We start from the raw sequence: 72,089 nt of genomic DNA on the forward strand, positions 1-72,089 counted from the left end.
AAAAAGTCAGACGAAAACAGACGTCGGATGAAGAAGTTATGAATTTATAACGGAGTTTTCTTGTCCCGGCCTACTAAAAATAAATAATAAAAATAAATTAAAATTCGCCGACGGAGTCTAAACAAAAGTTGTAGAGCATAGTCTCACCTACGCGTGGATATAAATAACGTCGAAAACTGAGTTCGTATGAGGAAGATATGAATTTTTGAAGTTTATTAAATAATTAAAATATTAAATTTAATTATAAATTTCGATATTATCCAGAGGGGGGGGGGGAGTCAGCGACCTTATCCAGATTACTCCCAGCGTAACTAAAGATTACGCCCAGCGTAATCCTTCTTCCAGCACCCTATAAATAGATGTTGAGGGCTACCGAGTTTTGGTGCTCCATTCTTCTCATTCTCTCGCATTTTTACCTCGTTTTACGTGCAAGAAATACCTCGAAGCCCCGGTATCATTCCCGAGACCCGAAGCAAGTCCCGAAGTTCCGAAGATCCCGAGAAGTGAAATTCCCGAGCTGAAGCTCTGCCCGCGAGAAGCCCGGTTTTTGTGAAGATCTTCCGGTTTCACCGAAGAATACTACTTCTACAAGCCGTAGCGCTGTCCGATCATCTTCTGATCAAGTGAGTGTGTAGTTACCTTCTTCTAACGCATAATTACGAAGTATTTTATACAAAATACGTGCTATATGTATATTTTATTGGTTATATGTATGAATGTATATTCACTTTCTTCTATCTCATAGATATGATTTATTCTCTATGATATACGTGTTATTTGTATGTGTCTCATCTATTGTTTGGAATATGTATTGAATGAGAATGTTATACAGGTTTTAAACTATGTATAAAAATATATATTTTTATCTACTAATATGTTGGGTAGAACATGGGTAGATAGTTGATGTGTGATAAACAGATGAGAGACCTCGATGTTGTTGTTGTTGATCTAGTTATTTAGCGGAGTATGGATAACAACCACAGAATCTTTCTAGACAGTCCTGTGGAACACTAGCAGACTCATAACTTGTAGGTGTTGTAAACGATGTGTTCACCGGTGTACTCTATCCCCCTCATGGTTGCCTTTAGGACATCTATTGTTGAGGAAACCCCTTAGCAGTAATGTCTGTCCCGATGAAAATCCTAGATTAGGTCCCTTGAGATATATGTTGTTTTAGGGACGTAAAGTGAGGATAACGGGAATGGGTAATCGGGTTATTGTTGGTTGGTAAAAGTAAATATAATTATTTGTTGCGGGTTGAAAACCCTATATGCTCACCAGGCTCCTAAGCCCGACCCACTCAGTTTATTTGTATTACAGGTAGTGGCACGAGGGCATAAGATGGATGAATCATCAAAGTTATTTTGTTTATTAGACCAGTTGTTATATGTAACTGTTGTATGGTCTATCTTTTGTTGTTTATGCTTTTGTTTCTGTATCGGAACATGATATCCCGAGTTTTGATTATATAATGAAAATACATTTCTTTATGAAATGCTTTGGTAATATTATTTTATCATATTTTGTTTTGGGAACAAATTCTGCAACTCTTTTAAATCAAAAGGACTTACTCTGAAATTATTTTAAAAGCATAAATGAAACCGGTATTTTCTGGCCGTGATTTTGGGGATGTCACACACGTCACAAGTCAACTCCTTTCTTTTTCTACCCAACCAAAAACATCATTAGCCCACTGAAATCACATGGTGATTTTGGTCCAGTAGCACTGAAATCATAGAGTTTTTGGTCCTAACCGAGAACTCTAAAAGCGAGATCATGGAGTTTTCGGTTCTAAACCGAAAACTCTAGAAGCAAAGTATAACTCAAAATTTATGTCCTAATCAGTTGACTTTAGTTGACTTGTTTGACTTTTTCTGACTTGTTGACTTTGATTGACCTAGAACTATCTGTTGTCACATAGGCCCTGCGAGGCGGTCTAGTTAGGCTGAAGGCTCATATTTGATGTAATGCCCGCAGATCCGGGCTAGCCAATTTAGAGACAATAAACATCAAAAATGAGTTTTTTTATGGAAGATTATTTAGAAGGATTAATCTTAATGAAGTTGTAGTATATGTTACAAGGGTTCAATACATATAAAGAACGCCGAAATCCGAGTTATAACGAAGAAGTTATGACTTGTCGAAGTTTTTCGACAAAACCAGCACGGCACTGAGAGACGTAAATAGTGAATTTACGATAGATGAATTTTTAGCCTTAGTAATCTAAAAAAAAGTCGTAGAATATGTTAAACTGAGAGCGTCCATAAAAAGAACGCCCAAATCTGACTTCGTATGAGGAAGTTATGATTTTTCTAAGATTTAGCATAACAGTGCACAACCCGGAAATTCGAATTTTAGATCGGTCGATTTTCAACCAAAATAATCTAAACGAGAAATGAAGATATCGTTAATAGTGTTGGATTAGTGTCTAAGTCCATAACTATTTTGGTATGTACTTGACCCGATGGTGCATGGTCCTTTTGGGTTGCCTTCACCAAAGCAACTTGATTGGAGAAATAAATAGAGAGAGAGGTTATTATGATTTATTAATATGTTATAAGAATAATATATTAAAGGAGAAATCATATTTGTTTAATTAATATTGGTCAATAATTAATTAAGAATTAATTTTGTGATCAAGTGTAATTAATTAAACTAGAGGGGCTGAATTGTAATTATGTGATAGTTACAAAATAAGGTAAGGATTATCTTATATATAGGGTGAACGAATTTGAGGTGATAATGCCTTAGAATTCGACTAGGATAAGGGTTTCTAAGAGTTATCTTATGGTTGCTTGGTGGACAAGCAACTAGATAAGGATAAGGACTAAAACCCTAATCTTTACACCTATATAAACCCCCCAAGGGTCATGAATTCGTGTATGCCTTCCCTAGAAGTCCTAAGGACGAATTCCTACCTCTCTCCTCTCTCTTTATACCTTCTCCACTTGCTTATGGTGTTTGTAAGCCATTAGAGGAGTGACACTTGTGACTCTCAGCCTTCCAAAGTCAATTCAAGGAGGAATTGGGATTGTTATTACTACATAACAATCAAGGTAACATTATAAACCTATTCTTATGTTAATACTGATTTCCATATGCTAAAATTAGGGTTTATAGTCTTGGATTCAAAGCATGTACAATAGAGAAACCTAGATCCAAGCATTAGGGTTTGTATGAGCACATAGGATGTCTTATGACCAAAACCCATTAGTGGTATCAAAGCCTAGATTGGTTTCTATTGTATTGATGCTTAACATGTTTGAAAAATTCGATTTTTTTGGATTCTGGAGGCTGGACTCGCCGAGTCCATGGCTGAACTCGCCGAGTCCATGCAGACTCGACGAGTCCAAGCCTGACTCGACGAGTCAACTCGTCAGATGGAGGGTATTTCGCGATTTCTTGCTGTTTTTGCTTATGGATTGTTACCTTTTCATGTTAGATCAATATTAATCCGATTATATGATATATTTGACTATATTTTTGATCTAATTGAAGATATTTATCAATTAATAAGATAATTGTTTCCTTATAAGATAATTGATTAATTATTTTGACTAAATTGATAAATTGTTTTGCAAGAAATCATTAAATAAATCAAATATGGATAATTATGTGATTAAATGTTAATTTGAATTATTTGTTATTTGATCCTTGTTGTTATGAAAAGTTTCACATTTTTCCCTTTAGGTTTTATAGTTTAAATTTGAACCCAAAAGTTTTGTTGTTTTGAAATTTAAATAGTTAAAACCCTAATGTTTTGAAAAAGGTTTCAAAAACTTGCCCTCAAGTTTTGGAATTTAAAATTTTGGATTAATAGTTTAATTTGATGTATATTTAAATTCTAAACCCTAATGTTTTGAAATGTTTCAAAACTTGCCCTCAAGTTTTGGAATTTAAAAGTTGATTAAAAGTTTAAATAGGAATGTTAAATTCTAAAACCCTAGCATTGTTTTGAAAAAGTTCAAATCACACGCTTATGGTTTTGTTAATTAATTAAGGTGTATAATTAAAAGAAGTTTAATAAATCCATAAAAGTTTAGGTTTACAATTTAATTGAATTAAAAGTATAATTGTTAAATTAGACCACCTAGTATTTTGAAAGTATAAAATACACCCTATACTATATATAACATTAAAGGTATAACATTATATATGTATGAGTAAAAGTCAGTCTTACCGTTAGTAGGCCTCATTCACGAATCTGGTCTATAAGGGGTGTTTAAGGAAATTGTCTATAAAATTACGATTGAATGGGTATCCACTCTTACCCACCGCACTCTTGACTAGTGGAGGGTCGTTAGCCGAACGGGTAGGATAGGACGAAACCTTCCATTATAAGTATAATGAATTATTAAAGTAACTAAATGTTTTCATAAAATTCCCAATCTTAGTTACTTAGGCAAAAGTGAATTGATGCAATTCCATGAAATTACACTTTGTGCCCTTGCTGAGACGTTAGTGGAGCGCGTGTGGTTAACCGGCACACTAAATGGTTCTAAGCAAAGGTAGCAAAGGGTGACTCAATGTTTGTCATATTTCGGTGGAGCGTGTGTGGTTTACCGGCACATCGAATAGGTGACTGTAACATGTGAGGGCACCATGTAAGTTTGCATGGTTATTCACACCCGCTTTGTGATCCTCGGCATCCCAGTCACAAACAAGAGGGGCATATCGAGATTTAAACATGCCATTGAAAGTTCAATGAATCTCAAAGGATCTAGGAGTTTTCATAGATATAAAACTTAAATTTCTTTTTCGTTTTTCGTGGTGGAAATTAGTGAATCGTCATTCACTTACCTTCAAATATTCTTCAATTAGGGTTACGGCATCCCTCTCTCGAGTTGTAGAATATTGTGTTGGGTCCTAGCCTTAGTATTTCATTTGGGTGATTTACTAAGGATTCAATCGATCAACTAACTTGAATTTGTTTTTCTCCCGTTTTGTAGATGTCAAAGTTCGACAACTATGGTCTTCCCAAATCCCGTGGAACAAGCATTCCACATGAAGATGGTATTCCACGATTCGATCGAGGAACAAGAAATCATGCTTCACTTCCTCCACCTCCTCCAATCGTTCTCCCTAACCCACAAGATCGAAGAATTGAAAGGTTCAATATCACTAAAGCCCTATTGGAAATGAAACATGAAGATGGTAAACCCGTGTGTGCCCACATTCTAGGAATGAAATCACACATTGATAGGTTGATAATGTTGGGTGTGTCATTCCCGAATGAGTTGGCTGTGAATTGGGTTTTGCAGTCACTTCCAGAATCATATAATGAGTTCAAAAGAAAGTATTATATGATGGATCATGACAACAATCTCATTGACCTAACTTACATGCTCATTGCTGCTGAATCAGAAATGATTTGGCGAAGTAATGGAGCGTATTTGTTAGGAGAGTCAACCGACCATACTTCCGAGGACGTTCTAGGAGAACCGACCTGCGTTTGCTGCCAAAAGAAAGGGCGTTGGATACAAGTCTTCCCAAAGAGCCTGAAGAGTCCAGAAGATGGGAGAGTCAAAGAGTATGGCTGCGCTTCAGGTAAAATCCACTATCTAACTCCATTAAGTTCCTATTCATTAATTCTTAATACATAATGTGATAAGATTGCATTTGAATGTTTTGCAGGATCGGTGAAAAGAAAGGAAACTTGGTGAAAGAGCAAGATGAATCTAATAACAAGGAATGGATCTTGATCGCATGGACTTGAAGATTAGATTTTGAGCTTAGATAGTTATGATAGAGTTGTTAGAAATTTTCCTTTTCAAATACATAGTTTTCAATGGATTTTGCATTATAAGGACAAATGTTTTCCGCTGCTTTTATAAATAAAATAAATTTTCGTTTGACTTATTTATTTGTTTATTTCCTTGCAATGAAATCGTTATGAAAATTGGTGTTTGCATATTTCTACAACAAATGGATATGGTTCTTACTTATGGTATTTATGGAAAAGTCGAGAATTTACCAAATAGGGAGAGTTTCTCATCGCCCAAGTTTAAATTGGACAGAAACTTGGAATCTTGCAACGTGGATGCACGATGAATGAGAAATTTCGTATTTGGAAATTAGACTAATTCATTGACAAAGAGTCAAGTGAAGGACTAGGAGATCGAGCACACATAGTTGCGTGTTGATCAAAGTCCACCATAAGAGTAACAAAGATATTCGTCATGATTTACTAAAAGTCTAGTAAATATGATTATACTTACAAGATTAAGTGTAATTCTGAATTGATTGAAAATGTTTAAATTAATAGCAGAACGAATAAGAAGAATCAAGTAGGCAGAAAGATAAAAGTTTCTCCGTTCTAAGAAGAAGGGAGAGTAGCTTTTATGCTTTATGATAGGTCTTAATGATTAAGAACCATATCTCAATTGATCCTCTAAGTGAGTCTTAGTACAATTGTATGTTTAAGAAGAGGAATCAAGGATTGAAGAAATGGTCAAATCAAGAAGTCTATCATACTTCGTTCCAAAACAAGTCTTAAAGTTAAGATTGTGACAATGAGTGAAAAGTATTAAAGGTTTATAACATTCATTAAATGTGGTAAGTTGTGATGTCTTGGATAAGACAAAGACCAACTAGGACCAATTTATAAAGAGTTTTGATAAAAGCTACACTAACTCTTGAATATTTGTTTGTCAAGAAATGTTTTGACAAGAGAATCTCATATGTCAAGGAGTCAGTGGGAGTCTTTATAATCTTGAAAAGGTTCAAGAACAAATCAAATAAACCTTATCGATCATCACTAGCACACGAGTTGAGGTTTACAACCTATCGTGATGACATTACTTGGTTTCTATGCCAATCCAATCGAGTTAATTATGCATGTGAGTTCTATGAGTTCTCATTTTGAACGCATAAAAGGCAAAGCACCTTAATCAATGAAAGGTACATTGATAGGAAAGGGTGAGCTGCTTAACTGTTTGGAAGACATGGTGGGCAGCTGTGCTAACATAAGGCAAGAAATCAAGATTAAGAAAGTTCGGTCCATATGAGTTTGAATTTGTCGTAAACTCTGGCTTTAACAAATTCACATGGATAAGAACACATACACCATTTAAATCTAAGTGTCATAAGATTTCCTCCTTCATGAAAATGATTGTGAGGAAATGCTTTCACTAAGAAAGATTTTAAGAAGATAGTGATTGTAAAATTGCATTCTCGAATTCGATTATGGTTACGGTATCCCTTTCCATAATTTGAATTGTGAGGTTTGGCAACTAGTCTTAATAGTTTAGACACACATATGAGCTATCGAAGGCAAAGGTGTATAAGTTCAAGAAGCCTTGATAAAAGATTATCAAAGCACTAAGTATTAGAAACATGAACTTAAGAAATTCAATAAGCATTGTTTTTCTGAAAGTTAAGATACATGTCGAAGCTAGTAGGAGCATAAGTGTTATGTTTTATAATAATCATCATGATAGTGGGAGCATAAATGTTATGATTGTATGATTATTAAGGCACTTATTGCAAGTTGGCAATATTAATTATAGAAAACAAGAGTTATACCTTGCAAAGTAGTAAGGGTTGAAAGGTTGTTTTGCTATAATTAAGGGAGAGAGTATTATGCTTCATTTCAAATCTAAAGGATTAGGTTGAGAAATGTTAATAAACTTAGTCAAGGGTACATAGTGTGTTCTTAAAATTTCAATTATGATTACGACATTCCTCTTCGCAATTCGAATTTTGAGAACATAGCAAATAAAACATTATGCGTCATGTCCCATACGCTTCGGGTATAGGATCGATTGCAAATGCTTTAATGTTTGACCATTCTAAAATTTTCCAAATGTCTAGCGCATTTAGAGGGAAAAAGGACTAGAATCGGTTTTGACTAAAATAATTAAACAACTATCAAAGGACAATTCTAAGTTCGACGAGGATTGGTCGCTTGTGAGTAGTTGGAAGTATAATATTGGAAGATATGGAAATGTTCTCATATTGGATGGACCATATCGACATTATTAGGAATAGATAAGATTCTATTAAAAATAAGTTGTCATATGGAAAATATGGAAATGTATCTATATTGGGAATTGAATAATGAAAAATCTATGTCTAGATTAGAAACTTTTATGCAAAAGGATGTTCAAAGGAATGTACTTTGAGTGAGAGACATCATATCTAAGGAATTGTCTTGTAACAATCTCCGATAGAGGACTTTGTAATTTCATTGGCAATAGTCTTTGTGACTTTGGTGCAGTGACATTACGAAAGGATCATTGCATAAAATGTTAGAATCTAGCATATTCTATAAGTAGCAAGAATTTGATATTCTTTCACTTATGAAAATGGATTTGGAGTTGTGAAATGAGAAGGATTGGAAATGTGTTTAATGTGATCTATTTCAGAAAATAAGAACCATAGGTAAACATTGTGTGCATGCTAGGAGCATGAGACAAGTGTTGTAATTCAAGTAAGAAGTTGATTAACCGAAACGACGAATAATGAGTAATCGATATGGTGATAAATAAAAGGCGTTTTATTTATACTCAAAGGTTTGAGGCCATATAGGATTAGTATTATTCTTGTGTTTCACATTTGCATGTTTTGACTTCCAGAATAACTTAATTGGTTAAGAACAGTCAAATTATTCGAACGGGCCACAGTCGTTCATATGTTGGAAGTAGGTATGAGTGAAGACTGTTGTGAATTGGTGTGTGGATTGTCTAAAGAGCATTAGACATAGGCAAATGTTTGCTGCAACGTTCATGAGTGCTTATGAATATGATTTGAGCATTGGATCAAACCCACGCTCACTTGGATCACTCCATGGAATTGTATCATGAGTGATTGGTGAGACGATAACATCTTATATTTTTGAAACCGAGATGTGTGAGTTGTATCTTGCGAATCGGTTGCACATTGATAATATGTAAACGCACTAGTAACTTGGTGTTATAAAACAGATTGTTGTGTGTGATTTGGTGCGTGAGTGCAAGCGAGCATTGTATCAAAGTTTATCCGTTTCTTTTATTCAAAGTAGGATACAAGCGATATCTTTGGGCCCCTCGATGGTTTAGTGATGATAAACGTAAATGCTCGGCCGGGCTAGGGCTAATTTGATTTGTTCAATTGGTCAGTCGTCATAAATCAGAAATCGAGTTATAGTACAGAGAGAATGATTTGAAATCATATCTCATATGATATCTAGAATGGAGGAATATATGATCCCTTATCTAAGGACACGCGTATCTGATATGATCAGAGTTGACAACGGCTTTGGAAAGCTACGATTGCAGATCGGGATCTGAAGTCATACGCAGAATAGTTGTTAGACTTATCCAAGTGGGAGACTGTTGGATTAGTGTCTAAGTCCATAACTATTTTGGTATGTACTTGACCCGATGGTGCATGGTCCTTTTGGGTTGCCTTCACCAAAGCAACTTGATTGGAGAAATAAATAGAGAGAGAGGTTATTATGATTTATTAATATGTTATAAGAATAATATATTAAAGGAGAAATCATATTTGTTTAATTAATATTGGTCAATAATTAATTAAGAATTAATTTTGTGATCAAGTGTAATTAATTAAACTAGAGGGGCTGAATTGTAATTATGTGATAGTTACAAAATAAGGTAAGGATTATCTTATATATAGGGTGAACGAATTTGAGGTGATAATGCCTTAGAATTCGACTAGGATAAGGGTTTCTAAGAGTTATCTTATGGTTGCTTGGTGGACAAGCAACTAGATAAGGATAAGGACTAAAACCCTAATCTTTACACCTATATAAACCCCCCAAGGGTCATGAATTCGTGTATGCCTTCCCTAGAAGTCCTAAGGACGAATTCCTACCTCTCTCCTCTCTCTTTATACCTTCTCCACTTGCTTATGGTGTTTGTAAGCCATTAGAGGAGTGACACTTGTGACTCTCAGCCTTCCAAAGTCAATTCAAGGAGGAATTGGGATTGTTATTACTACATAACAATCAAGGTAACATTATAAACCTATTCTTATGTTAATACTGATTTCCATATGCTAAAATTAGGGTTTATAGTCTTGGATTCAAAGCATGTACAATAGAGAAACCTAGATCCAAGCATTAGGGTTTGTATGAGCACATAGGATGTCTTATGACCAAAACCCATCAAATAGGACTTAAACGATTAAAGACAGTAAAAAACGGAGCTCGTATGCGAAAGATATGGACGAAGCTTGGTCCCTACTCTTCGAGCGCGATAAATTCGATACAGTTTTGTAAATCTGAGATAGAATGAGAATTGCCTGACGGCATATAAATGAAAGTTGTAGTACTCGTAAATACCAACGCGTGGATATAAAGAATGTCAAAAATGGAGTTCGTATGAACGAGTTACAAATTATAATAGCATATTTACGTATTAAAATAAAGTATAAAATCATATATACGTACACAGAAAGGTATCGAAGATTTGGTTATTATAAGACTAGTGTTGAGTACTTTCAACATTAGTTTTGTACAAATATCGTTAAATCTATTTAAAATAGTATTATGAAGGAGTGTTTAGTCGTTTATATAACTATAAGGTCATTAAGTAATTATGGAGGGTAGTTTTTATAAATTCAATTACTATAAATAAGAGGCTTAGGCTCTCATATTTATTGCACCATTCTCTTGATTCAAGAGTCTTTCTCTTCTTATCCCCCGACCATTTTTGTCCCTCGTGATTCGACTTCTCTTTTTGTAGTTTTAGTATAGTAAGGTGAGCGTTGAAGCACTGCACGAATCTTTCTTAGAAAGATTCAGCGACGAAGTTCTGCCCCTGCAGAGCCCGGCTCCTAGCTAAAACCCCCTTGTAAGTAAGTTATGATTACCCTATTTTAATATAGCTTATATTTAAAATTAGTATTGTTATTATGACCTTATAATAAATATTTGAGCTATTATTATATAAGTGTCGTTATAATATCTTTTTAACTACTCGCGGTACAGAGAATCTGGTTTAAAGGACTGCATAGGGTTGTTGGATTTCAGAAGTGTTATATGCCAAAATGGTCCTGCCCTCCGGTGTTTTATGTCTGACCCCTTTCTGCATATAGTAGTTGAAAAGTATTGTTTAAATGCTTATATAATAATAATAAGACTAATAATTAGTCACGGTAAATATTAGACTAAAATCTAGTGGTAATAATACTAGGTTTCGTCGAAGGAAATTATTTTAAAGTAAACGAAGCGTTGTCCGAGTACCGAGTCACCACCTTATCAAGTGAGTGCATAGTTACTTTCATCTTACACATAGATATGAAGTATTTTATATAAATTACGTGCTATGTGTGCATATTATCTAAATACTTGCTGTCTATGTTGGATGAATGATTTTATACATGTTTTAAATGATTCAAACTGTATATTTATTTTATATCTACAATTATGTTGGGATAAAACATGGGTAAATGAAATAGTTGGTGTATGATGAAATAAAATTATGAGAGATAGGTGATGAGAGGAAGGTGATGATAATTAGGTGAGGATAGATAGGTGATGATGAATCGGTGATGTAGGATGAAAGATACTAAAACATTGTTCGACAATTTGGAGATGTAGTCATCTACCAGAGTATAGATGGTGACCACAAACTATTATAGACAACCCCGTGGAAACACCAGCAGACTCATAACCTGTAGGTGATGAATTACGAGTTCAGGCGATGTTGTAACTACGTATTCATGCGATGATACTCTGACCCCTTACTATGAATTACGAGTTCAGGCGATGTTGTAACTATGTATTAATGCGATGATACCCTAACCCTTGTTGGGCACGTATTGAGGGAGTAATCCCTGAATCAATACTTTCTATGCGATGTAGGCGATGATCCTTAGGGAAAGTCCTTAGGAACAAAACATATAAGGAAATGCGATATAAGGAGATGAGAGGTAAATATGATGTAGGAGACAACCCTTAGGATAAATCCTTAGGGAAGGTACTTAGGAATAAAGAAGATAATGGGGATGGGTAATTGGGTTAATTGTTTGATGATTAAACATAATAATTATATTACTGTGGGTTGATAACCCTATATACTCACCAGGTTTCCCAACCTGACCCGCTCAGTTTACTTCTATCACATGTGACGATGTGAAGTTACATTACACTGAGAGATTAAGAAGATATAGATCACTGGTGTAAATGAATGTAAGTTCTGTTTATGCTTATGTTTCTGTATTGGCGATGACATCCCAAATGTTTTAAAAGGAATAAAAATACATTTCTTTGGAAATGCCCTGATAATGAAATTATCATGTTTTTATAGGAACAAATTTCGCAACGTTTTTTATTGAAAGAGATAATCTGATTTTTATAAAGCATAAACAAAATCGGTTTTTTCTGGCCGTGAAAATGGGGATGTCACATTTGCATGCTATTTTTGTTATGTTGTGTGATGATACTTTGGGGGAACTTACTAAGCTTTGGCTTATAGTTTCGGTTTATTGTTTTAGGTACTTCAGAGGATTGTGGGAAAGCGAAGTTTTAATCATGCATATATTCATGTTTTCATGACATTGGATTTTGGGATACTCTGATTTTGATTAATACTTTTGAAACAATGGGTTTTTTTTTGTAGAAACTTTATGGTTAATGGGTTGTTTTTGAAAAGTTAAAATTTATTGTTGTTTTTGGGATGTTACAATATTTTAACATCGTGAGATTGAAATCCATATGTACTCGCCAGATTTCCCAACCTGACCCACTCGTTTTCTTTGTATCACTAGTATCGATACGAAGGTACTTAATGTTTGGATATGATGAGAGATTAATGGAAATATATGCCATTAGCTATTGTAAGACCTGTAATATTTTTGTTATGCTTATGTTTCTGTATTGACGATGACCTCCCAAAATTATTAATGAAACGCATTTCTTTGGAAATGCTTGGTAATAATATTATCACATTATTGGGAACAAATTCTGCATTATAATTCTTTAAAAATGATACTCTGAAATGAAATAAACATAATGAAATCGGCCTTTTCTAGCCGTGAAAATGAGGATGTCACATACTCCAACCATAGATTTCTTAATAATTTTATGTTTCCTTTAATGACATTCCAACCTCTCGACATCATTTATATCTTTTAATGAATTGTATTAACCATAAAATCCCTTAAACCCATTATTTAAATCGCTACCTTTTAATTATTGATTAATCCTTTTAAATATTAAATAACTTCATTTTAGTTAATTTATTTCATTTTACTATTATAAAACTAAAATCATTGGTGAAATAATTATTCGAATAATGGAAGTGACGGAAGCAAATTCGGATCGTTACAAGTAGAGAATGTTGTGAGGTGTAAAAAGAGAGTGAGTGAGGTTTCCGTTTATAGCGTCCGATCTTAGTGTGCGCTGCGCGCACGTGCACGCTAGCTCAACCCAACTTTGGACACATCTCACCTTCTCGTTTGTCCATGTTTTCTCGAATCTCGACGGATCTGGTTGTCAGAGTGCACGTCGCGCGTGACACACGTTATGCCCACACGAAAACAATCATTAGACTTGATTACCCCTAGCTTAGAGTCATCAGACTGGATTGCCTCGGCCTAATCAGTTATCAGACTAGAATACCCGGGTCTGTTGGCTTACGCACATATCAGTAAAGCCTCAACCCAAACCACACTATTTCGACATATGCAAAAGATAAATCATATAACAACAACAAATAATCATGCAGATCTAACATATCACTACAACATATCAACATCTTATATATTAGGGTATATAACCTAGTGGGTCGACATCGATGCCTTTTGCCCATAAGTACAAATATTAGGGGTGTAAACGAGACGAGACAGCTCACGAGAAACTCGGGTCCAACTCGGAAAATATTCGAAATCGACTCGGCTTTAGTCGAGTCGAGCTCGAGCTCGAGCTACTCGAGTACATTATCGAGCCGAGCTCGAGTATTAAATTACCCGACTCAAAAAGCTCGTGAGCTTAATTGAGTATTTATAAAATTACATTTTTACCCTTTATACATCTAGTAAATTATTAAACAATTTTAATATTTTTAACTATTAGTCTTATACTCTATTAGGCGGTAAAGGAAATAAGACACTAAAGATTTCAAAACGTTTTTACACTTTCTAGCCCTAATTCCTAACAAATTACACGCCTCCCTCCATACTCCATTGACGAATCTTATACCTCAAATCCTCAATTCATTGTCGTTCCAGACTTCCGGTATGACAATACCTGCTATCTTCGAGACTTCGACCACCACTAGTCCTCTACCGTTGAGGCGTCGACAACCGCTAGTCCACTACCGACCAGTCGACCACCTACATTCTACAGTCGACGTCGGTATCAGTACCTGCCGCCGCCAATGAAAAAATCTCCGGCTAGTCGACGTTCACAAGCCTGAGAAAGGTATCACTATCATCAATATTCAAAATTTCCAAATAAATTTTAGTGAATGTTATCTTTGATTTTCTGTAGTGTAATTTATATTGTAAAAAGTTATAAGAAATAATTTCGATTTGTATTTTGCACTTCAGTAGTTGATTGGTATGAGTTCACATGGTTGGGACTTGGGAGTTTCGTTACTCAATATTCATGTTGTGCTTAACGAAGTGTTTTTTTCTTAACTTATCTTCATTTTTCACTCATGTCTCTCACTCACGTCTGTCACTCTATGATGTATGGACTAAGAAATCAGTCAATCACAACAAAATTCTTTTCTATTATAGATTATTGTTAGCATTTAGGTATGAGATTAGATTATGCTAAAAAAATTTGTAATATAGATTTCTTACATAATTATTTTCCCTGCCTACTATTATGATATTGTCTGTTTCCTTTTGGTTTTCATTAAAAGTTGTTGATCTATTTTGTTGAATTATATTTCTTCCATTGATAGTTTCATAATGTCATATAGATTTTTTGCAGATGGAATCATGTAGACCTGAAGTTTCATCAGCTCCAACATTAGAGCAAAATTCTGCTGCAAACCAACAACATGAGAACACTGGTTCTGTAAATGACAGAAATAGCCCTCCTAATAATACTGAAGAAGAAAATGCAGATGAAGAAAGTTCCCATTTTGAAAGGAAGAAAAGGCAAAAGACTTCTCCAGTATGGGGTGATTTTAAAGAAGTTATGATGTCTGATGGGACTAAAAAAGCACAATGTATACATTGTAAAAGTAAACTCTCCATATTAGCAAGCGCTAGTACTAGTCATTTGGGACGACACTTGAAGAAATGTATCCCAAAAAAACTTTATGACCAACAACAACAAAAGATCACTTTGCAAGTAGTTGATTCGGGAAGTAATTCACAACATGTCACCCCCGCCTTTACTGATGGAAAGTTTGATATGATGAAAATGAGAGAGTCAATTGCACATTGGATACTTATGCACGAACATCCTTTCACAATTGTTGAGGAAGAGGGGTTTAACATGATGCAAAAGCGCGGAATGCTTGAGTGGGAAACCGTCTCACGTGTTTCCATTAAGGCAGATTGTAAAAAAGTTTTTGAGATAGAAAAGAAGAAGCTGAAGGATTTATTGAAATCTATTTCAAGGATTAGTGTGACCACAGATATATGAAAGTCTACCAATCAGAAGATCGAATATATGGTTCTTACAGGCCATTTTGTCGATTCTAATTGGCATTTACAGAAGCGTGTTCTTAGCTTTATTCACTTACCTCCTCCTCATCGTGGGCTTGAGATTGCCAACAATCTTTATAAGTGTTTGAAGGATTGGTGCATTGAGAATAAGGTGTTTACTATTTCGGTTGACAATGCCTCAAATAATGACTCGGCTGTTAGGATCTTAAGTGAAACTTTTTCAAGGGTTAAGAAGTTGCCTTGTGGAGGAAAGATGTTTCATGTACGTTGTTGTGCACACATCTTGAATCTTATGGTTCAAGATGGACTTTCTAGAATTGGCCATATCATTGAGGATATAGACGACTCTGTCACATTTATCAATCAAAATGAGTCAAGACTCAACTTGTTTTCTGAGATTGTGCAACAATTACAATTGCCACATAGAAAACTTATTCTTGAATGCAAGACAAGGTGGAACTCAACATATGAAATGTTGTCCGCTGCAATCAAATTTAAAGAGGTATTTCCAATGTACAAAGAAAGAGAGCCACGCTACATTAGTTGTCCCACAAATGAAGATTGGATAAAGGTGGAAAAGGTATGTGAGATTTTAGAAGTTTTTTACTCTGCAACTAATATTATCTCTGGTAGTGAGTATCCAACTTCAAACCTATTTCTTAATGAAGTTTATAGAATCAAAGTTTTGTTGGACAAGAAGCTTCAAGATCCTAACGAATATTATTTTGTTCATGACATGGTTCGGTGCATGAAACAAAAATTTGATAAGTATTGGGGAGAGTGCAACTTGATGATGTTGATTGGTGCTATTTTAGACCCTAGGTGCAAAATGAGGGTTATTGAGTTTTGTTTTCCTAGGATATATCCCGAACAGGAAGCTTGTGAAAATATAGACAAAGTTAAAAAAGCTTTATATGAATTGTATGGAGAATATGTGGATGAATATTGTTCTAGTGGCGGTGAAGGAAATTGTGAAACTGTTGTTGGTTTAAGTGGAAACAATGTGAACATTCAACCCTCATCTTCCGGATGGTCCGAGTTTGCTCAGTTTGTAAGAACAGTTGAAAATATACAACCACAAAAATCAGATTTAGATAATTATCTTGAAGAGGGTTGTTACATTTGTGATGCTGGCCCAACACCGTTTGATGCTTTACAATGGTGGCGATCAAATTCGTTAAAATATCGTATATTATCACGCATGGCTCGAGATATACTTGCTATTCCCATCACCATTGTTGCATCGGAAGCTACTTTTAGTGCGGGTAGTAGAGTTATTGACACATATAGAGCATCATTGGCTCCCGAAACGGTTGAAGTCTTACTTTGTGGAGGAGATTGGTGTCGAAGCCTCCATGGTTTGAAAAGAAAGAACAAGGTATGATTCATTTGTTTCTCATTACTTTTTATTTATATTTTATAATTTAATATATTTATTGTTCTCGTGTTTATGCGTTTCATAAAGAGAAACAACAAATGGAGATCAATCTTCCTATTCCATGACAGATACATGAGAAGTAAGCATATTTAAAATGTTTAAAACTGTAAATTTTAGCTAATTTTTGTTGTTTTCAGGTTAAGTTGTTTTTTTGCTGTTGTTGCTGTTTTTTTGTTGCTGTTGTTGCTGTTTTTTGCCATTGTTGCTGCTTTTTTGGTGCTGCTGTTGCTGTTTTTTTTGCCACTGTTGCTGTTTTTTGGTGCTGATTTTTGATGTTGCTGTTTAGGTTAGTTTGCTGTTTTTTTTGGTTATTTGTGTTGTATTTTTTGGTTATTGTTGTTATTTTGACAGGTACAAGAGATTGTGTTGGTGCTGAATTGGTAAAATGCAAATACATAGATGCTTGATGATATATTGACATTAGATGTTTCTTTTTGGTATTTTGGATATTTTTAAAATGCAAAGACATAGATGTTTCTTTTTGGTATTTTGGATATATGTAAAATGCAAAGACATAGATGGTTTATTGTGCATTTTTGCTATTTTGGACAATGTAAAAGCATATGGAATGTTTTTAATTTTTGATGATTTTCACCTTTTTTTATTTTTTAATTTTAGTCAAGTCGAACCGAGCTCGCGAGCCGAGCTCGATAGTATCGAGTATTTCACGAGTCGAGTTTGAGCTTCAGATTTAAGCTCGAGGCGAGTTCGAGTCAAGTATTTTAAGCGAGTCGAGATTCGAGCTTGGCAATACTCGGTTCGACTCGACTCGTTTACACCCCTAAGTACAATGAGGAAAACTCACCCCACAATCTGAAAAATAGTTGAACAGATCACCGCTCCAAATACTGCCTCTATAGATCACCTATACAAATAACAGGGACCCAATCTCTACTATTTTTGAATTTCCCAAAATTCCCTTAAGTCAAACTTGGTCAAGTCTATGGTTAAAGGTCAAAGTAAAAAAATCAAAGAGTCAACACACGCGGAGTACGCCCTGCATACTCTATTACCACACATGGCGTTGCGAATCCCTTTCTAGATTACGAGGCCCTAGTTATTACACACTGCGTATCACTAGGTACGCCTTGCATACTCAACCAACACCCACTTTCCTCATTAAGTGCTTATTCCTTTAAGTCCTTACATCCAAATCTCAAATCTAACCCTAAATAACCTCTTAAATCATAAACTTTCCAACTTTATAACTTTGCATGACTAGAAAGTGTCCAAATCTAAAAACCTTAACATATCATAAGATTCTAAGCCTCAATACTCATGAATGGATGAAAGGAAAGGATCAATATCACATTTTTTATGACTCCATGCACTTCAAAAACATTTGAAAAGGCTACTCATTAGGTATGGAGTAGCTCATACTCAACTATGCCAAGAATATGGGATCAAAATGCACACAACTTAACTAACAAGATCTAGTGAAACACTCATCAAGTTCAGAATTATATACCTTTTGGAGGTTGCTTGAGAGGTGAAATTCCCAAATCTACAATGCTTGAAGCTTTCCAAGTGCACTCCAATGATCTTCTTCCTTCAAGGTTGGACATAAAACACTCAAATAACTCAAAAACTCTCAAATGAAAATTAGGGTCTGCAAGGGGTCGTTTGGGGGGATGGAGGCTGAAGGTGTTAGGGTTTATGGGAGTTAAGGTTGCTTAAATATGGTTCAAATCCTCAATATTAGGGTTTGCATATCTGCCGAGTACGCCTTGCGTCTCCATTGAGTACGCCATGCATACTCTTAAACATCCGCGTCCTTTTTAAAGCTTACGCCCAACGTACGCCCCGAGTATGCAGGGCGTAAGGACCATTTTTTTTGCAATAATTGGTAATTTGAAACAAGAAAGGAAATTACCTGATTGGTTGGGTGTTACAAAAGAAGTCGAATTATGTGAAAATAGTCTTGTGGGTATCGATTGGATTGTTAACATTTTGATAGGTAAAAGATTTTTTTGGTATTGAGGAGTCGATCTCCATCTACGTGATCAGGGTTTGACTTAGATAACTAGGGCAAACGGGATAGATAGCTTTTTGGGGAGTTCAATCTCATGTATTGGTTTTAATATTGAAGGACAATTTGGTGAATTTGTTTTATATATATTAATATGATTATAAAATATAAAAATCCATCAAAAAACTTAAAAAATATATTTAAAAAATAATAGGTAAATACGATATTTTAAAAGAAAAAAAAAATATATAATATTTAGATTTTAGGTTTGACAAATACATATTTTAAATTTTAATTAGAAATATATACGAAAGTATAAAAAAAAAAATTCTATAATAACGATGTTTGCTGACTGTTTATTGCATTCAACGTGTAAACTTCACACGGTCTTTTTGCCATTCACCAATGAGAAACATAAATAAAAGTTAGGTTTTCCATTTCTGTCATATAGATGGTCGCATAATTTTCTCAAACTCATTGAGGCTTGTCAAAGTCAAAACACATCCGAGATTCATCTACATTTTCTCCTGCTTCTTCGTTGATTTCTTCCGTTATCCTCCTGCTCTTTAAGGTTCGATTCTTTTGCAACCCTTTTATCAACGTATCATATCTCTATCTTGATTATCCATACTGTACGTCATTCTAGATTTAATTTTCCTGGGACTTATTGCAACAACTCTTAACCCGTTTCAAATTTGGGTTTTATTTTCCAGTTTTTTTGGATCATTGGTTGGAAGCCAATTCATTTACATACGGTTTCCGATATGCCTTTTTATAATTTCACCTGAATCTGTATTGATGGATCTTTCCTGTTTAAAGTATGATGGTTGACCTTATTCCAAATTGCTACTTACATTCCCTATGAAAGCGATCATCGATTTCAGAAAATTATTTCACCATTCTTGACTTAAAAATAAAATAAAAACTAACCCTGTGCATTTAGGTCAGCGCCCTCGAATTTTATTTTGTAACTTATGAACAAATAATGCTCTGATATGAAAACTACATTATGGGGAGTTTGGTTTGCCAGATTCCTTGGGATTTGGCTGGAATTGGTTGCAAATGCTTAAGGAATTGAATTCCATTAGTTAAGGAATTCAACTTTCCCTCCATAAAGTCATGAAATTTATTCCATTCCTCCCTCATTTGTGTAAATGACTGAAATAACTTTCCTAACACCAAAAATTGATAACTAGTTGTCTCCTCTTTAAAGCATGTGGAGCATATAACACAAACAATAATCTACAAAAAAGTCAATGAAGGGTGGTTATGTCATTTCTCATTATTTACATTCTAAACCTGTTGACATATTCATAAACAAATATAAAAAATACAAGGGATATTTTTTGTTTTAATGTGGTAATAATAGACATGAACAAACCTACATGGAAGCATGCATTTGCATTCCATGAAGAACATTATTGTAGTGTAAGAAAACAAAATAAAATAAAAAGTTGTTATGGTAGTGGTTAAAAACTTGGGAAAAATAACAATATAAAAGTAGTTAATTTTTATTACTTTCCGATCATTTTGTGAAGTTACAAGTTGGATGCTAAAATGTTGAATTTGGCATTGTTGCATGCTTTGATGGGTCAACCAGAAGGTAAAAAGCTTGTGATTCTCTAAATGGGCCTAATTGGGCCTGGGCTAGCCAATGTTCCCATATCTTTGGATAAAAAGTACTTCCGGTTTCCATTATGAGAAAGAATATAAGTTTCTCCTCACTAACCCAAAAAAGGAGTCAAAGTCCAAGCGCTAAAATGGTATATTATGTAGTTATTAGGGATCAATGCAAGAAATAGCAATGTACTTTCATTCATTTGTTTATTACAACATTCTACTTTCATTTCTTTCTATTTCTGTGATGTACTTTGAAAAATGTATCCAGTTATAGCAATGTTATGTTGTTATCTAAATACAAAGCAATTTTCAATGCTATAACTGGATAGATATTTTCAAGTGTGTATATATATATATATATATATATATATATATATATATATATATATATATAATGTAGCTAAGTTATGGAATTAAATTGTTTGCAAAGATGGGAGACGAGAGCCGAAGCTACACGGTGGATGATGCACTTGCAAGCGTAGGATTTGGGAAGTTCCAAATGCTTGTGCTTGCGTATGCAGGGATGGGTTGGATTTCAGAAGCCATGGAAATGATGCTTCTTTCGTTTGTGGGACCCGCACTTCAGTCTGCATGGAATCTTTCCTCTCATGAACAAAGCATGATTACTAGTGTTGTCTTTGCTGGCATGTTGGTTGGAGCATATTCATGGGGTGTTGTTGCAGATAAACATGGAAGGAGGTATAGTTTTCCATTTTTTTTAAATGTTTCAAAAAAAAAATGATTTGTAGTTGTAGTTTTATTGTTTTATTGTTTTTTTTTTTTTAAATATTATAGGAAAGGATTTCTTATTACTGCAATGGTTACTTCTGTGGCTGGTATGCTTAGTGCTTTAGCTCCTAACTACGCATGTCTCATCATTCTTCGCTGTCTTGTTGGAATTGGTCTTGGAGGTGGGCCCGTCCTCTCTTCTTGGTTTCTAGAGTTCATCCCTGCTCCAAGCAGAGGCACTTGGATGGTTGTCTTTTCAGCTTTTTGGACTATTGGAACTGTTTTCGAGGCTTCTGTTGCATGGGTATATATATGCTTCCTTTCCTTTCATTATAACTATACCTTTTGACAATGAGGATGACAAAGGGCATTTTTGTCTTTTGCACAGACAAGAGATCCAGAGCCAGTCTTTTTTGGGTGGGACAAAATTTAAATTTTTGTTCACTTGACATCAATCCTAGTCATAGTCCAATGAATGTCAAATGCAGTACAAAATTGTCCTGTTCTGCTTTGTCTTGTCATACAAAATGGGCCATTTTTGGGCCCGTTTTGTTTTTTTATGCAGAACAGGACAGAAACAGTTGTACTGTGTTTGACTTGCAGTTGCATTGGGACTAGGACTGATGTCAAGGGGACAAAAATTAATTTTTTTTTCCCACCCAAAAAAGGTGGGACGGGGACTCGCTCTTGATCTCTCGTTTGTGTAAAAGGCAAAAATGCCCCTCCCATCTCTTGATATATTTTCTATATTTACTTTCGTAATATATTTTTAAATTTTCTTTTTTGTAGTTTGTGATGCCAACATTGGGATGGAGATGATTACTTGCATTCTCATCTCTGCCTTCATCTCTCCTCCTTGTATTCTACCGTGTAGTCCCGGAATCACCGCGATATTTATGCTTAAAAGGAAGAACAAGTGAAGCCCTTCGAATCTTGGAAAAAGTTGCCAAGATAAACGGGAAATCACTTCCCTCCGGAATCCTTGTTTCCGACAATGAAATCGAGTTGAATGTCAAGTCAATGGAATCAGAAGGTGCACGCTTGCTCCCTCAGAGTAATAATAATAAGCACACGGATGATGAAAAACCGGAAGTTATCAATCATAGTAAAAGTAATGTGTCAACATTGGCAATGTTGTTTTCACCGGAATTGATAAAGCCGACTTTGCTTTTATGGGTGGTTTTCTTTGGGAATGCTTTTTCTTATTATGGGCTTGTGCTTCTTACAACCGAGTTGCATAATGGTGCGAATAATTGTGGACCAAATGGATCACGATCTCAAGGCTCGGAGGAGGTTAGCTACAAAGATGTCTTCATCACTAGTTTTGCAGGTATGCTTTGTATATGCATGTGTGGGTCCCGTTTTTGGATAAATAATGTTTGGTAGCATTTTAGAAAGGGATGACATAAAAGCCCTTAAGTTTGGCAGAAATATGCGGATTTACCCTTTTATGGATTTTAGGTTCACTAATACCGGATACTTGCAACTTTTTTTTTTCTTTCCGATTTTACCCTTTTTGCTAATTTACGTGGTAAAACCGAACATTCTTGCCAAACGTAAGTGCTTTAATGAACCTAAAATCCACAAAAGGGAAATTTCGTACATTTCTACCAAACTTAATGACTTTTATGTCATTATCCCTTTGAGAAAATAGAACGAAAAAATAAATGAGGGCAAATATGTAAAAAGTTAGGACTTAATGAGAATGCCTCTTTTTCTCGACTTAATGGAGAAAGACTATGAAAGAAGACTTTCCTCTTAATTGCCTTGATTTTCTCAAATATTTTCTAAACAACGCCTTTGTTTTTCTTTAATATATAAAAAAAAGACATATTTTCATAGTTTAATACATTACATTGTTCATCTGTGGAAGATAATCTGGCTGAGTAGATTTACCTTTAATTTGGTTCAAGAGTTCCCGGGACTTATTATATCAGCTTTTACAATCGATAAATTGGGTCGAAAGCGCTCCATGTCAACAATGTTCTTCCTTTGTTGCATTTTCTTGCTCCCATTGACTTTCCAACAACCTCAAGCTCTCACAACGTTTCTTCTCTTTATGGCTCGAATATGCATCACAACAACCTTCACTGTGGTTTACATTTTTGCCCCTGAGGCAAGTCCTTCAACTTTGCTTTTATTTATCATACAATTCTGCTTTTATTTCTTAATATTATTATATTATTATATATAGATATATCCGACATCAGTGAGAACAACGGGTGTTGGGGTGGGCAGCTCGGTGGGGCAAATTGGCGGCATGATATGTCCGCTGGTGGCGGTGGGTTTGATACATGGCTGCCATCAAACCGCCGCCATCCTCCTCTTTGAATTTGTTATTTTTTCTTCGGGTGTTTGTGTCATGCTTTTCCCCTTTGAGACAAGCGGAAGAGAACTCACTGATTCTACAGTTCCTGAAACTGCAACCACTTTAGAAGTGGGTTGACTCCTCATGATTGTTTGTAGTTTTTACTTTTTAGGAAAACACACACACACATACATACTAGCAACTTGTAATCGATTATATGATAATTGTAATATGTTTTGAAATGGAGTAGATTTGTAATTTATATTCATATCTTGGCACTATGTATAAACAATTCAATTTGTTACATTTTTATTCAAAAATGTTAATAAGTCCTCTATTTTTACTACAAAGTTCGGATATTTCATTAAAGTAAGAATTTTTCCATTTAATCGCATATAAAAGATGTGCCAAAGATTTTCATGCGCAATATACATCCTATCTAAATCACTAAAATCATCCATGTGGAATTCAGCTAAAATCTGTGTATTTTTTGATGGGTTAAAGTCACATTACAAATTGTGCATAGATTTGAACTTTCACATTTTCATATCTACAACCATATTAAAACACTCTAATGTCACACCTAAAATCGTAATTGGGATCTGTTCAAAACTTGCAAAAGAAAAAAACAACAATGATGCAGCAACATGTTCATCTTTTATTTAAACTTTATTGTTTATTACAATATATGTTGGGGATACTACCTTTGGACATCATCCCATAGCCCAATAAATAAGTCTGAAGGGTGAACGAATTAATAACACGACTCAGGCCCAATAGTCGTGTCCACTTCATGACAAATTCTTATTATTGTGGGCTTAGACTCGAACAATGGAATTTAGTCAAATTACCCCGCCAAAATAGTTTTATTCTATTTTTTTATTATAACGGAGGGAATTAAATTTGCAAATTTTAAGTAAACAATAATTAATCTAAAAGAATAAGTACCGAAGAGTGTTGTAAAAACCGGTTTGAACTGACCGGTCGAACCGATTAGACCGAGAACTAGGGATGAGCATAGGCGGGTACCCGCCTCATTTGGCGAGAACCGGAACCGGTGGTTCCTAAAAAGTTAGAACCGGAACCGGAACCGCTCTAGACAGTTCTTAAATGTTTGGAACCAGTCCCGGAACCGGCGGTTCCTAGAAAGTTAGAACCGGAACCGGAACCACTCTAGACAGTTCTTAAATGTTTGGAACCAGTCCCGGAACCGGCGGTTCCTAGAAAGTTAGAACCGGAACCGGAACCGCTCTAGATAGTTCTTAAATGTTTGGAACCAGTCCCGGAACCGGCGGTTCCGGTTCTGGGAGCGGGTAACCCGGTTACATTAATTTTGTTAACTTTTGTCGATAAAACCGCAATTTAGTTCTATTCAAATCAAGTCAATTCGGACCAAAGACGGACAAAACCGGACCAATATATATTCTAAACTGGTTTGAGTAACACACACACACACACACACACATATATATATATATATATATATATATATATATATATATATATATATATATATATATATATATATATATATATATATATTAACCGGTTCCGGCGGGTACCCAGCGGGTAGCAGTTCCAAAAAAACGAGAATCGGAACCGGAACCGCTTAAGGCAGTTCCGGTTCCAAAAACGGGTACCCGGTTCCGATGCTCATCCCTACCGGGAACCAGGGAAGGGAACGATTCAACTATCACTGGTTTTATACCAATTTTTGAACAGGATTGAACCGACCGGTTTTTTCAAAATACATGGAAATAAATCATTTTCAATAATAAACTTTGGTGGGTTTTTTTTCACATTTATTTAGATTTTTCTCAATAAAAACATATGGTAAATGATATGATGTTTTTTTATGCACTTGTATTAATCTAAAACTATATTTTGTTTCGGTATTATATTTTATTTTCTTTTTGACGTATGCGAATTGATGTAAAACTTATAGTTATGTGTTGTTTTAATATATTTAGATTGATCTACAACTTATTTTTATGCATATTTTTAATGTTTGAACTTGTAGACGTCAAATTCATGTTTTAATGTATGTATATATGTATGTGTAGAAAAATAAGAAAAAATGATAAAAATTATAGAAACCGGTTGACCCGGCGGTCGAATCGGTCGCCATACCGGTTCAACTAAAAAACCGGTTTTTAAAACATTGGTACCGAACATGTTTTTTTAGTATTATAATTTAGGGAAAATGATGCAACGATCCTATTATGTATTTTACATTTGCCCATTTAATTTTTAAACTTATTTGCGTGTTTTTGGAAAGAATAAGCTTAGAGACTGTTTGTTTACCACTTAATACCTCTTAAAAAGAAGCATGTCTTAATCTAACCAATTAAGGGGGTGTTTGATACCCGTCTAACTGGGTCTGAGTCAGACATATGGGCTGACTCGGTCAGACATTTACTGTTTGATGATATGCTTTGTCAGTTAGCCGTCTGGCCCAAATGTCTTACCCGGTCAGCTTTGTAACATATGACTGGGAATAAGGACGCTTCTACCCCTCTGTTATCTTTCTTCCCTCGTTATCCGATACCCATTCTTTCAAACGTAACCTAAAAAAAAAAGCGCAGACACAAAAATCGCCGCCTCCTCCATCGACAGCTAACCGCCATCTCACTCGTCGCTGCCGTCTCGCCACCATCTCGCCGGCTAAAGAGAACTCGCCATCTCCGAGCAATTTCTCTCGCTTTCCCTGTCATTCAAGATCACTGTAATTCATCAAAAACGGGTAAGCTAATCTTCTCCTGTTATGTTAATACTATTTGAAATCAGAATCGCTTATGCTATCATGTTATGCAATCTGATGTATAATGTATAAAATCAGAATCCGATTTGCTCTAATAAATCTGAAATTTTAATTACCTGTATCAAATTGAAGCTTTCCCTTTCTTCTTAATAATTTTTGAAATCGGTTATGCTTGAGAGCTAGACTTTTATTTCTTGTTTGCCATTGTTGTTCACAAAGTTGTAGCTTTCTCTGTATCAAATTCCATAGAAACAACAGGAAGAATAATAATTGGTTTTGAAATAAAAAATTGATTTGATTTGAGTTGTTGCCCTTTTCTTGTGTGTCATATTTGTTTTGATTTGTTTTGAGTTGTTTCCCTGTATCAAATTGCATAGAAGCAAGTCACAACAGGAAGCTTTCCCTTTCTTCCTAATATTTTTTGAGGTTAATGTTTTAGGATTTGATTTGTTTTGAGTTGTTGCCCTTTTTGTGAAATCAGAAATCAAAAATTAGTTTTGAAATAAAAAATTGTTCTTTTCCTAATTTAAGCCCTGTTTTGCACAACAACAGAAACTATAATTATTGGAGAATAATAATTTTCTTATGCAAAGCCCTTCAAATCTTCTTTCTCCATACATGATTTCACCTAACACCCAAAATCTCTTCAATAGGCTATTTGACTAGTTAAGATTCACACTTTCAAACTCAAATTCAAAACAAATATGCTGTATCATTTTATGTGATGACATTAATTTGGATTATGTGAGTTTAAGCAATTAAAACACTAATGATGAGTTACAAATTATGAGATACATAAAGTAAATATTTTATGTAAGAGATCATCTTTGTGAATTGTGACAAAGTAGTTTTTTTTTTTTTTTATATGGATACACGACTACCTTCCTATCCCATTATAATGGAATTTCCTAGGTATGTTGTTGTTTTTTATCAAGTAAATAGTTTTTCTTCCAAAACAGTAATTCTTAAAAATGTATATTTATATTTGTATAGACTAGTATGGATTAGTCGATGATAATTGATAATCCTGGGAAAGAGTATAAATGTGGAAATTTAGAGGGTCATTTTCCATTTAATATTTATATGGTTAGTTGGGACAGTTGGAAGTTTGGATGTACTTGTTTTTATAATTATTCAACAATTTAATCCATCACTATATATAACAGCAGGGTAAAATGGTCATTTTTCATCACTCAGCACATTCAGTCAGATGTACAATCAAACAACAAGATTTCTTACTCAGTCAGGATTTTTTATCCAGACAGACCTTTCCCAGTCAGAACTTTCTCAGTCAGCAACTATCAAACGGGGCCTAAGTGTGTTTGTTTATCTCTTATTTTTGCATCTCGATCAGACTCTAGGCCACATCTGAAACCACATCTGAAAGAAAAAAAAAGACACGTTTCCCTTTATGCCCAACCCTACCCAAGAATTCCGCCTCTATTCATTCTTCCTCCCTCTTCTTTCCTCTACACTCTTTGACGTCTCCATGCCAACCCTCTCGGTCGAACTCGTCGTACACCGCCGACACGAGACCTCCGACGCCACCGTCCTAGACCCCCGGTCTGACAGCAAGGCATCAGGTTTAGCTTTCGTTCTTCTCCAATCCCTGAGGTTGCGTTTAGTTACGGAAAAACAATTTTCATTTTCCGTTTTTTGTTTTCCCTTTTCGATTTTCATTTTCCGTTTTCATTTTTCATTGAAAATTTTTGAAAACGCGTTTAGTTAAACTTATTCATTTTTCATTTTCAGTTTTAGAAAATTAAAAAACGTGTTTAGATGTGTATTTTTCTATCGGTTTTCATTTTTAGAAAACGGTAGCGGTGGTAGGGTGTGGGTGGGGGCGGTGACGGTAGCGGGTCGGTGGCGGTGGTGGTGATGACAGGCGATGGTGGTGGCGGCGGCAATTGTGTCAGTGGTAGTGGTGGTGATGGCGGTGGCAGCGGTGGCGGTGGTGCTAGTGACGGGTTAGTGGTGGTGATGGTGATGGTAGGTCGGTAATTGTGGTGGTGGTGTTGGGTGGGTGGGGGTGGAGTGTGTGAATGAGTGTGTTTGTGGGGGTAGGTGTGTGTTTGTGTGTGTGTGGGTATGTGTGTCTGTGAGGGTGGGGGTAGGTGTGAGTTTGTGTGTGTGTGGGTGTGTGTTTGTGGGGGTGTGGGTATGTATGTGTGTGTGTGTTTGTGGGTGGGGGTGTGTGTGTGGGTATGTATGTGTATGTGTGTGTGTGTTTGTGGGTTGGTGTGTGTGGGTGGGTGGGTGGGTGTGTGTGGGTGGGTATGTATGTGTGTGTGTGTTTGTGGGTTGGTGTGTGTGTGTGTGTGTGTGGTGGTGGGTATGTTATGTGTGTGTGGGTGGGGGGTGTTAAGGTGTGGGTAGGTAGAGGTGGATGGGGTGGGAGTGGGTGTGTGTTTATATTTTAGAAAAATTTTGGAATTAGAAAAATGTGGAAAACAATGATTATCAGTTTTCCAAATATTTTCAACCTCTTTGTAATTTTAGAAAACAGAAAATTTTCATTTTCCGTGAAAATTTTAGAAAAATAGACGAACTAAACGCGTTTTCAAAATTCTCATTTTTCTTAGAAATTTTTTCCGGAAACGGCCCATTTTTCCACAACTAAACGCAACTTAAGGGTTTCTGATTATGATCTTGGCGCACATACCGAGGTGGGATCTTGGTGATGGATTTCTTAGCAAGTTCTTGAACACTTGGTACTATCAGTGATCTCCCGAAATTGATCGATTCATCGTTGTGGTTTTCCATTGGTCAAAAGAGAAGAGTGCACATGCTTACTACTTCTTTAATAAATAATGGGGGGAAACTAGACGATTATAAGGGGGTTTTTGAAACGTTTTTTAATTTTTCCAAAAAATTAAAAAAATAGTTAAAAAGATGATTGGGCAATGCTCTAAATCTTTTAAAATAACTTTTTTTTTTTTGTGTGCAAGAAGAAATGTTAGGGTGCGTTTAGTTGCGGAAAAATGAGCCGTTTTCCGGAAAAATTTTCCAAGAAAAATGAGAATTTTGAAAACACGTTTAGTTCGTCTATTTTTCTAAATTTTTCATGGAAAATGAAAATTTTCCGTTTTCTAAAATTACAAATAGGTTGGAAATTTTTGGAAAACTGATAATCATTGTTTTCTATATTTTTCTAATTAAAAATTTTTCTAAAATATAAACACACACCCACTCCCACCCCATTCACCTCTACCTACCCCCACCTTAACACCCTTCACCCACCCACACATACATACCCACCCCCACACACACCCACCCACCCGCACACACACACCAACCCACAAACACACACATACATACCCACCCACACACTCACCCACCCGCACACACCAACCCACAAACACACACACACACATACATACCCACCGACACACACACACCCACCCGCGCGCGCACACACACACACACTAACCCACAAACACACACACATACATACCCACCCACCCACACACCCACCCGCGCACACACACACACCAACCCACAAACACACACACACACGTACATACCCACCCACATACTCACCCACCCGCACACACCAACCCACAAACACACACACACACATACATACCCACCCACGCGCACACACACACACACACACCAACCCACAAACACACACACACATGCATACCCACCCATCCACACACACACACACACATATACATACCCACACACACACACCCGCACACACACATACATACCCACCCACACACACACACCCACCCGCACACACACACACCAACCCACAAACACACACACATATATATATACCCACCCACCTACACACATACCCGCACACACACACATACATACCCACCCACACACACACACCCGCACACACACACCAACCCACCTACACACACACACACCCTCCCGTACACACACACATACATACCCACCAACGCAGCCACACACACACACAAACACATTCACACACCCCCACAAACACACACCCACACACACACAAACCCACACCTACCCCCACCCCCACCCCCACCCTCACAGACACACACCCATACACACACAAACCCACACATACCCCCACAAACACACACATACACACATAAAAACACACACTCGCACCCCCAACCACCCAACACCACCACCACAATCACCGACCTACCACCACCACTACTAACCCGTCACTAGCACCACCACCACCGCTGCCGCCACCATCACCACCACTACTGACACAATTGCCGCCGCCACCACCATCGCCTGTCATCACCACCACCGTCGTCGACCCGCTACCGTCACCGCCCCCACCCACACCCTACCAACGCTACCGTTTTCTAAAAATAAAAACCGATGGAAAAATACACATCTAAACATGTTTTCTAATTTTCTAAAATTGAAAATGAAAAACGAATAAGTTTAACTAAACGCGTTTTCTAAATTTTTCAATGAAAAATAAAAACGAAAAATGAAAATCGAAAAGGGAAAACAAAAAACGGAAAATGAAAATTGTTTTTCCGTAACTAAACGCAACCTTAGTGTTTCAAAAGTTATAAAATCCTGACTTTTAGGGCTTTTTAATATGAAAAGATGACTTTTAATACAAACACATTTTAAAAATGACTATATTTTGAAAAAAGTCCCTAACCAAAAAATCATTTTACAAAAAGAATTTTTAACATCAAAAATAATCCCAAACACCCCTAAGATGGACTTTATTCCTATTTCCATTGGTCACAAACTACTACTTCTTGAATTCTTGTCGCCTTGTTCAATGCGTATCAACTATTTATTTCAAAAACTAATATTAAATTCTTGCTCAATTTATGTAACAAAACACTCTAGTTTCCGTAGTATTTAACTACACTAAATGACATGGCATTTTGTTAAGGATGTACATAGGATTTTTTTTAAAGCCATATAGGATAAGATAATGATAGCATCTATATACTATGTTGTAATTTTGTAAGGAGTGGTAGCAAGTAGCAACTAAATATTACTGTTATTTTATTTTGGAATAAAATAAAAAGAAAAAGAACCCATTTCTCTTCTCTTTCATGCCTTCAAGTAGACTTTTCGTATGCCTATGGTAAATGAAAATCCATGTACCAAGCTTCAAATTTACACTACATTTTCCCATGACTCATAATATATTCGAAGTCAACTCTTTTAAAGAAACTATTTTGTTAATACTAAAAATCTAATACATGCAACCCTAACATTCGTTAATGTGCACAAACTAATTCTTTACATTGAGTTAACCACACTATAACCCGGAGGCTTATGAACACCTACTCCAACCATAACATTCCTCAAAAAGGCAGCATGACCCCAATTCTCAACATCAGCATAAAGACTCGATAAAACTATATATTGACCACATTGTTGAGGGTCTACCTCAAGAAGCCTTTTAGCCACCTCATTTCCTAAATCAATATCCCCATGAAGTTTACAAGCTCCCAAAAGAGCACCTAAAACAGAGGCATCAGCCTCAAATGGCATCCTACTTATGAAATCTTTTGCTTCTGCTAAAAACCCTGATCTACCCAATAAATCAACCACACATCCATAATGTTCCATTTTTGGAACAACACCAAATTGAGGCAACATTGAGTAGAATAATTCTAAACCTAAATTTATAAGGTTGCAATTTGAAGAAGCAGCAAGAATCCCAACAAAAGTAACTTCATTTGGATGATACCCTTCAATCTTCATCTTATCAAACATTTCTAAAATCTTTTTGTCTTTTCCATGTGAAGATAGAGCACAAATCATTGCATTCCATGTGCATGTTTCCTTTTTCAACATACTTTCAAACACTTTTGTGGCGTAATCTAAATGACCCGTTTTCCCATATAAATATATCAGTGATGTCCCGATAAAGGGAGTTATTTGATTCTCGTTCTTGATAATATACCCATGTATCTGCTTCCCAAATGTAACAGAATGAGCACAAGCAGAAAGTACACTAACGAATGTAGCTTCATTAGCTTTCACAGAACAATCTCTTAAACACCTTTGAAAAAACCGAATTGCAGTGTCGTAACACCCTCTCTTGCTGTACCCGTTGATGATGGTAGTCCATGAATAAACATCCCTCACAGGCATTGATTCGAAGAAGGAAACAGCAGAACCCATATCCCCATTCTTGCAAAACCCATCAAGCATAGCGTTACAGGAAACAAGGCATGGTTCAGGCATTTCATCGAACACCTTTTGTGCATAGGAAAGACAGTTGCTTTTAGCATACAAATGAATGAATGATGTTTGTACAAAGGGATCTGATAATACTCCGCGCTTGAGGGCTTGAGTGTAAAGGGGTTTAGCGATGAGGGAAGGGGTTGTATAAGCAGCAACGGTGGCTTTGGTTAGTGAAGGGAAAGTATGGGGGTTTGGTGGGATGTTATGGGAAAGCATGTGGGTGAAAAGGAGTAAGGTAGTGTGAGGGAGATGGATATTGAGGTAAGCTCTGATGAGAGTGTTGTAGAGTAAGGTGGGTATCCATTTGAAGGTAGATGAGTTGGGGTTAGGGTTAGGGTTAGGGAGGAGATTACCGCTGATGATGAGGAGGGAATGGATTTGCTTGATTTGGATGGAGTTTTTGATGAAACGTTGAAGGAGTTGCAGTAGAGATTCCGGCGAGAGAAACATCCCGGAGCCAATTCATTGGATGGTCAGCTGAAGTAACGAGACAGTATAAGATACGTATTTAATTATTAATTAAAAATTTTAAAATGCAAGCATAGATTCTGAATTTTAATAAGGAAAATAGAAACGACAAAATTTCACCTATTTTTATATTTTTTTTAAAAAGAATATCCAAAAAAAAAAATTACATATATAGCTATCAAAATTGTAGATGGGCTTTTTGTCATTTTGCAGTGACGAAATCGTAGATAGCAATGATTTCTTCCGACATGTTAACTTTACATTCTATTAATTCAATAAGCATCATGTTAACTTTACATGCTATTAATTCAAAATTATGTACTCAAAGCTGCATGGTTTCATTCTACAGTTCATCCCTCAACTAATACTAACCATAGAAAATATGTGAGTCGATCTTAAACGTAATATGCATCATAGCTTAAAAAAGTTTGGTTTTTAAATGCTACGGCTACCCCCGTAGTCTTACAACACTTTCCATACCATCTGACTGTTAGTGAATGCTATGGCTACCCCCGTAGTCTTACAACACTTTTTATACCATCTGACTGTTAGTGAATGCTACAGCTACCCCCGTAGTCTGGCAACACCTTCCATATTGGGTCGAACACACACTCGACCTAACACACAATCGAACTTGAGTCCTAGCTGGACCTCTAACCTGGTTCCCTAAACCCGTTATCTGGTGCCAAGGAAAACGTGAACCAAATGTTGGAACGTTTTATGAACTCCCAACTCACCCAATCCTCAATCAAGAAGTTTTAGCCTGAGATGTTTACTCTGATAAAAAGAACATGTTTTGAGATGAAACTCTGATTTGATATAACGATTTTGGTTTATGAATGAAATGGTTGATAATTATGGTTTTTATTAATGATTTTAAACGGAATTTTTGGATCGTATTTTTGGGATGTTACATTTTTCCTCTCTCGATAGAGCATTTATGCTAGTAAATATTTGAGCTCAAACTCTATATCATATGAAAGGGAGCTATTGATTAAGCGCCCATAATGTTATGTCTTAGAGCTCGTACTGTAAATAGTCTAGAGTAGGGATGAGCTTTTTAACTGAAAAACCGAAACAGAGTCAGAACCAATTGGACCCAAATAATGGTATTTGGTCCGGTTTTCGGTTTTCAATTTACGGCTTATTTGGTTTTCAGTTCCGGTCCGGTTCCGATTTCGAACACCTTCTTAGATGACACATTTCTTAGTAGAACCAAATCAAAACCGAAACCAAGTATTCAGTTCGGTCTGATTCTAGACCGGTTTACATGCCTAATATAAAATATACATGGTAAAGTGATTATCGTTAACACCGATGATGGAAAAACATCAAGTTGTTCAACTACAAAACTGCAATTAGAGACTTGTGTATAGGCCCAACCTACTCCTCAAATTTTCTTAAATAGTGTTAATTTTTTTTTCATATAAATACAACCATTGAAAAATACTTGGGCTACACTTAAGTTTCTATGTCCAAAGAAACAGTCTAAATTTGAAAGATTGACAACCCAAACAAAAAGAGCTAAATGTAAAAAGATAAAAAAATACAACAAAGGAGTCTAAATTTGAAAGATTTGACAACCCAAACAAAAAGAGTTAAGTGTAAAAAGATAAAAAAAAAAGAACAACAAAAAGCCCAAGAGGTTAAACACCCTCTTAATCAATTTGAGTCTTGGGATGATACAGATAAGCTGATGAGGGAATGAAAAAGAAACAGGCACATGCCACTGTCCAGCGGCACATAGCGCCTCACCCTCACGACCCTGCTCCACCCACTCCCATCGACTTTTCCGGCAGCCTTCACTGCCACGCCGGCAGTTCCACAGCTTCAGCGACTTCCCTCTGAACATGCAAGAATGCAACAAGTAAGCATTAAGCATTTAAGCAAAGTTCTTAGAGTTATTTCAATTATGTGTCATTTTCTTGAAAACTTGAAATTAGCAATTAGGTTTATTTGATTAAGGTTAGCATGTAGTTATTACTTGTTGAAACTTGAAATTAGTTATCTTCATATCTTGATGTTGAATTATTGATGAAATATTGAAATTGGTTGTAGGTTTGAGTTTCCAAAGTTCACCGGTAGGTTTCTGAAATTAGTAATTGAGTTTTGTTGTCTATCTGTTGCCTAAAGTTCCAATCTCATTGACGACAATTTCACTTGTCTAATTGTCTTGCTTACATGTTGAGTTTTGTTGAAATCTTTTTGCTTAAGTTGTTTAAATATTTAAATTTAAGGTCCCATTGGGTCTTTTTTTGGACAAGAAGCTCCAACTCCAACTCCAAGAATGAAACAAGTAAGTTACTAAAAATCTAAAAGTAGTTGTTCTTTTGCTTTGAGAAGTAGAGATTTATAAGTTGTCTTCATGTCTTGATGAAATATTTGAAAGTAGTTGTAGATTTTGGCTTTCCATTGATGAAATATTGAAATTAGTTGTTCTTTTGCTTGTAGTTATAGACAAATTCTTTATTAGATCCGTCATGATAATACCTTGTTCTAGTTAGTTTTATGCATTTAAAAACCAAACTTTTTTAAGCTATGATGCATATTACGTTTAAGATCGACTCACATATTTTCTATGGTTAGTATTAGTTGAGGGATGAACTGTAGAATGAAACCATGCAGCTTTGAGTACATAATTTTGAATTAATAGCATGTAAAGTTAACATGATGCTTATTGAATTAATAGAATGTAAAGTTAACATGTCGGAAGAAATCATTGCTATCTACGATTTCGTCACTGCAAAATGACAAAAAGCCCATCTACAATTTTGATAGCTATATATGTAATTTTTTTTTTTGGATATTCTTTTTAAAAAAAATATAAAAATAGGTGAAATTTTGTCGTTTCTATTTTCCTTATTAAAATTCAGAATCTATGCTTGCATTTTAAAATTTTTAATTAATAATTAAATACGTATCTTATACTGTCTCGTTACTTCAGCTGACCATCCAATGAATTGGCTCCGGGATGTTTCTCTCGCCGGAATCTCTACTGCAACTCCTTCAACGTTTCATCAAAAACTCCATCCAAATCAAGCAAATCCATTCCCTCCTCATCATCAGCGGTAATCTCCTCCCTAACCCTAACCCTAACCCCAACTCATCTACCTTCAAATGGATACCCACCTTACTCTACAACACTCTCATCAGAGCTTACCTCAATATCCATCTCCCTCACACTACCTTACTCCTTTTCACCCACATGCTTTCCCATAACATCCCACCAAACCCCCATACTTTCCCTTCACTAACCAAAGCCACCGTTGCTGCTTATACAACCCCTTCCCTCATCGCTAAACCCCTTTACACTCAAGCCCTCAAGCGCGGAGTATTATCAGATCCCTTTGTACAAACATCATTCATTCATTTGTATGCTAAAAGCAACTGTCTTTCCTATGCACAAAAGGTGTTCGATGAAATGCCTGAACCATGCCTTGTTTCCTGTAACGCTATGCTTGATGGGTTTTGCAAGAATGGGGATATGGGTTCTGCTGTTTCCTTCTTCGAATCAATGCCTGTGAGGGATGTTTATTCATGGACTACCATCATCAACGGGTACAGCAAGAGAGGGTGTTACGACACTGCAATTCGGTTTTTTCAAAGGTGTTTAAGAGATTGTTCTGTGAAAGCTAATGAAGCTACATTCGTTAGTGTACTTTCTGCTTGTGCTCATTCTGTTACATTTGGGAAGCAGATACATGGGTATATTATCAAGAACGAGAATCAAATAACTCCCTTTATCGGGACATCACTGATATATTTATATGGGAAAACGGGTCATTTAGATTACGCCACAAAAGTGTTTGAAAGTATGTTGAAAAAGGAAACATGCACATGGAATGCAATGATTTGTGCTCTATCTTCACATGGAAAAGACAAAAAGGTTTTAGAAATGTTTGATAAGATGAAGATTGAAGGGTATCATCCAAATGAAGTTACTTTTGTTGGGATTCTTGCTGCTTCTTCAAATTGCAACCTTATAAATTTAGGTTTAGAATTATTCTACTCAATGTTGCCTCAATTTGGTGTTGTTCCAAAAATGGAACATTATGGATGTGTGGTTGATTTATTGGGTAGATCAGGGTTTTTAGCAGAAGCAAAAGATTTCATAAGTAGGATGCCATTTGAGGCTGATGCCTCTGTTTTAGGTGCTCTTTTGGGAGCTTGTAAACTTCATGGGGATATTGATTTAGGAAATGAGGTGGCTAAAAGGCTTCTTGAGGTAGACCCTCAACAATGTGGTCAATATATAGTTTTATCGAGTCTTTATGCTGATGTTGAGAATTGGGGTCATGCTGCCTTTTTGAGGAATGTTATGGTTGGAGTAGGTGTTCATAAGCCTCCGGGTTATAGTGTGGTTAACTCAATGTAAAGAATTAGTTTGTGCACATTAACGAATGTTAGGGTTGCATGTATTAGATTTTTAGTATTAACAAAATAGTTTCTTTAAAAGAGTTGACTTCGAATATATTATGAGTCATGGGAAAATGTAGTGTAAATTTGAAGCTTGGTACATGGATTTTCATTTACCATAGGCATACGAAAAGTCTACTTGAAGGCATGAAAGAGAAGAGAAATGGGTTCTTTTTCTTTTTATTTTATTCCAAAATAAAATAACAGTAATATTTAGTTGCTACTTGCTACCACTCCTTACAAAATTACAACATAGTATATAGATGCTATCATTATCTTATCCTATATGGCTTTAAAAAAAATCCTATGTACATCCTTAACAAAATGCCATGTCATTTAGTGTAGTTAAATACTACGGAAACTAGAGTGTTTTGTTACATAAATTGAGCAAGAATTTAATATTAGTTTTTGAAATAAATAGTTGATACGCATTGAACAAGGCGACAAGAATTCAAGAAGTAGTAGTTTGTGACCAATGGAAATAGGAATAAAGTCCATCTTAGGGGTGTTTGGGATTATTTTTGATGTTAAAAATTCTTTTTGTAAAATGATTTTTTGGTTAGGGACTTTTTTCAAAATATAGTCATTTTTAAAATGTGTTTGTATTAAAAGTCATCTTTTCATATTAAAAAGCCCTAAAAGTCAGGATTTTATAACTTTTGAAACACTAAGGTTGCGTTTAGTTACGGAAAAACAATTTTCATTTTCCGTTTTTTGTTTTCCCTTTTCGATTTTCATTTTTCGTTTTTATTTTTCATTGAAAAATTTAGAAAACGCGTTTAGTTAAACTTATTCGTTTTTCATTTTCAATTTTAGAAAATTAGAAAACATGTTTAGATGTGTATTTTTCCATCGGTTTTTATTTTTAGAAAACGGTAGCGTTGGTAGGGTGTGGGTGGGGGCGGTGACGGTAGCGGGTCGACGACGGTGGTGGTGATGACAGGCGATGGTGGTGGCGGCGGCAATTGTGTCAGTAGTGGTGGTGATGGTGGCGGCAGCGGTGGTGGTGGTGCTAGTGACGGGTTAGTAGTGGTGGTGGTAGGTCGGTGATTGTGGTGGTGGTGTTGGGTGGTTGGGGGTGCGAGTGTGTGTTTTTATGTGTGTATGTGTGTGTTTGTGGGGGTATGTGTGGGTTTGTGTGTGTATGGGTGTGTGTCTGTGAGGGTGGGGGTGGGGGTGGGGGTAGGTGTGGGTTTGTGTGTGTGTGGGTGTGTGTTTGTGGGGGTGTGTGAATGTGTTTGTGTGTGTGTGTGGCTGCGTTGGTGGGTATGTATGTGTGTGTGTACGGGAGGGTGTGTGTGTGTGTAGGTGGGTTGGTGTGTGTGTGCGGGTGTGTGTGTGTGGGTGGGTATGTATGTGTGTGTGTGCGGGTATGTGTGTAGGTGGGTGGGTATATATATATGTGTGTGTGTTTGTGGGTTGGTGTGTGTGTGTGCGGGTGGGTGTGTGTGTGTGGGTGGGTATGTATGTGTGTGTGCGGGTGTGTGTGTGTGGGTATGTATATGTGTGTGTGTGTGTGTGGATGGGTGGGTATGCATGTGTGTGTGTGTTTGTGGGTTGGTGTGTGTGTGTGTGTGTGCGCGTGGGTGGGTATGTATGTGTGTGTGTGTGTTTGTGGGTTGGTGTGTGCGGGTGGGTGAGTATGTGGGTGGGTATGTACGTGTGTGTGTGTGTTTGTGGGTTGGTGTGTGTGTGTGCGCGGGTGGGTGTGTGGGTGGGTGGGTATGTATGTGTGTGTGTTTGTGGGTTAGTGTGTGTGTGTGTGCGCGCGCGGGTGGGTGTGTGTGTGTCGGTGGGTATGTATGTGTGTGTGTGTGTTTGTGGGTTGGTGTGTGCGGGTGGGTGAGTGTGTGGGTGGGTATGTATGTGTGTGTTTGTGGGTTGGTGTGTGTGTGCGGGTGGGTGGGTGTGTGTGGGGGTGGGTATGTATGTGTGGGTGGGTGAAGGGTGTTAAGGTGGGGGTAGGTAGAGGTGAATGGGGTGGGAGTGGGTGTGTGTTTATATTTTAGAAAAATTTTTAATTAGAAAAATATAGAAAACAATGATTATCAGTTTTCCAAAAATTTCCAACCTATTTGTAATTTTAGAAAACGGAAAATTTTCATTTTCCATGAAAAATTTAGAAAAATAGACGAACTAAACGTGTTTTCAAAATTCTCATTTTTCTTGGAAAATTTTTCCGGAAAACGGCTCATTTTTCCGCAACTAAACGCACCCTAACATTTCTTCTTGCACACAAAAAAAAAAAAGTTATTTTAAAAGATTTAGAGCATTGCCCAATCATCTTTTTAACTATTTTTTTAATTTTTTGGAAAAATTAAAAAACGTTTCAAAAACCCCCTTATAATCGTCTAGTTTCCCCCCATTATTTATTAAAGAAGTAGTAAGCATGTGCACTCTTCTCTTTTGACCAATGGAAAACCACAACGATGAATCGATCAATTTCGGGAGATCACTGATAGTACCAAGTGTTCAAGAACTTGCTAAGAAATCCATCACCAAGATCCCACCTCGGTATGTGCGCCAAGATCATAATCAGAAACCCTTAAGTTGCGTTTAGTTGTGGAAAAATGGGCCGTTTCCGGAAAAAATTTCTAAGAAAAATGAGAATTTTGAAAACGCGTTTAGTTCGTCTATTTTTCTAAAATTTTCACGGAAAATGAAAATTTTCTGTTTTCTAAAATTACAAAGAGGTTGAAAATATTTGGAAAACTGATAATCATTGTTTTCCACATTTTTCTAATTCCAAAATTTTTCTAAAATATAAACACACACCCACTCCCACCCCATCCACCTCTACCTACCCACACCTTAACACCCCCCACCCACACACACATACATACCCACCACCACACACACACACACACACACCAACCCACAAACACACACACACATACATACCCACCCACACACACCCACCCACCCACCCACACACACCAACCCACAAACACACACACACATACACATACATACCCACACACACACCCCCACCCACAAACACACACACACATACATACCCACACCCCCACAAACACACACCCACACACACACAAACTCACACCTACCCCCACCCTCACAGACACACATACCCACACACACACAAACACACACCTACCCCCACAAACACACTCATTCACACACTCCACCCCCACCCACCCAACACCACCACCACAATTACCGACCTACCATCACCATCACCACCACTAACCCGTCACTAGCACCACCGCCACCGCTGCCACCGCCATCACCACCACTACCACTGACACAATTGCCGCCGCCACCACCATCGCCTGTCATCACCACCACCGCCACCGACCCGCTACCGTCACCGCCCCCACCCACACCCTACCACCGCTACCGTTTTCTAAAAATGAAAACCGATAGAAAAATACACATCTAAACACGTTTTTTAATTTTCTAAAACTGAAAATGAAAAATGAATAAGTTTAACTAAACGCGTTTTCAAAAATTTTCAATGAAAAATGAAAACGGAAAATGAAAATCGAAAAGGGAAAACAAAAAACGGAAAATGAAAATTGTTTTTCCGTAACTAAACGCAACCTTAATCACTTCATCCGACGACACCTCCAATCTCTCTGTACCTGTCATTGATCTTCACACCTTATTTGCAACCGATTCCGGATCTTCGCCGTATTCTTCTGAGCTCAGTAAGCTTCATACAGCTGCTAAAGAATGGGGTTTCTTCCAGGTCAGTGTTCTTAAAGTCTATTTGATTCTAATCCTTGTAAATTAGAAATTGTATATGTTGTTGGATTGCAAATCACGATGAAATCCAAATCAAGTACTAACATATGCTAAGAATCAAAGTTTTGTTTCCATTATATCGTATTCAGCTCATATAGTCGATAAAAACAGGTTATAAACCATGGAGTAAGTGAGCCCTTATTAGAGGATTTTAAAAGGGAAGTCTTGAACTTCTTCAAGCTTCCAATGGAGGAAAAACAGAAGCTCTGGCAGGAAGAAGACAATCATGAAGGTTTTGGTCAGCTTTTCGTTGTATCAGAGGAGCAGAAGCTTGATTGGTGTGACATGTTTTACATAACTACCCTTCCACACAATCTTAGACAATTTCAACTATTTCAAAAGTTACCTCCGGTTCTAAGGTTCTTTCTTCCTTCTACAAATGAAAAGTCTATAACTTTGAATGTTCTGTTATTGATTATTGTAACTTAAATAAATGAAAGGTTTTCTCCATTAAGTCCTCACTTTTTACAAAATTGCTATATTGTCGTTTTCTTATATATCTTTTAATCATAATCATCGATCCAGACAATATATAATGTGAAGAAAAAAAGAAACACGATCCTAATTGTTTTAACAACTTTGAAGAAATTTGTAGAGATAAGTTGGAAGCTTACTCTATGGAAATAAAAAAGCTAGCAATGGCTATCTTAGGTCAAATGGCTAAAGCTCTAGGGATTGATGGAGAGGAAATGAGTGAATTGTTTGATGATGGGGTTCAGTCGATGAGAATGAATTACTATCCTCCATGTCCGGAACCGGAATCGGCTTTGGGATTCACTCCTCATTCCGATGCCGATGCTTTAACAATTCTCTATCAATTAACCGAAACAGAGGGACTTCAAGTTCGAAAAGATGGAAAATGGGTATCTGTTAAGCCTCTTCCCAATGCTTTGGTAGTCAACATTGGAGACATAATGGAGGTAACAACATAATTCCATTATTGTTTTTATTGCTTGTGTATCTGAAACTTGGGAAAAAAAAAAACAAACAAACGTGTAACCAAACCCCAAAAAACCTCAAATTTGATATTTTGTTTGTAGATCATAACTAATGGCGTGTATAAGAGCATCGAGCATCGAGCAATAGTGCATTCAAACATCGAGAGATTATCGGTTGCCACATTTTATAGCTCGAGTATGGGTACTGAATTGGGGCCCGCAAGAAGTCTTGTTGCACAACATAATATAGCAAACTTCCGCCGAGTCCCTCTTGAGGAATATTTCAAGGGATTTTTTGCTCGAAAGCTAGATGGAAAGTCATTCTTGGATTATATGAAAGTTGAAGAATTGAAGAAAAATGTTACATAGTTGAATTGTAGGTTTTGTTGTGTTTTCTGGTTTTATTTCTTTTTGAAGTATGAAGCTCCATTAAATGAAGCAAAAGGATATGGTTATCATGAATGAAGATTTTAACTTTGCTGATAGCGAACACATACAAAAGATGTTTATTTATACAAAAAAACTCGGTTAACATACCCGACATACAAAAGTTGAGAATGAGGCTAAACTAAAACTACCAACTTTTCTAACAATACTTTAGAACGATTTCGAATTTCACGAAACAAAAGAAACCATCGATATAGTTCAAACTATATAACCTTTTTCATTCAAGTACTCTTAAAGTTTCATAAACTCCAAGTTTGATTTACCATCAAGCTTTCGAGCAAAAAAATCCTTGTAATATTCCTCAAAAGTGACACGTCGAAAGTTTGCTACATTATGTTGTGCAACAAGGCTTCTTGCGGGGCCTACTTCTACACCCATATTGGAGCTATAGAATGTTGCCACTGATAACCTCTCCTCGTTTGACTACACTGTTGCACAATGCTCTATGCTCTTGTATACACCATTACTTACAACCTGTAAACACGTACAAAGTTAGGTTGAGCACAATTCGATTAGGTTCATTTTTTTTCCTAGAACCGAAATCGAACAAAAAAAAATCCTAAAAAGAGAAGTTGTTGGGGTCTTTTGGATTTGGTTTTTTCTTTTTCTTTTTCTTTTTCAGTTTCTAGTTATATAAGCAATTAAAACGGAAATACATGGGGTTGTTGATGAATTCAAATCCGAAAGAGAATGAAGAAGATATTTGTTGAAGTTTGCAATATATAACTGCAAATATATTCTAGAATCTAAATCAAACAACACAACGCATTGCAAATTTGCAATGCAATGGAAACTAGATAGACTGTAAATAAGTAAAATGATATCATAAACACATTCTATTTTTTGTATGAAAACGGATTGAAAATATCAAATCGATTATCCTTTTGTCATCTTGCTGAAATCATGAATTATGTTGTTACCTCCATTATGTCCCCAATGTTGACTACCAAAGCATTTGGCAAAGGCTTAACGGATACCCATTTTCCATTTTTTCGAACTTGGAGGCCAGTGGTTTTGGTTAGTTGATAGAGGATTGTTAATCCAGTTGCATCAGAATGAGGGGAGAATCCCATAGCCAATTCTGGTTCAGGACATTGGGGATAATAATTCATCTGTAGGAACTGGGCCCCATCATCAAATAACTCCCTCATTTCCTCCTTGCTCATCCCTAGAGCCTTACCCATTTCACCCAAGATGCCTACTGCTAGCTTTTTTATTTCCCTAGAGTACGTGTCCACCTTCTCACTGTTTCAAAAATATTTGAGAAAATGGATAGGAAACGAATAAAAATTGAATCATTTGTTAACATATGATATGAAGAAAGCTCATTCTTTCTGGATTAACTCAAATAGGAAACACCCATATATAACTTAACTTATCGGATTAAGGCATGCACTTATTAAGTCAATCAAGTCATAGAATACGAAATAATGAATTATATGAGTAACTTGAAGACAAATTAGGTAATTGTTTTTTTTTTTTTTTTTTTTTTTACCTGACGTGCATCATACGTACAACTTGCACGATGTCCGCTAAAGTTTTTTTTATATCGTTTTATGCATTTTTATACTACTAATATTTAGAGTAAATTACACGAATGGTCCCTGTGGTTTGGGGTAATTTGCACGTTTAGTCCCTAACTTATTTTTTTAACTTGAAAGGTCCCTATTGTTTGTTTTTATTACACGTTTGGTCCCTACTGTTTGTTTTTGTTACACGTTTGGTCCCTATCTTACCTAAAAAGACTATTATTTAAATAGGAAAAAATGGTGGGGTAAGTAAGGAAGGTGAAAGATGTGGGATTGGAGGTGTGTTTATTTAAATAAATAAATAAATCAAGGGAAAAATAATATTTTTAGGTAAGTCAGGGACCAAGCGTGTAACAAAGACAAACAGTAAGGACCTTCCGAGTTAAAAAAATAAGTTAGGGACCAAACGCGCAAATTACCCTAAACCATAGGGACTATTCGTGTAATTTACTCCTAATATTATTATTTGTTATCGATAGTAATTAAACCCACTATCTTATCATCTACATTTTTTATGTATATAATATTCCTATATATTAAAAAGTGGTAGAGATAACAAAGCGATACGTAATCTAGTACAGATAACAAAGAAATACGATAAGTATGCTGGATAACGGGTGAAATATATATATATATATATATATATATATATATATATATATATATATATATATATATATATATATATATATATATATATATATATATATTTGTCATAGATTCTAAACCTTAGATAACTTTAAAAAGTAAAAATAAAAAGAGAATAAACAAGTATAATAAATATTTAATCAAATTTCAATGTTAATTTATAGCAATGTAACCAAATTTAACTAATTTTAATTTATAAATTCAAAACATGAAAAATACCTCCAATATTCAGTTTTCCATTCAAAACCTATAACTTCTGAACATTAGTCACAACAAAAAAGGATAAACGGTAAACCGGTAAAGGACAAAAGCCCTAAAGTGGTAAATTCAATTTTTTATAATTTTTTCAAAAAACAAATCAAGGAAGGGTATCTACTATCAAAATAGGGATTTTGACAGAGGTGTTTGAGAATACTTTTTAAATGACTTTTATCTTTTAACTTTTCTAAAAAATTATAAAAATGTTTGGAAGATGCAAAAATTCTTTTCAAAATAACTTTTTATAAAGAAGAAAAAAGTGGATTTTTAAAAGTCAAGAAAAAGTGTAATTTTTTGTAACTTTTGGACTTTTAAAGCTAAATCACGTTCAAAAATTAAAAAATACTACCCAAACACTTTTTAAAACAAACTTTTAGCTTTTGTTTCCTAAAAAAAAACTTTTACAAAAAGAACTTTTGAATTTAAAAAGTAACCACAAACACCCCATAATAATTAGAATTAGACAAAAACTCAACAGCCTATTTCATTACAACTTCAAATAACAAACACGTCCAACATTCTCTACTACACCCCATTTTATTATTGCTAACATAATCACTTTTAAAACGCATATATATATATATATATATATATATATATATATATATATATATATATATATATATATATATATATATATATATATATATATATCCAGTAATTAACAGACATGCATGCAAAATTAAAAATTTAATTAAACTAGTTTCATTTGGAGTAGGAAAAAAAGAACCTGAGGATGGGAGGTAACTTCTGAAATAGTTTGGAATTTCTGATATTATATGGAAGGGTATTTACGTAAAACTTGTCACACCAATCAAGCTTCTGATCCTCGGATGCAACAAACAGTTGACCGAAACCCTCTTGGCAGTCTTCTTTCTGCCAAAGCTTTTCTTTCTCCTCCATTGGAAGCTTGAACAACTTCAAAACTTCACTCTTAAAATCCTCTAATAAAGACTCACTTATTCCATGGTTTATAACCTGTTAATTCATTTAGCATATTAACATCATGATTTCGAAACGTAATTAACCATGGAATTGAAACAACTTGTAATTATAAGAACGACTAAATAATTAATTAGTGAATGCTGACCTGGAAGAAACCCCATTCTTTAGAAGCTGAATGAAGCTTATTGAGCTCAGAGGAACAAGTGGAAGATTCAGAATCTGTTGAAAATAAGGTGTGAAGATCAATCACAGGTATAGATGTTGGAACTTTATATATATAAAGGAATTGCAAGTTGGCAATTTCCTTTGTATCCCACATTGATGGGGAGAAGAAACTTTTGAGGGTTTATAAGCCTATTCCCTTGGTAAGCCTTCAAAGGCTTTAGTGGATCAAAGGAATGGGCCAAGCCCGCGTGCGCCTAGCCTAGCCTATCACTAGCCGACGCCGTGAAATGGTGCGATTTAGGCGCACTTTGCACTTCGCATCGGGAGCTGAGTAGCTTCTATTTTTGGTGAGTTCGGTGCAGTTGCTTCAAGATCAAGTCAGCTATCAACAGGTCGGTTTTATTTTTCTGTCTTGTGTTTAATTCGTCCAATAACAGGACAGTCTTCTTCTACCTTTCTTATAATCAGATCTAATTGAGAAGGATAGATCTGGTTTCGGACGAAACTTGGTAAATTTAATAATAATTGAATTTATTATTGCAACTAATCGACATATAATTCACAATATTATTTGTCGGTTTCCTTGCGTGTCATTTAGTTTGATATACAACAATAGATAGAGTGGAGGTGTCATCGGATGATTTGAATAAGGGTTTCTGATGATCTTGGCGTACATAACGCGGTGGAATCTTTGTGATGGATTTCTTAGCAAGTTCTTGGACACATGGTACTATCAGTGATCTCCCAAAATTGATCCCTACATCTTTGTGGTTTTCCATGGATATTCAGTCTTGAAGAATACTATATATGTCTCAGTAATGAATTAAAGGAATGTAAGATAGTGTATACGTGTATAATGGTACTTATAACATGACAGTGTTAATTGCTGCGTTGCTTGTCAATTCGTTATATTTTAAACAACTCTGAAAATTTGAACTTTTTTATGGTGTCGTTCTCAAAATATTTTCTTAATATTTGTAAAATTTGTAATATATACAGAAAAAGAAGATGAATACCATCGGTATAGGAAACTTAGATATTTTCTATTCATCCTTTATGAAACTTAAAGTTGCAATGAAATAACCACAAAATAATGAACACTTAAAATCTCCTAGAAAAAAGTGAATTAAGGACCGAGAAACTATTTTTGTACGTCTCTGAATTGGGTATTTCTAGATGGTGTGATTTCTTGGCTTGAACATGCTTCCAATACTTACTTAGAGGGTGTTTGAGTAAATTAACTTATAGCTTATCAGCTTATTGTGGTGTGAAAAAACAGCTTTTGCAAAAATGTTTGGATTAGAAATAAGCTATAAGCTATAAACAAGGGGAGGAAAGCTTTTTAAAATTAGCTTATTTAGCTATCCCCACCACAATAAACTGCTTTTTAAAATTTTCTATTTAAACACTTAAACTTATAGTGGTTTGAATAAGCAATAAGATATAAGCTTTTTTTTTTTTTTTTTTTTTTTTTTTTTTTTTTTTCTATCCAAACACCCTCTTATTGGTGTCGGTATCCTAACACAAAATCAACCTAACAATAGTCAAATATAATGTAAATAAAGGAAGAAGCTTGACACACAAAAAATAATGTTTTTTTTTTTAAAAAAAATGTCTATAGTGGTCAAATCAGAAAAAATGGTAAAGTTTAATGGTTTTAATGAAAAAAATATAACAATAATTGTTGAACTTATTTGTTTTATGAATTTGCAAAGACCAACTACCTATTAAGGTAAGTTCAGCCACTTGAGCCTTGTACGTGATTTGTTTTTGATGATTTGGAACCAATACCCCTAGCATATTTACTAACTCTAGTAGCCATAATGATCCAATCCAAACTAGAAAATAAAATTTAAATTAATATGATAACAATGCACTCTACCTACGGGTTGTGTGCATGACTAGCTGAAATAATGTACAATTTAAAACCGGACGAATGAACAAGTAGATGAGACAAGTGAATCAACCATATTATATTTAAGTGACTTGATAAAGTAACTCCATAAAAGCCGGCCATGGCAATTGAGTTCCAGCCAAGGGAGTTATATACTTGTATATGATTGGCAAAACAAACAGATAACAATAATATCAAAATTAAAATTAATTGTATGTTTTTGTAAGTTTGGGCATGCCTTCTTCTTTGGCGTCGCATCATGCAGGTAAAATTAAATTTGTGTCGTCCTCTTTAGGGTCACATCATAAAAAAATGACCTAGTCCTAGTACAGATGAAAAGGAGATGAAGTAAATGGATGGGTTTAATGTTAAGATGATGTTGATGCATTTTAACTAGAATAGATCCAACCAAAGTTATTATTTATTAGCAAGACACTTTAACTAGATCCAACTGGATTTATTATGTATTAGCAAGATACTTTGAAAACGGAAACAATATTGTTAAGAACTAGTACGTAATTCGTATACTGAAGGTGCATGAGAAGTGATTTAAAGTCCATACCTAGACACACACACACACACCCTTCTGAGAATCAATTGCTAATTTTAGTTAGGGTGTTGGGTATAGTACGTTGTGAAGAAGCACAAACGTCGACAATATCTTTGAAGTGCATCTCATATCGAAGATTTGAGTATCGAAAGTTTGTTTTGTAGTCTACATCGAAATTTCAAATATTTTGATATATCTTTTTATTTCATGCAACATTCATGTCTATGCCTAAATGCCGAAGTCGACATGTATATTTTGTGCTCAGTTGAGAGCACCATGCATGTTGCCTATAAATAGTGCTGAGGTTAGAGGTTTAAAAAGGCACTCTCGCACACATACGCTTTTCCTGTCGTTCATACTGCTTGTACTCTAACCTCATTCCTGATCAATATTGAGTTGAAATGGAATTATTTACATGTTGTGTTCATACTATTCGTCATGTCTTGATTCGTATTATTGATCTTTCAAAATTTTCGCAGAATTTCCTTCGTTTTCATTTCTAGATCTAAAATTGTTCTTAGATCTAATTTTCACACTTGAAAAACGTTTTTCAGATTTGTTTGTGATTTTTGATTCTACATCTTATTCTTATCAATTAATATAATTCAAACTTCATTTCAAAGGCAAATTTGAATAGAAACACCATCATGAATTCCACCAATCTTCTTGGATCCTCAACAAAAACTCACCAACTTGAATCTCGAGCTCCGAGCGACGCCTATCCGCGTAGCTCTTCTGACGACTCTGAGCTGTCAGTAGTCTCTGCCTGACCTGCTGTATCTGCTCTGTCGTTTGGAGCACTATCTCTATACTGCCCATCACTAGTTGCCCTACTTCTCCCCAGCAGATGGGAGTCCGACACTTCCTCCCATACAACAGCTCAAAAGGTGGCATACCAATGCTCGAATGATGGCTGTTGTTATAGGAAAACTCAGCCAAGGGTAAATACGTGTCCCATCTCCCTCCGAAGTCCAATACATATGCCCGAAGCATGTCCTCGAGCGTCTGAATCGTCCGCTCGCTCTGTCCGTCAGTTTGTGGGTGGTATGCGGTACTAAAATGCAGCCTCATTCCCAACTCCTCATGAAATTTCTTCCAGAACTTGGAAGTGAAACTTACATCTCGATCTGAGACGATCGAGATCGGTACTCCATGTCACGATACCACCTCCCTCATGTATAACTCTGCCAGCCTCTCAGCAGAAGAGCTCTCATTGATAGTAAGAAAGTGAGCGCTCTTCGTCAACCTGTCCATAATCACCCAAATTGCAGCGACACCTCTTGCAGTCCTTGGCAAGTTGGTGATAAAGTCCATGGTAATTTGTTCCCACTTCCACTCGGGAATCTCCAAAGGCTGCAATTTACCATGCGGACGCTGGTGCTCGGCCTTAACCCTGCAACAGGTGAAACACCTCTCTACGAACCATGCGACATCCCTCTTCATACAGGGCCACCAATACTCTCTCTTCAAGTCTAAATACATCTTAGTGGCCCCGGGATGGATCGAAAACCTCGATTGGTGTGCCTCCTCCCTCAGAATGGTACGTGCCCCGCCCACAAATGGCACCCAAATTCGACCCTGGAAGGTCATAAGCCCCCGACTATCGGTGACGAAATCCGATACCTGTCCGATAACCCGCTCCCTCTTACGGTTCTCCGGTCTCACGGCCTCAGCCTGGGCCCCTCGGATGGTGTCTAACACCGGAGTCATCACTATCAATCTCAAACAAACGTCTTGTATCGGGGCGCTCTCTGCCCTACGACTCAGGGCATCAACTACAACGTTAGCCTTGCCCAGGTGGTACAGGATCTCGCAATCGTAATCCTTTACCACATCCAACCACCTTCTCTATCGCATATTCAGGTTAGGCTGATCCATCAAGTACTTCAAACTCTTGTGGTCCGTGTATATAGTACACTGAGCCCCATATAAATAGTGACGCTAGATCTTGAGGGCGAACACTACAGCCCCCAACTCTAGATCGTGGGTGGGATACCTCATCTCATGAGGCTTCAACTGCCTCGATGCGTATGCGATCACATGCCCTCTCTGCATCAGCACCGCACCCAATCCCGATATCGACGCGTCACAATACACCACAAAATCCTCCATCCCCTCCGGAAGGGCTAACACTGGAGCTTCGCATAATCTCTGGCGAAGAGTCTCAAACACGGTCTGTTGCTCCAGACCCCATACAAAAGCAACACCCTTCCGGGTCAACCTGGTGAGAGGCACAACAATCTTGGAGAAATCCCTGATGAATCTCCTATAGTAGCTGGCCAACCCTATGAAACTCCTGATCTTGGTGGGGGATCTCGGCACCTCCCAACTTATCACTGCCTCAATCTCGGCCGGATCGAGCAATATCCCATTCTGGTTAACGAGGTGTCTTGGGAACTGAACCTCTCGTAACCAGAAATCGCACTTGGAGAATTTGGCATAAAGCCTCTCCAATCTCAGAAATCCAAGGATCTCCCTCAAATGCTCCTCATGCTGCCCCCTGGATTTTGAGTACACCAATATGTCATCAATGAACACAATCACCGAACGATCCAACATCGTCCTACACACTCTGTTCATGAGATCCATGAATGCGGCTGGTGCATTGGTGAGCCCGAAAGGCATCACCACGAACTCGTAATGCCTATAACGAGTCCTGAATGTCGTCTTCTGAATATCCTCATCTCGCACTCTCACCTGATGATATCCAGACCTCAAATCAATCTTGGAGAACCAAGATGCTCCCTGTAACTGGTCGAACAAATCGTCGATCCTCGGCAAGGGTAACGGTTCTTGACCGTCAGCTTGTTCAACTCCCGGTAGTCAATACACATCCGGTGTGAAACATCCTTTTTCTTGACAAAAAGGATCGGAGCTCCCCACGGCGAGCTGCTTGGCCGTATAAACCCCTTCCCCAGCAGCTCCTGAAGCTGCGAGGATAACTCCTGCATCTCTGGAGGCGTAAGGCGATAGGGCGCCTTGGCGATAGGTGCTGCCCCCGGAATCAAATCAATGCGGAAGTCTACCTGCCTCTCGGGAGGCACACCCGGTAACTCCTCGGGGAAAACATCCGGGAACTCGCGCACTATCGGTACCTCATTGACTGACCTCGGTCTCTCTGAATCAACTCTCGTATCCATCACGTAAGCCACAAACCCACTACAGCCATGCCGTATGTCACACCCCCAAACCAGAATGGCGGAAACATTCGGGGGTGGATGACTTCACGTAGTATCACAACAATTAAATATTGTAAAGAAAGTAACACAACCATCATATATATAATGAAAACGTATATTGTTGTGTTATACATGTTATCAAAAGAATATTACAATATGATGATAAATGTTCAATAATAAAAACATCCTTAGTGTTCCTTCTCCGAAAAGCTGGTAGTTACCTGTATTACTGATTCCCTGAGAAATACAAGTGGTTTTGAAAAAGTGTCAACAATTAAGTTGGTGAGTTCATGAATTGTTTTTGCATTGAAAAGTGTGTCTTTTTTAGTAGTAAATCGATGAACGAGGTTTTCAGAAAATCCAATATTTTCTATAAATGGTTTGAATAGTTTTCAGAATTAGTATGTTCCATACTAGTATAATAATGATAACTTTGTGCCAAAATGATGTAGAAAACCGAATGCATAATGATTCTCGTAAATCAAACTTGTTTTTATACTTTTATGTGAGTTTTATAACCATACTATTGACATTGATGGCCTGTAACAACATTCTTCCGGTGTTGTAGTGTTATGACATTTGTCACCCCAGACCTGCCGGTCTAACTATAACTAGTAGTTTAGGTGCGGGGTTGTCAATCCCGTATAGATCTATACACAAGTATCATGCTCTCCCTCCAAGAGATTATGGTATATAATACAGGACTTAAAATGCATACTCGAACATACGTGAAGTTTGAATGTCTCACATTACTTGGTATAAACAGATTTACGGTAATAAAGATTTTACTTCTTTTGAAAGTATTTCGTTTGTCAAGGTGTATATGTATAATGTACAAATAACTTGATAACTATATTCATTATAGTTTCTCAAAAGTATGTTTCATTTTTGTAAGCACAACTTGATGATATAATAGCACTTTAAACATAAATATATTTGTATCAAAGCTCTATAAGAAAGATATTATAACTATGTTTATAAAACGATACTTTGATTTGTAATGTACTTGTATTCCCCCCCTAAAACGTGAAAAGAATTGAAAAGTAGGGGTATGAACTCACTCGTTAAGTTTGGAGAGAGAGGCTAGGGTTGAGCAGAACTTTGACCGCGGATGGTTGCGTTGTCGAGCTCTTCGGGGATCTCTGCAGCGTAAATTTTTCGTCGGGGGCTCGAGTGCGGAAACCGAGGTCGTCGGGACAGCTTCTTGTGCTTGGAAGTGTGTGAGAGTAACTGGAGATTTGAGAAAGTGTGCCTAAACTCGCAGCTGATGCCATCTATTTATAGTGCTGGGAGAGTGAGTACGCGGGGCGTACTCACGTACGCAGCGCGTACCTCGTTACGCTGGGCGTAAGAATGCGTCATGGCTTACGACTCCTGGCTAGCTAAGCGTAGATTGGGCGGGCCGATGGGACTCGACTCTGGGTCTAGTACGCGGGGCGTACTCCCAGAGAACGCGGGGCGTAATCTGGCCTGTCCTCTTCTAAATTCTGTAACTTTCGCGTACGAGCTCCATTTTTCGTGTTCTTTATATCCACGTGTAGGTGAGATTATGCTCTACAACTTTTATTTAGACTCCGTCGGCTAGTTTTGACTTTATTTTTAATGATATAATTTTAAATAGTCCGGGCCTCCTAAAGTTCGTTAAAAATTTATAGGTTCTTTATTCGGCGTCGGTTTTCGTTTGTCTTTTTATCGTTTTATTACTACTGTGGAGATCTTCAACTTCCGTTTAGGTGGCGATAGCTAAATAACACTCAATCTTCAATTTGAGTTTTTAGCCCTCTACTACTGTTACGAAACTTAGGAAATTCGTAACTTCTTCATACGAAGTCCAATTTGGGCGTTCTTTTTATGCACGCTCACCTTTCAACGAGATCTACGACTTTTGTTTAGATACTTAAGGCTAAAATGTATTTCATTGAGATTTTACTTTTTACGTCAATTAATGTTTTAACGGCGTGTCGTAAATATACGAGTGGTTATAATTTCTCCAATATAACCCGGTTTTGAGTGTTCTCTATGTTTTTGGAAATCTTGGCTTGATATCTAATATTTGATGCAACACAACTTAGATAAATAAATGCCTTTATTTTTGAGGTTAATTTCGTTGTATTTGACTTTCGAGCGTTACAATGCTTTTGGAAAGTATAGGGTTGTCACATCATCCCCCTGTTAAGGGAATTTCGTCCCGAAATTTAATCTAAGATAGAGTTTACAGTTTAGGAAAAAGATGCGGGTACTTTTGTTTCATATGATCCTCTCGTTCCCAGGTGTATTCAGGTCCTCGCTTGGCGTTCCAGCGGACCTTTACGATAGGTATGCGGCTTTGTTTAGTCCTTTTGATTTCCCGATCCATGATCTCTACTGGTTCCTCTACAAATTGGAGGTTTTCATTTATTGCAATTTCGTCTAGAGGGACGACAAAGGTCTCATCGGATAAGCACTTCTTTAGGTTTGATACGTGAAAGGTAGGGTGTACGTTGTGGAGTTCCTGAGGTAGTCTAAGTTTGTAAGCCACTGGGCCGATCCTGGTAAGGATCTCGAATGGTCCGATGTATCTAGGGTTCAGTTTCCCACATTTTCCGAAGCGTATTAATCCTTTCCAAGGCGAGACTTTTAGTAGGACACGGTCTCCAACCTGGAATTCCAAGGGTTTTCGTCTCTTATCTGCATAACTCTTTTGTCTATCCCTTGATGCTTTTAGATGTTCTCGGATTTGAACAATCTTCTCCGTAGTTTCCCTTATGATTTCTGGTCCAGTGAGCGTGTTGTCAGTTGCTTGTCCTTTTGCTAGTTGTGTGTCCCCCACCTCGGCCCAGCATAAAGGTGACCTACACTTGCGGCCATAGAGGGCTTCGAACGGGGCAGCTTTGATACTGGTGTGGTAGCTATTGTTGTACGAGAACTTGACCAAGGGTAGATGTGTGTCCCATGCTTTGCCAAAATCGATTACGCAAGCTCTCAGCATGTCTTCTAGGGTTTGTATGGTTCTATCGCTCTGGCCGTCGGTTTGTGGGTGATAAGCGGTACTCATGTCTAGTCTTGTCCCCAAAGCTTTTTGTAGCGACTGCCAGAACCTTGAGGTGAATCTACTATCTCGGTCCGAGATAATGGATACGGGCACACCATGCAGTCGTACAATTTCTCTGAGGTATGTCCTTGTTAACTTCTCCAATTTATCCGTCTCTTTGATCGGTAGGAAATGCGCTGATTTAGTTAACCTGTCGACAATTACCCAAATGGTGTCGAGTCCGCTTGTCGTTTTGGGTAACTTGGTTATGAAATCCATGGTTATCCGCTCCCACTTCCATTCGGGTATTTCTGGTTGTTGTAATAAACCCGAAGGCTTCTGGTATTCCACCTTGACTTTGGCACATGTCAGGCATTTGCTCACGTAGGTAGCAATATCGGCTTTCATGTTCGGCCACCAGTACAACTTCTTGAGGTCGAGATACATCTTGTCGGAGCCGGGATGTATGGGGTATCGTGTTTTATGGGCTTCGTCGATGACGATTTCTCTGAACCCACCAAACTTCGGTGTCCATATTCGATCCATGAAATAACGAACTCCGTCGCTCTTGGTTTCAAGGTTCTTATCCATTCCTCTTAGGGCTTCTCCTGTCACATTTTCGGATTTCAAGGCTTCTATTTGGGCTTCCTTGATTTGCGTGGACAGGTGTGAATGGATCGTCATAGTTAAGGACTTCACCCGACGGCCTGAGTATTCCTTCCGACTGAGTGCATCAACCACTACATTAGCCTTTCCGGGGTGATATCGAATTTCGCATTCGTAATCACTGAGTAGTTCTACCCATCGTCTCTGTCTCATGTTGAGTTCCTTCTGGTTGAGGATATGTTGGAGGCTTTTATGATCGGTGAAGATTGTACATTTTGTGCTGTAGAGGTAGTGTCTCCATATCTTAAGAGCGAAGACGACTGCCCCTAGTTCAAGATCGTGCGTTGTGTAGTTCACTTCGTGCGTCTTTAGTTGCCTTGAGGCGTAGGCGATGACCTTCCCTCTTTGCATTAAGACACACCCAAGTCCTTGGTATGATGCATCACAATAGACCACGAAGTCCTCCGTTCCCTCTGGCAGGGTTAGGATGGGCGCACTACATAAGGCTCGCTTTAGTGCCTGAAATGCGCTATCTTGTTTTTCTCCCCAACCGAAGGTCACATTTTTCTGGGTTAGGGTGGTAAGTGGCTTGGCAATCTTTGAAAAGTTCGGTATGAATCTTCGGTAATACCCGGCGAGTCCCAAAAATTGTCGGATTTCTGTAGGGGTCCTTGGAGTAGTCCAATTATCTATTGCCTTTATCTTGGAAGGGTCCATGTGTATTCCTTCTTTGCTTACAACATGTCCTAGGAAATCCACTTCCCGAATCCAAAATTCGCATTTGGAAAATTTTGCGTAAAGTTTCTCTGCCCTTAATGTTTCCAGTACTTGGCGGAGATGTTGGCTGTGTTCTTCCTGGCTCCTTGAATAGATGAGTATATCATCTATGAACACGATCACAAATTTATCCAGGAAGGGACGACATACTCGGTTCATCAAGTCCATGAACACTGCTGGAGCATTCGTCAATCCGAAGGGCATTACCACAAATTCGTAGTGACCATAACGTGTTCGGAAAGCCATTTTGGGGATGTCTCCTTCCAGTACTCGCAGTTGGTGATAACCAGATCTTAGATCGATCTTTGAGAAGTAGCTTGCTCCCTGTAGTTGGTCGAATAGATCATCTATGCACGGTAAGGGATATCGGTTCTTGATCGTTAGTTTGTTCAGCTCCCGATAATCGATGCACATGCGAAAAGACCCGTCCTTCTTTTTCACGAATAGGACTGGTGCTCCCCATGGTGAGAAGCTCGGTCTGATGAATCCCTTGCTCAACAGCTCGTTCAGTTGACTGGACAGTTCCTGCATCTCGGCTGGAGCTAAACGGTAAGGTGACTTTGCTACTAGAGTAGCTCCGGGGATTAAGTCGATTCTGAATTCGACTTGACGTTCCGGTGGGATTCCTGGAAGATCTTCTGGGAAAATATCTGGGAAGCTACAGACTTCCGAAATGTCTTTAATGCTTTTCGATTCTCGTTTCTTGTCTACTACGTGGGCTAGAAAGGCATGATATTCCTTATGAAGATATTTTTGTGCTTTAATACAGGAAATGATTTGTAAATTTGAACTAGGTTTGTCGCCATAAATGACAAGCGTTTCGCCGTTTGGCAGATTTAGGCGAACGGCCCTTTCGTGACAAAGTATATCGGCATGGTGAAGGCTCAACCAGTCCATACCGATGATTACATCGAAACTTCTTATGGAAATGGGCATAAGATCGACTCGAAACAAGTGTTCGTTTAAGTTTAGTGTGCATCCTACGTACAAGTCACTTGTGTTTTCCGTTTTACCGTTTGCCATTTCTATAGTGAATATTTTATTGAGTGGTTGAGGTTTTCGACTAAGTAGGTGTTTGAATTTATGACTCACAAAACTTCTCTCCGATCTGCAGTCAAAAAGTATGCATGCATAAGTGTTGTCGAGTAGAAAAGTACCTGTAACCACCGTGGGGTCTGCTATTGCTTCATTCTGTCCTATTGCCAGCACTCTCCCCACACCGCCAGCATTCCTTTCCTTGGGACAATTCCTCCTGAAGTGTCCAGTCTCTCCGCACCCATAACATGTCTGGCTTACTCCAGTACCAGAAACTTAAGTTATTGGTCGTGCTGGTGCTCTACAGAATCGGGCTGTGTGCCCTTTCCTGTCACAGTTCTTGCAGTGCATCTCGCGGCAAATACCGTGGTGATGGTAGTTGCACTTGCTGCACTTGGGCAAATTCCCAGCATATTGTTTTGTTGGCGCAGAGGTAGCAGGGTTTGCAGCGGGGGTAGTAGCGGCATGGACCGCCACCATTTGTTTCTTTGAAGGTTCTTGCGAAGTTTGCCCCTTCCTCTTGTTCCAAAATTTCTTCTTGTTGTTGTTGTTGGCATTGATCTCGTTGTTGTTGTTCCCTTTGGTTGGTTCAGCCATGATAGCCATGACTCCTTGACAGACACGATGATCAACGAGAGATTGCGCCAGTTCTTTGGCGCTGTCGAAGGTCATGGGTTTTGAAGCTAACACACTTCCTCTAAGTTGGGGTGATAGTCCCCAGATGTACCTCTCGACCCTTTGGCTTTCCAGGGTCAGTATTCCTGGGCAAAGTGTTATCAAATCACTGAACCTGTTGGTGTAACCTGCTATGTCTGAGCCTACCATCGAAAGGCTCCACAGTTCCTGTTCAAGCTTCTAAATCTCGCCTCTTGGGCAGTATTCCCGAAGGAGCATTCACTTCAAGTTTTCCCAACCCATGGAGTTCGCCACCACTAGGGTTAGTGTCTTGACGTGGCCGTTCCACCATGTCAGGGCGCGTTCAGAGAATGTACAAGCAGCAAACTTCACTTTGCTTTCTTCAGGGCATCCGCAAATTTCGAATACAACTTCTGTTTTCTCTATCCATTGAGATAGAGCCAATACTCTCCCAGTTCCGTGAAAGGAAATAGGTTTTCCGTTTGTGAAGTCCTTGTAAGTGCATACTCCTGAACGGCCTTGACCTTGGCCATTTGTAAAGCTGTTTGTTCCTCCTCCCGATCCGTTGTTGCTCATTTGAGCCATTGCTGCGGTTACAGCAGCGGTTATAGCATTCTGGAACATAATGGCGTCCATAATTGGAGGAGGTGGTGGAGGTGGTGTTGAAGTTGAGTTTCTGCGTGTTGATCTACGAGGAGGCATGTTCTGGTAGAGAAAAATAAGAATGAATACTATAAGTTTCTAATGCTTGGACAATAGTGTGTTAGTTGTATTTTGTAACTTGTTTTGACTTTAGTTTATGGTTTCAGGGTAAGCATAGAATTTTTTTTTGTTAAACTCATAAGTTTACGAGAGGTAAAATAAAGAAGTACTTCATATTAATATATATATTGGTCACACCCGTGGTGTGTTACATATCTTGCTTGGGAAAATTTGACCTACCTAGAGGTCTCTGATTATAGTTACAAAGGAAATAAGCAAAAAGAAAAACTTTTATCCGAAATCCTATTTTATAACAAAATTGTTGGGGCTTGAACAAGCTCTACTTGCGGCGTTTGGAGCTGGATTCGGCATCCGACCGTTTGACTCCCATCAGTCGCCTCTCGAGATCTGCTTGTTGTTCCTTCATCTCTCTTATTTCAGCTAGAGCTGTTACCATTTGGTTCTGAAGTGTCCCCGTGTAGATTTGGGTATTCTCATGTAGTCCTTCCAAACGGCGGATGCCAGCGGAGTTACCTTGGGTAGCAGCATTGATCTCGCGAACTCTGGCTGCTTGTTGGTCCGCCTGGTAGTTCTGGTTAGCTATAGCGTGCACGACGACAGGAAGTGCTCGATCAGCTGAGCCTCCCCCACTGATGTTGTAAAAATCCCAACACATGCCGAATGGAGGGCGTACACCTTGTTGACGGCTCCAGTAGTAGAGGTGACTTCCCCACAGAGGAATGGGTCCTGGTTGATATGGTCTGATTTCAGGAGGATGAGGGATGGGAGGGTCGATTACTTCCGGTTCGGAGTCTGTTCCACTAAAAACTTCCACGATCTCCTCGTCGACTTTGAAATCTTCTCCGACTTCGATTTCGAATTCTTCTTCGACCTCTTCTTCGATTTCCTCTGGGTCTTCTTCCGGGTCTTCTTCTATCCACCCGCCGTTGCCTTGGTTTGGGTAGTAGGGATCTCCTGGTAAATGGAATCCGGCCATTTGTCTGTACTAGGATAGAGGTATGAGCATTTTATAAGAAAAGAAATTTCTATTTAACGACTTCCTATGCCTATCTATATTTTTACAGGGCGCAAATATTTTATTGTTCAATTATTTTTAACAATAGACTTATTGTATTTCAATTTAGCGAATTCTAAAATAATTTGTATTCGGTAAGTTTTTGGCTTGTTGTCCACTATGATCACTCCTCGACGTACGTTGGTCAAATCTAGGATAAATATAGTTGATCAGGCTATATTTATTCTTGATTTGATTACATACCTCGAGGCCCAATCATAGTGTCGCAACTTGCCTTAATACTTTATTTAGAAAACTTGTCATGATACGAGACTGATGCATACGAGTAAAATGCATGTATATTGTTTTTATGAAAATATTTTGTCAGAGTTTTTTTTTTGGTCCCCTTTGCATTTATAGTTTGTATATCTTATGTGGTTTGATATACTTAGTTCACTATAAACAATGCTTTGATACCAATCTGTCACACCCCCAAACCAGACTGGCGGAAACATTCGGGGGTGGATGACTTCACGTAGTATCACAACAATTGAATATTGTAAAGAAAGTAACACAACCATCATATATATAATGAAAACGTATATTGTTGCGTTATACATGTTATCAAAAGAATATTACAATATGATGATAAATGTTCAATAATAAAAACATCCTTAGTGTTCCTTCTCCCAAAAGCTGGTAGTTACCTGTATTACTGATTCCCTGAGAAATACAAGTGGTTTTGAAAAAGTGTCAACAATTAAGTTGGTGAGTTCATGAATTTTTTTGCATTGAAAAGTGTATCCTTTTTAGTAGTAAATCGATGAACGAGGTTTTCAGAAAATCCAATATTTTCTATAAATGGTTTGAATAGTTTTCAGAATTAGTATGTTCCATACTAGTATAATAATGATAACTTTGTGCCAAAATGATGTAGAAAACCGAATGCATAATGATTCTCGTAAATCAAACTTGTTTTTATACTTTTATGTGAGTTTTATAACCATACTATTGACATTGATGGCCTGTAACAACATTCTTCCGGTGTTGTAGTGTTATGACATTTGTCACCCCAGACCTGCCGGTCTAACTATAGCTAGTAGTTTAGATGCGGGGTTGTCAATCCCGTATAGACTCTGCCTCGCTCTAGTAGCTGAACAAAACGCTGAACTAGTACGGGTACCCTCGCCGTACACCATATGAACTCCCCCACTAGGGTCTCGTATGGTCACTAGCTGTCGTTCGCAGTCAATAACCGCTCCGAATCTGCTCAACCAATCCATGCCCACAATAACACAGACGTCCCCCATCGCAATCGGGACCAAATCAATAGGAAACTAAACGCCGAAGATCTCGAGTACGCATCCTCGAATCACCTCAGTGGCATACACTGCTCTCTCGTCAGCTATGGAAACTCTCAGAGGTCAACTTAATGTCTCTCGACTAATACTGATGTGCTGACTAAAGGCTAAATCTACAAAAGTCCGAATCGCACCCGAGTCAAATAACACCAAAGCAGGGACAGAACATACAAGAAATGTACCTACGCATATCATAATATAAGCATATCACCACAAACTCAAAATAAACATGAGAAAGAATACATACCAGCCATAACATCGGGCACAACACGGACCTCCTCCGCGGTTAACTGGAAGGCTCTCCCCCGTGCCTTCAGTGCCTCGGCCTTCACCGGCCGACTCTCTATAGCTCTGATAGCAATAAGGGTAGATCCCAGAGATGCTCCCTGCGCTGACCCTCGTAACTGCGGACACTCTGCCTTTCGGTGTCTGGTCTGGTTGTAGTGGAAACAGACTGCAAACCCCTTGGGGCAATCCTTGGCCATATGCCCCTCTTTGCCACATTTGTAGCAAGACCCTGCTCTGCACACCCCATCATGACTCTTTCCGCACTTGCCATAAGTGCGACCCTTCTGATTCCATCTCCTCGAATCGGCGGGCTTGGCCCGCTTGGCTGCCGGCTGAGACTGTGCCGATCGCCTGTCCCTCCCCTGAGACTCCGCCTCCTCCCTAGCCTTAGTCTCCAACTCTTTCTCCCTCTTCCAAGCATTTTCCTGAAGCTCGGAAAATATTCGGTATGACGAGTTCGCTGTGAACTCTCGTATATCGCTCCCTAAAACGCTCAGATATCGGCTAATACGTGCCTGCTCGGAAGTCACGTGCTCTGGGCAGAACATCGCCCTCTCATGGAACATCCTGGTAATCACTGTAACAGACTTAGTACCCTGCTTGAGGGTCAAAAACTCCTGGGCCAAACGCTCCCTCTCCCCCTGGGGAACATACTCCTCTCGGAACATAGCGGTGAACCTCTCCCAGGTCACTGTAGAAAGCTCAGTAGGCGAATAGTGCGCCGTCACAAACGTCCACCAGTCCTTCGCTCCCAAGCGAAGCTGGTTCAGCGCGAACCGAACCCTCAAATGCTCTGGACATGAGCATGTGAAGAAACGCCCCTCAATGTCCGAAATCCACCTCATCGCCACAATCGGATACTGCGTCCCATCAAACTCTGGTAGTTTTGTGTTGCTGAACTCCCGGAACAACAACGCATCACCACCCTGCGGTCTAGCTGCAGCTATAGCTGTAGTGGCTGCAGCAACAGCAGCATCAGAAAGAGAAGCTAATCTCTCATCAGAAGTCTCTATCATCATGGTCTTGATAGACCCAAACATCTCTGGTATCTCTGCCCTGATGACCGCAACCACCTCCTCGTGAATGATCCTACAAATCTCCTCATCACTAGCACCGCTGCTCTCTGGTGTAAGGCGTGTCCTAACCATGATGTCTTTGAAACACAACATAAGAAATATCAGGGACTCGTTTGAGTATACTCACACTCGATAACTCTACCCTACTTGATCTCTGATGCTCCATGGATTCTTACTTGGACTGTGCATCACTCCAGTGCCTTTAGTAGTACGGGCCCAATACTACTATCCACACTGCATTAGTATACACCCCAAGTCCTCCTCCAAGGATCCCAGATTTCAAGTACTCTACTCTCACTAAGCATGTCTACTCTCCAGTAGATCTCTCATAAGCCTCTCGTTGCTATCTACCTCCTCTCAAGCATCTCCTAGCAGCAACCCCTAGGCTAAGGCATCACAAATCAGGCCACTCTAGTCCTAATAGAATACCTAGCCTGCTTTAGCATGCAAAACATATCACATCGTCTCATAACATATAACATAAGGGTATTTTGGGAAATCACCGTTCGGGCGCTGGCTGATCGTACACACGGCTCTGCTCTGCTCTTTTCAAATTCTTTTACTCTTTTAGAAAACTTTGTTTCACTTTTTGAAAAATATCTCTCAAATCCTCAGTTTGAGTTCAGATACGCCCGAAGGTGTACCCGAATCCCTCAAACCAAGGCTCTGATACCAACTTGTAACGCCGTAAAATTTCAAACAAATTTTCACATTTTAAAAACAATTCAATTCACAATATTATAAAACACATTGTTTCTTATATTGCACATAAGTCAAAATCCCAAGATCATAACATATAAATAAAGCTCTGCGTGTGTGTACTGATCATGCCGGCGCCTTCCCGCGATCCTCACTGGTACCTGAAACATATAACACAAACACTATAAGCACGAAGCTTAGTGAGTTCCCCAAAATACCACACATAACACATACTAGCCACTCCAGGCTATAACTTTGTGGGCCCTTGGGCCCTACCTCTGTGGACCCTCTGGTCCTAGCTTTGTGAACCTTCCGGTTCAAATAAATTTTTCATTTTTAAAACATAATATTTTCCATTAAAACAAGGCATAAATAGTTTAATTATTCGGTCAATACAATTATTCAACTTCCAAGATCCTAAAACAATCTTCAGTGTGTATCGATCATGCCGGCGCCTTCCCACGGTCCTCACTAGTACCTGAAATACATACATACACAACAACTGTAAGCATAAATGCTTAGTGAGTTCCCCAATATACACTTACACACATACGCCTTTCCAGGCCCTGACCTTCTGGTCCTCATTACAACGCTTTCCGGCCCATAACATAATCGCCTTCCGGCCCATAACATATTGCCTTCCGGCCCACATATCATACATAGCATATATAACACTTAACTTACCACATATAGCATACATTTCCATATAACACTTAACTTACCACTTATAGCATACATTTCCATATAACATTTATCTTACCACTTATAGCATACATTTCCTTATAACATACTCGACCTTCCGGTCACACAGTCAAACCCTTCCGGGTGCAGTATAGTGAGAAGACTCACCTCGTAAGTGCTGAAAGCTAGCAACTCCTGAAATCACTCGCGCACAAACCAACGAGCTACAACCCTCCTATAACATTACATAACTCATTAACATTCATATCATCTAAGTGTGACTATCCCTAAGAAGTCAGACTTAGGTCAACTCTGGTCAACGGTCAACTCGACTGGACTCGTCGAGTACCATGGCGACTCGGCGAGTCTAGTCGTCCTCACAGATTCCTGAATATTCCCTTTCTACTCGTCGAGTATACCTCTTGACTCGACGAGGTCCTCGTGGAAGAATCGCGGGGCCACCCCGACTCCACTCGCCGAGTCTGAAGAACAACTCGGCGAGTCCCAGTAAATCTTCAAGCTACTCGCCGAGTCTGAAGAACTACTCGGCGAGTCCATGCCATGCAGACGAGTAACTGCTTCCTGAATCACGTATAGTCCCAAGGTATACAACTATAGGACCCTCTGGACGTCTAAACATCTCATTACTGGGGTAAAACGTTTGGGTAATAACATATTAACCCATCTAATCACTAAATGGGTTTCATAAACCCTAAACTCACATACACATCAAAATAACAGATTTGGGTCCGAGTATTACCTGAAAATGCACTCTCTGTGTCCCCCAAATCTCAGGACTCAATCCTCCTTGATATTCCTTTAGCCAAATCCCTCTTCTTTTGCCTAATCAATTCTTCCAAGTTCCAAAAGCTTTTCTCTCTTGCTCCAGACGTCTACAGCGATTAGGGTTCTTCTCAATTGACCAAAAGACTGAAAATGACGGCCTAAGAGGCGTTAAATACGATCCAAACTGAACGGTTAGGGTTTCTGCTGAACAGCGTCGACTCGCCGAGTCCATATCTGGACTCGTCGAGTCCAGTCGCGGACCCGCGACCAAGTCTGCGATCCTACTCGGCGAGTCTAGGCTCCAACTCGCCGAGTCCCCTCTTAAATCACCCCAAAAACATAAATTTAATAATACCTGAGATTCCGGGCTGTTACAACTCTCCCCCACTTGGATTAGACTTCGCCCTCGAAGTCTCACTCTGCAAATAGTTCCGGATGCTGCTCCCGCATTTCGCGCTCCGGTTCCCAAGTCATTTCTGATCCCTTACGGTGTTGCCATTGAACCAACACCAGGGGTACCTCCTTGTTCCTCAGAACCTTGATCTTCCGATCCCTGATAGCCACTGGTCTCTCCGCGTAATTCAGGCTCGCATCCACCTGAATGTCCTCCAATGGGACCACTGCCGACTCATCGGCTATGCACTTCCTCAACTGCGACACATGAAAAGTGTCATGGATCTGTCCCAACTCCGCTGGCAACTCCAACCGGTAGGCTACCCGACCTATCCTCGCAATCACACGAAATGGCCCAATATACCGGGGCCCCAACTTGCCTCTCTTCCTGAACCGAATCACTCCTTTCCAAGGAGAGACCTTCAGGAGAACGAAGTCGCCGACCTGAAATTCAAGCTCGGATCGGCGCCTGTCTGCATAACTCTTCTGTCGGCTTTGGGCCGTCAATAACCTTTGTCTCACTCGCTGAATCTGTTCTGTCGTCTGGAGCACGATATCCGTGCTGCCCATCACTCTCTGTCCCACCTCTCCCCAGCAAATGGGAGTCCGACACCTCCTACCATACAACAGCTCGAAGGGCGGCATACCAATGCTCGAATGGTGGCTGTTGTTGTAGGAAAACTCTGCCAATGGCAAATACGCATCCCAACTACCCCCGAAGTCTAACACACACGCCCGGAGCATGTCCTCCAGCGTCTGAATTGTCCGCTCGCTCTGACCGTCTGTCTGGGGATGGTATGCGGTACTAAAATGCAATTTAGTACCCAGCTCCTCATGGAATTTCTTCCAGAACCTGGAAGTGAAGCGCACATCGCGGTCTGACACAATCGAGATCGGCACCCCGTGCCTAGATACCACCTCTTTCACGTATATCTCCGCTAACCTTTCCGCTGAAGAACTCTCACTGATGGCAAGGAAATGTGCACTCTTCGTCAACCTATCCACAATCACCCAAATTGCGTCAACTCCCCTAGCAGTCCTTGGCAATTTGGTGATAAAATCCATAGCGATCTGTTCCCACTTCCACTCGGGAATCTCCAATGGCTGTAACTTGCCATGCGGTCTCTGGTGCTCAGCCTTAACCCTACGGCAGGTCAAGCACCTCTCAACGAACCATGCCACGTCCCTCTTCATACAGGGCCACCAATATTCCTTCCTTAAATCCAAATACATCTTTGTAGCACCGGGATGGATCGAGAATTTCGATCTATGTGCCTCTTCCATCAACGTAATACGCGTACCGCCCATGAACGGTACCCAAATCCGACCCTGAAACGTCATAAGGCCTCGACTATCCTTGACAAGCTCTGAGATTAACCCTACAACCCGCTCTTTCTTCTGCATTTCGGGTCGCACAGCCTCTGCCTGGGCCCTACGAATATCATCCAATACAGGAGTCATCACGGTCAGTCTCAAGCATACATCTCGCAATGGAGTGCTCTCCGCCCTGCGGCTCAATGCATCGGCTACCACATTAGCCTTGCCTGGGTGGTACAGGATCTCACAATCATAATCCTTGACCACATCCAACCACCTCCTCTGACGCATATTTAGGTTGGGTTGATCCATCAAATACCTCAAACTCTTATGGTCCGTGTATATCGTACATCGAACCCCATACAAGTAGTGACGCCAAATCTTGAGAGCGAACACTACTGCCCCCAACTCTAAATCATGCGTGGGATATCTCGCCTCGTGAGGCTTCAGCTGCCTCGACGCATAAGCTATCACATGACCCCTCTGCATCAACACTGCACCCAATCCCGAAATTGATGCATCGCAATATACCACGAAATCTTCCATCCCTTCTGGGAGAGCTAATACCGGGGCTTCGCACAATCTCTGGCGAAGTGTCTCAAAGGAGGTCTGCTGCTCGGGCCCCCATGAGAATGTAACACCCTTCCTGGTCAATCTGGTGAGTGGCACTGCGATCTTGGAGAAATCCTTGATAAATCTCCGATAATACCCTGCCAACCCAAGGAAACTTCTGATCTCAGAGGGTGACTTCGGCACCTCCCAACTCATCACCGCCTCAACCTTGGCCGGATCGACCAATATCCCTTTCTGATTAACCACATGTCCTAGAAACTGGACCTCCCGCAACCAGAATTCACATTTGGAGAACTTTGCATAAAGCTTCTCCGACCTCAATACCTCAAGGACCTCCCTCAAATGCTCCTCATGCTGCTCTCTCGATCTCGAATACACCAGAATGTCGTCGATAAATACGATCACTGACCGATCCAACATCGGTCTGCATACCCTGTTCATGAGATCCATGAACACAGCCGGGGCATTGGTGAGTCCAAAAGGCATCACCACAAACTCATAATGCCCATATCGCGTCCTAAACGCTGTCTTCTGGACGTCTTCATCCCGTACTCTCACCTGATGGTAACCTGACCTCAGATCGATCTTGGAAAACCAAGATGCTCCCTGCAACTGATCGAATAAATCATCGATCCTCGGCAACGGGTAACGGTTCTTGACCGTTAGCTTGTTCAACTCCCGGTAATCAATACACATCCGGTGTGAACCATCCTTCTTCTTGACGAACAGAATAGGTGCTCCCCATGGCGAGCTGCTCGGCCGAATGAATCCCTTCCCCAGCAACTCCTGGAGTTGCGAGGACAACTCTTGCATCTATGGAGGTGCAAAACGATAGGGCACTTTAGCAATAGGCGCGGCCCCCGGAACCAGATCGATACCAAACTCTACTTGCCTCACAGGAGGTACTCCCGGCAGCTCCTCGGGAAAGACATCTGAAAACTCGCGCACCACCGGAACTTCCTCAACTGACTTCGGTTTCTCGGAAACCTCCCGCGTATCCACCACATACGCCACAAAACCCTTACAGCCCTGCTGTAGACACTGCCTTGCTCTAGCGGCCGAACAAAAAGCTGATCCTGAACGGGTACCCTCGCCGTACACCGAAAGAACTCCCCCACTAGGGTCTCGTATGGTCACCAACTGGCGCTCACAGTCGATGACAGCGCCGAATCGGCTCAGCCAGTCCATGCCCACGATGACACAGACATCCCCCATCGCGATAGGAATCAGATCAATCGGGAATCCAACCCCGAAAATCTCTAGTACACATCCCCGAAGAACCTCCGTAGCACAAATCACCTTCTCGTCAGCTATGGAAACTCTCAAAGGTCGACTCAACGACCCACGACTAACGCCGATATGCTGACTAAAGGCTAAGGACACAAAGGACCTACTCGCACCCGAGTCAAATAACACTAAAGCAGGCACAGAGTTCACAAGGAAGGTACCTACGAGCATAATAACATAAGCATAACATATCGACATTAAAATAATTACACGAATTACAACATACCTGCCACAACATCGGGCGCAGCGCGGACCTCCTCCGCAGTCAGCTGAAAGGCTCTCCCACGAGCCCTCGGAGCCTCGACTTTCACCGGTCGAGTCTCAGTAGTCCTGGCAACAGGTGCAGATCCCTGACGAAGCTGCGGACACTCGGCCTTCCGATGGCCGGTCTGGTTGCAATGGAAGCAAACCAGAAACCCCTTGGGGCACTCCCTAGCAATGTGCCCCTCCTTGCCGCACTTGTAGCAAGCACCGGCACGACACGCCCCATCATGACCCTTACCGCACTTTACGCAAGTGCGGTTCTTCGATCCTCCCGTCCTCGAATCGGCGGACTTGATCCGCTTGGCTGCCGGCTGAGACTGAGCCGGCCACCGGTCTGCCTGCTGAGACTCGGCCTCCTCCTTGGCCTGAGTCTCTAACTCGATCTCACGCTTCCTGGCATTCGCCTGAAGCTCAGTAAAAGTATGGTAAGTAGAGTTTGACACAAACTCCCGGATCTCCCTCCTCAGAACACCCAAGTACCGGCTCATCCGAGCCTGCTCTGTGGCCACCAGCTCAGGGCAAAACATCGCCCTCTCATGGAACTTCCGCGTGATCGCCGCCACCGAATCAGTACCCTGCTTGAGGGTTAAGAACTCCTGAACCAATCGTTCCCGCTCTACCGGGGGAACGTACTCATCCCTGAACATGGTAGTGAACCCCTCCCATGTCACTGCCGCAGTCTCTGCCAAAGTGAAGTTCGCCGTCACGAACTTCCACCAGTCCTTTGCTCCCAGACGGAGCTGGTTCAAAGCGAACCGTACCCTCAGGTGCTCCGGGCATGAACAAGTGTAGAAGCACCCCTCTATATCTGCGACCCACCTCATCGCAGCAATCGGATCCTGCGTCCCATCGAACTCTGGTGGCTTCGTATTGCTGAACTCTCGGAACAGCAATGAATCACCCCCCTGTGGCCTAGCAGCGGCCACAGCTGCGGTAGCTGCAGCGGTTGCAGCCTCAGTCAATGCGGCGTACCGCTCGTCGAACGTCTCCATCAGGGTGGTCTTGATAGACCCAAACATCTCCGGGATCTCAGCCCGGATCGCCGCCGCCACCTCCTCGTGGATCATCTGACGAATATCCTCATCACTCACACCGCTCGTACCTGCTCCATGACGCGGTCTAACCATGATATCTCTGAAATACAACATAAAACTATCAGAGATTCTATCAAGTGCAATTGCACTCGATAACGCGACCCTACCCCGTCCCCGATATCCAGGGATTCTTACTTGGGTCTCCCACTGACCCGGTGTCCTCGGTAGTACGGGCCCAATACTACCGACCACACCGCATCAGTGTTCATCCCAAGTCCTCCTCCCCAAACTTCGGATAGTGAGTACTCTACTTCTGATATGCACTATCTACCCGCATACTAGCAAAGCATCTCATATAAGCAAACTTCCCTAGACTAAGGCATCACAAATCAGGCCACTCTAGTCCTATCATGGATACCTAGTCTTCTAGCATGCACAACAATTCATATCATATAATATTGTAAGGTATTTTGGGGATCTTTACCGTTCGGGCGCTGACTGATCGTACACACTGCTTCTTTCTTGCTTACCACAAAACCATTTACAAAATTTATGCCTTTATTTGAAAAGTTTCCTCAAATCCTAGGTTTGAGTTCAGTTACCCCTGAAGGTGTACCCGAATCCCTCAAACCAAGGCTCTGATACCAATTGTAACAACTCAAATTTTTCAAATAAATTTTTCATTTTTAAAACATAATATTTTCCATTAAAACAAGGCATAAATAGTTTAATTATTCGGTCAATACAATTATTCAACTTCCAAGATCCTAAAACAATCTTCAGTGTGTATCGATCATGCCGGCGCCTTCCCACGGTCCTCGCTAGTACCTAAAATACATACATACACAACAACTGTAAGCATAAATGCTTAGTGAGTTCCCCAATATACACTTACACACATACGCCTTTCCAGGCCCTGACCTTCTGGTCCTCATTACAACGCCTTCCGGCCCATAACATAATCGCCTTCCGGCCCATAACATATTGCCTTCCGGCCCACATATCATACATAGCATATATAACACTTAACTTACCACATATAGCATACATTTCCATATAACACTTAACTTACCACTTATAGCATACATTTCCATATAACATTTATCTTACCACTTATAGCATACATTTCCTTATAACATACTCGACCTTCCGGTCACACAGTCAAACCCTTCCGGGTGCAGTATAGTGAGAAGACTCACCTCGTAAGTGCTGAAAGCTAGCAACTCCTGAAATCACTCGCGCACAAACCAACGAGCTACAACCCTCCTATAACATTACATAACTCATTAACATTCATATCATCTAAGTGTGACTATCCCTAAGAAGTCAGACTTAGGTCAACTCTGGTCAACGGTCAACTCGACTGGACTCGTCGAGTACCATGGCGACTCGGCGAGTCTAGTCGTCCTCACAGATTCCTGAATATTCCCTTTCTACTCGTCGAGTATACCTCTTGACTCGACGAGGTCCTCGTGGAAGAATCGCGGGGCCACCCCGACTCCACTCGCCGAGTCTGAAGAACAACTCGGCGAGTCCCAGTAAATCTTCAAGCTACTCGCCGAGTCTGAAGAACTACTCGGCGAGTCCATGCCATGCAGACGAGTAACTGCTTCCTGAATCACGTATAGTCCCAAGGTATACAACTATAGGACCCTCTGGACGTCTAAACATCTCATTACTGGGGTAAAACGTTTGGGTAATAACATATTAACCCATCTAATCACTAAATGGGTTTCATAAACCCTAAACTCACATACACATCAAAATAACAGATTTGGGTCCGAGTATTACCTGAAAATGCACTCTCTGTGTCCCCCAAATCTCAGGACTCAATCCTCCTTGATATTCCTTTAGCCAAATCCCTCTTCTTTTGCCTAATCAATTCTTCCAAGTTCCAAAAGCTTTTCTCTCTTGCTCCAGACGTCTACAGCGATTAGGGTTCTTCTCAATTGACCAAAAGACTGAAAATGACGGCCTAAGAGGCATTAAATACGATCCAAACTGAACGGTTAGGGTTTCTGCTGAACAGCGTCGACTCGCCGAGTCCATATCTGGACTCGTCGAGTCCAGTCGCGGACCCGCGACCAAGTCTGCGATCCTACTCGGCGAGTCTAGGCTCCAACTCGCCGAGTCCCCTCTTAAATCACCCCAAAAACATAAATTTAATAATACCTGAGATTCCGGGCTGTTACACATGTTCTGGTAGAGAAAAATAAGAATGAATACTATAAGTTTCTAATGCTTGGACAATAGTGTGTTAGTTGTATTTTGTAACTTGTTTTGACTTTAGTTTATGGTTTCAGGGTAAGCATAGAATTTTTTTTTGTTAAACTCATAAGTTTACGAGAGGTAAAATAAAGAAGTACTTCATATTAATATATATATTGGTCACACCCGTGGTGTGTTACATATCTTGCTTGGGAAAATTTGACCTACCTAGAGGTCTCTGATTATAGTTACAAAGGAAATAAGCAAAAAGAAAAACTTTTATCCGAAATCCTATTTTATAACAAAATTGTTGGGGCTTGAACAAGCTCTACTTGCGGCGTTTGGAGCTGGATTCGGCATCCGACCGTTTGACTCCCATCAGTCGCCTCTCGAGATCTGCTTGTTGTTCCTTCATCTCTCTTATTTCAGCTAGAGCTGTTACCATTTGGTTCTGAAGTGTCCCCGTGTAGATTTGGGTATTCTCATGTAGTCCTTCCAAACGGCGGATGCCAGCGGAGTTACCTTGGGTAGCAGCATTGATCTCGCGAACTCTGGCTGCTTGTTGGTCCG

General features: G+C 38.9%; 5 protein-coding genes and 1 pseudogene across 12 annotated transcripts; 4 read left to right on the forward strand and 2 right to left on the reverse strand.

Annotated features, from left to right (window-relative positions):
- The first annotated feature begins 14,121 nt into the window (after positions 1-14,121).
- LOC111885341 (zinc finger BED domain-containing protein RICESLEEPER 2-like) lies at positions 14,122-17,993 on the forward strand. Of its 2 annotated transcripts, none has more exons than XM_052763974.1 (2): positions 14,122-14,368; positions 14,877-17,993. In XM_052763974.1, exon 2 carries the CDS (start codon positions 15,578-15,580, stop codon positions 16,955-16,957), a length of 1,380 nt encoding a protein of 459 aa, XP_052619934.1. In that variant the 5' UTR covers positions 14,122-14,368; positions 14,877-15,577; the 3' UTR covers positions 16,958-17,993. The 2 variants fall into 2 exon arrangements, with proteins under 2 accessions (XP_052619934.1, XP_052619933.1); XM_052763973.1 differs by having other exon boundaries at positions 14,888-17,993.
- A 1,400-nt stretch (positions 17,994-19,393) lies between these two features.
- LOC111885330 (organic cation/carnitine transporter 7-like) lies at positions 19,394-23,966 on the forward strand (annotated as a pseudogene).
- A 2,057-nt stretch (positions 23,967-26,023) lies between these two features.
- Positions 26,024-37,676, forward strand: LOC122198224 (putative pentatricopeptide repeat-containing protein At1g10330). 7 transcript variants are annotated; one of them, XM_052764157.1, is made up of 5 exons: positions 26,028-26,380; positions 27,568-27,981; positions 34,726-34,904; positions 35,275-35,333; positions 35,982-37,676. In XM_052764157.1, the coding sequence occupies exon 5, from the start codon at positions 36,009-36,011 to the stop codon at positions 37,410-37,412; it is 1,404 nt and encodes a 467-aa protein (XP_052620117.1). In that variant the 5' UTR covers positions 26,028-26,380; positions 27,568-27,981; positions 34,726-34,904; positions 35,275-35,333; positions 35,982-36,008; the 3' UTR covers positions 37,413-37,676. The 7 variants fall into 7 exon arrangements, 6 of the variants coding, with proteins under 6 accessions (XP_052620119.1, XP_052620120.1, XP_052620118.1 ...); XM_052764155.1 differs by having other exon boundaries at positions 26,031-26,380; positions 27,565-27,981; XM_052764159.1 differs by lacking the exon at positions 27,568-27,981 and having other exon boundaries at positions 26,024-26,380.
- LOC128126373 (putative pentatricopeptide repeat-containing protein At1g10330) lies at positions 31,352-33,502 on the reverse strand. The gene has a single exon (XM_052764161.1). The coding sequence runs from the start codon at positions 33,017-33,019 to the stop codon at positions 31,616-31,618; it is 1,404 nt and encodes a 467-aa protein (XP_052620121.1). The 5' UTR covers positions 33,020-33,502; the 3' UTR covers positions 31,352-31,615.
- Positions 37,677-39,389: 1,713 nt separating the features above from the next.
- LOC111885327 (protein SRG1) lies at positions 39,390-42,641 on the forward strand. The gene is made up of 4 exons (XM_023881580.3): positions 39,390-41,162; positions 41,330-41,577; positions 41,814-42,138; positions 42,259-42,641. Exons 2-4 carry the CDS (start codon positions 41,405-41,407, stop codon positions 42,523-42,525), a joined length of 765 nt encoding a protein of 254 aa, XP_023737348.1. The 5' UTR covers positions 39,390-41,162; positions 41,330-41,404; the 3' UTR covers positions 42,526-42,641.
- A 488-nt stretch (positions 42,642-43,129) lies between these two features.
- On the reverse strand, positions 43,130-46,302 carry LOC111885332 (probable 2-oxoglutarate/Fe(II)-dependent dioxygenase). Its single transcript, XM_042902003.1, has 3 exons — positions 46,129-46,302; positions 45,769-46,016; positions 43,130-43,848 (listed from the first exon to the last, which is right to left on the reverse strand). Exons 1-3 carry the CDS (start codon positions 46,300-46,302, stop codon positions 43,512-43,514), a joined length of 759 nt encoding a protein of 252 aa, XP_042757937.1. The 3' UTR covers positions 43,130-43,511.
- Between the last annotated feature and the right edge of the window lie 25,787 nt (positions 46,303-72,089).

Source organism: Lactuca sativa, chromosome 5, assembly GCF_002870075.4.
Source record: "Lactuca sativa cultivar Salinas chromosome 5, Lsat_Salinas_v11, whole genome shotgun sequence".
NCBI classification, from domain to species: Eukaryota; Viridiplantae; Streptophyta; class Magnoliopsida; order Asterales; family Asteraceae; genus Lactuca; species Lactuca sativa.

What these genes read in the sequence shown, in the direction of transcription:
- LOC111885341 (XM_052763974.1), top strand. Translation starts at nt 15,578, where the DNA reads ATGGTTCTTACAGGCCATTTTGTCGATTCTAATTGGCATTTACAGAAG.
- LOC111885327 (XM_023881580.3), top strand. Translation starts at nt 41,405, where the DNA reads ATGGAGGAAAAACAGAAGCTCTGGCAGGAAGAAGACAATCATGAAGGT. An exon ending in AAGTTACCTCCGGTTCTAAG is followed by an intron (nt 41,578 to 41,813) that starts GTTCTTTCTTCC and finishes AGAAATTTGTAG; the next exon opens with AGATAAGTTGGAAGCTTACT. An exon ending in ACATTGGAGACATAATGGAG is followed by an intron (nt 42,139 to 42,258) that starts GTAACAACATAA and finishes TTTTGTTTGTAG; the next exon opens with ATCATAACTAATGGCGTGTA.
- LOC122198224 (XM_052764159.1), top strand. Translation starts at nt 36,009, where the DNA reads ATGTTTCTCTCGCCGGAATCTCTACTGCAACTCCTTCAACGTTTCATC.
- LOC128126373 (XM_052764161.1), bottom strand. Translation starts at nt 33,019, where the DNA reads ATGTTTCTCTCGCCGGAATCTCTACTGCAACTCCTTCAACGTTTCATC.
- LOC111885332 (XM_042902003.1), bottom strand. Translation starts at nt 46,302, where the DNA reads ATGTGGGATACAAAGGAAATTGCCAACTTGCAATTCCTTTATATATAT. An exon ending in AAGAATGGGGTTTCTTCCAG is followed by an intron (nt 46,017 to 46,128) that starts GTCAGCATTCAC and finishes ATGAATTAACAG; the next exon opens with GTTATAAACCATGGAATAAG. An exon ending in AAGTTACCTCCCATCCTCAG is followed by an intron (nt 43,849 to 45,768) that starts GTTCTTTTTTTC and finishes TTTTTGAAACAG; the next exon opens with TGAGAAGGTGGACACGTACT.